The 72089-nt window shown below is 35.4% G+C and overlaps 4 protein-coding genes and 1 long non-coding RNA gene across 26 annotated transcripts in view; 1 reads left to right on the top strand and 4 right to left on the bottom strand.

Moving 5' to 3' along the window:
* Positions 1–1227, bottom strand: part of LOC140014823 (uncharacterized) — a 9111-nt gene extending 7884 nt beyond the window's left edge. For both annotated transcript variants that reach the window (XR_011821522.1, XR_011821521.1), the window contains exon 1: positions 839–1227. This is a non-coding gene — a long non-coding RNA (uncharacterized lncRNA). The remainder of the gene's footprint in view (positions 1–838) is intronic.
* Positions 1228–21380: 20153 nt separating this feature from the next.
* LOC113710117 (uncharacterized) lies at positions 21381–29396 on the top strand. 15 transcript variants are annotated; one of them, XM_072065488.1, is made up of 8 exons: positions 21381–22057; positions 23815–24044; positions 25580–25685; positions 25906–26210; positions 27602–27636; positions 27721–27812; positions 28044–28385; positions 28486–29396. In XM_072065488.1, exons 7-8 carry the CDS (start codon positions 28161–28163, stop codon positions 29152–29154), a joined length of 894 nt encoding a protein of 297 aa, XP_071921589.1. In that variant the 5' UTR covers positions 21381–22057; positions 23815–24044; positions 25580–25685; positions 25906–26210; positions 27602–27636; positions 27721–27812; positions 28044–28160; the 3' UTR covers positions 29155–29396. The 15 variants fall into 15 exon arrangements, with proteins under 15 accessions (XP_071921589.1, XP_071921591.1, XP_071921585.1 ...); XM_072065490.1 differs by having other exon boundaries at positions 24616–25685; positions 28068–28385; XM_072065484.1 differs by having other exon boundaries at positions 24616–25685.
* Positions 29397–32519: 3123 nt separating this feature from the next.
* LOC140014517 (uncharacterized) lies at positions 32520–33405 on the bottom strand. Its single transcript, XM_072065451.1, has 2 exons — positions 33105–33405; positions 32520–32845 (listed from the first exon to the last, which is right to left on the bottom strand). The coding sequence occupies exons 1-2, from the start codon at positions 33302–33304 to the stop codon at positions 32623–32625; spliced, it is 423 nt and encodes a 140-aa protein (XP_071921552.1). The 5' UTR covers positions 33305–33405; the 3' UTR covers positions 32520–32622.
* Positions 33406–34336: 931 nt separating this feature from the next.
* On the bottom strand, positions 34337–36166 carry LOC113709679 (B3 domain-containing transcription factor VRN1-like). Of its 7 annotated transcripts, none has more exons than XM_072066539.1 (3): positions 35894–36166; positions 35727–35787; positions 34337–35481 (listed from the first exon to the last, which is right to left on the bottom strand). In XM_072066539.1, the coding sequence occupies exon 3, from the start codon at positions 35459–35461 to the stop codon at positions 34541–34543; it is 921 nt and encodes a 306-aa protein (XP_071922640.1). In that variant the 5' UTR covers positions 35462–35481; positions 35727–35787; positions 35894–36166; the 3' UTR covers positions 34337–34540. The 7 variants fall into 7 exon arrangements, with proteins under 7 accessions (XP_071922640.1, XP_071922639.1, XP_027088313.1 ...); XM_072066538.1 differs by having other exon boundaries at positions 34337–35556; positions 35894–36165; XM_027232512.2 differs by having other exon boundaries at positions 35727–36166.
* Positions 36167–68364: 32198 nt separating this feature from the next.
* Positions 68365–69588, bottom strand: LOC140014866 (uncharacterized). The gene is made up of 4 exons (XM_072066492.1): positions 69413–69588; positions 68830–68878; positions 68663–68715; positions 68365–68575 (listed from the first exon to the last, which is right to left on the bottom strand). Exons 1-4 carry the CDS (start codon positions 69472–69474, stop codon positions 68365–68367), a joined length of 375 nt encoding a protein of 124 aa, XP_071922593.1. The 5' UTR covers positions 69475–69588.
* Positions 69589–72089: the final 2501 nt, after the last annotated feature.

The raw sequence follows: 72089 nt of genomic DNA, 5'->3' as shown, positions 1-72089 counted from the left end.
CATTTCTAAAACCCAAACAAAATAGCCCAGATTTTTATATAAAACCCACCTAACAAACCTCAACCAAAACCTCCAACTATTTTACCAAACCCAATCAAAATAATAAATCTATCAAAATTATTAAATCTTAAATTTCATCCTAAAATTCATAAATAATTTGTAAAAAAAATCATATTAAAAAATGCCAAAGAAAATTTAAATTTAAAGGGGCAGAATTGATTATTTGCAGAAGTTTTTGATCCACAGTGAAATTAGGTAAAAATTGGGGGATCAAAAATGAAATTTTCAGAAAATTCATGCATCCTGCCCAAAGCTTTCTTCTGCAGTTTCTGGGTTTGCTTGTCCGGCCAACTGAAGCTCCGACAGCCACGGCGGCGCCGACGCCTGTCACCGGAAATTTCTCTGGTTGCCAAAAATTACCAAAATACACATCCCCATTCGATTTTTGAAGTAGATTCCATTTTTTAAGTTAATTTTTACAAAAAAATGACCCGAAAGTGGCCAAAAGAGCAAAAGCCAGTCCAGTTTTTTTTTAACATTCAAATCTTCATCAAAAATCACAAAACTTTATACTACCACACTCCTTGCAACTTCTACAATACCACTATATTTTTAAAATAAAGCAAAACAGCCCCTAAATTTTATTTTTTTTTCATTTTGGCATTTTTTCAAACAGTTAGCATACATATATAAAAATTATTTCCTTTTCCCTAATCTAATTCAAATCATTTTCCAAATTTTTAACAATACAACAATAACAATAAAAGACCACAAAAGCCAGAAAATTAAACGATAAAATATGGCTTTAACATGGTTAACAAAAAAATGAAAAAAATACCTCAATCTAAGCAAGAGTTTCACGGTCAAAATTTTGAAGGGACTCCCAGGCTTCATTCCTTCGTTGCTTGCTTTGTTGTATTTAAATTGTGTGTAGATGTGTTGTGTGAATTGAGAAAATGGAGGGATAGAGCCGAAAGGATCAGAGAAATTTTTTTCTCCTTCTTCCTCTCTGTTTTTTTATTTCGGCAGCCTAAGCTGAGAGAAGAAGAGAGTGAGGGTCTCTCTGCAAAATTTTCTTCTACTCCATTGAGCCAGCCGAGAGAGGGAGAGAGTAAGAGAGTTTTTTTGTTGCTTTCTTCTAATTTTTTTTCTTCTCTTGGATCTGTTGCTTCTTCTTTTCTTTCTCTGGTCAAAAGGATTGATGGCCATCATGAGTCATCATGAAGGCTCATGATGACTTTCTTTGTCTAGAGTTTCAAAGCAACTCAAGACAAAGACGTAGACACTAAATTACTTACCTATCTCTTCTAACTGCACCTGAGTTAAAATAAACAAGCCAACACTTGGCTGAAATTATTGGGCAAAATGATGCAATAACGTTGCAAAACATGTGACCGAACACTTGTAGAGTTGCATACGTATCCTGCCATGAGAATCAGGTCAAACGTAGTTCAAATACAAGTGAACCACAATAAAACAAGTGCATTGACCATCTATGATCTTTGCAAAATCGAAAAAGTTTGAGCTCTCAGAACTTCTAAACATGAAACACAAAATGAATGATAAAGAACAATTATTCATCAAAATAGTCAAGAAAAGTGGGTTGTTATGATTTAGAAAACGATGCGCGGCGGGACTTGGTTCTCTGGTCAATAGGAAATTAAATTTGTCAAGAAGGGAGGTAGAAAGGTGCACGGCAGACGTTGAGATTCATCAACAGGAAATTAAATTTGATTTGTCAGGAAATAACAGATTGGTGGGATAAGACCCGAGCCCAATGCAAATAAAAATGATCGGTGGGATAAAATTCAAGGCCGCCGTAGTTGGTGGAATCAAATCCAAGTCCAACAAGGTAAAAAGGGTCAGTGGAATAAAACCCAAACCTGTCGAAGTTGGTGGACACGTTAGTGGGATGAATCCGATGCTAACAGTGATAAAAAAAAACATGTTAGTGAGATAAACTCGATCCTAACGGTGATAGAAAAAACACACGTTGGTGAGATAAAGTCGATGCTAACAATGATAGAAAAAACACACGTTAGTGAGATAAGCTCGATGCTAACGGTAAAAGAAGAAACACACGTTAGTGAGATAAATTTCATCCTAACTGCGATAAAAAAAACACGTTAGTGAGATAAACTCGATGCTAACTGTAATAGAAGAAATACGTTAGTGAGATAAATTCGATACTAACGGTAATAGAAAAACACAACACACGACCGGGACGTGCCATCCGGAAACCGGGACGAGGGTAAGAAAGTTTTTAATGCCACCCCGCCCAATTGCGTCCAGTCACATGACCGACAACTCCCCCTCTCTTGGCACTCTCTGGCTTGCTCTAGTATAGACTGGTGTCCCGATTCGTCTCAAGATAGATTTCGCTGATATTATAAAGAGAGGCAAAATGTACAGTAAAGACCCAAAGATACATATCCCCAACCAAAAAATAATAATAATAAAAGAAGTACAGAGATAGAGTTGCTGGTAGCGGAAGAGAGAGGGGAATGGGGAAAAAGCCAAGGCCAAAGCCAAGCCCAAAGATGACGTCTATGCGAATGGGACTTCTAATCCTCATTTGGAGAGCGTGGAGGACAAGCAGACAAGTCCTAGCAGGTTACCATCAAAGAAGAAGGCATCAATGAGCAGCTTACCCTCAAAGAAGAAATTGTCAAAGAAAGCATCACCAAGCAGCTTACCTTTAAAGAAGAATTCATCTAAGAAGGCATTATTAAATATGGCTAGAACTGTTAGGAGGTCAGGACGGCTTAGGAATTTACGATCAGCTAAGCCAAACCAAGAGATGTTTGTGGAAAAGATTGATCTTGCTGGTAGCGAGAGTGAAGAGGAGTCACTTGATCAACAATCAAACTTAGAGCCTTTTCTTCATCAAGAAAACTCAGAGCCTATTGTTCAACAATTGAATGCAGAGCGTATTGTTCAAGAAGTGAACACAGAGGCTGTTGTTCAAGAAGCATACTCAGAGCCACTTGCTCAACCTTTTAACTCAGAACTAATCTCTAATCAACACAACTTGGAAGAAAAAATTGACTTTCTTGTTCAGCTGTTGAAGAATTCAAGTCTCAGGTTGTTCAGGGTCAAAAAAGGCCATTTCCAAGTGAAACTCAGCGTATGGAACTTAATTATAAAAGTCTGTATGTTGAGTCACAAAAAAAGGTTGAGGCCTTAACTGAGGAAAATCATCAACTCTCCAAAAAGTTGGAATTCCCCAGTGGAGTCGTCAAGTTGGAGCAAACTTTCCTTTAACCTCCTCTTGAATCGGAAGAATTCGCTTCGAAACCTTATCCCATACATCAAATAAGCGACATTTGTCTTTCTTGTCATAACCAATAAACCATCATTTGTTGATAGCATTGTTCATGAAAAATAACATTCAACCTCTTTTCCATCCATTGGAGACAGCAATTCATTGTGCTTCATGATCCATTTGATTTCTTCTACCTGAGCGTTCGTCAAAATGCGCAAGAACGGAATCTCAATTTTGGCAGGTATTACCACTTCCATTCGAAGCATAAGGTGTTGCCCCAACTTAGAAATGTAATCTCCAAGTGAAATGCTCCCCAAAGTTCAATAGCAAAAATTTGCAAAATTGAAGGGAAAATTCTCTCTCTTTTTTTCACTCCCCTTTTTCTTTTTCTTTTTTTTTTTTTCAAGTTGGTTGCTGAAGTATGTACTCCTTCTGAATAAATAGCCGATCATTTACTTTGCAATGTAGTATTATTGCCCCTTTTTTATTCGTGATTACCCTCCAAATTTGCAAGATTTTGACTTGCGTCTTTTTCTCGATCTTAACCATAAACTCCTGCACAAGGGGGATTTTTCAAAACACTTGAATTTTTCAAAATTCTTTTTTTTTGTTTTGTTTTGTTTTTCCTTTTTCTTTTTTTTTGAGTAATGATATAACAATTAAGGTTCATGCGAAGTGTTGACTTACCAAAATTTGAAAAATATATACTTGACCTTAGACATATCCTATAAATGTATTATAAAATTGTCTCAATTTGAACTTATTTGGTGAAATCTCACAAATTTATTACAAAAAATTTGCCTTAATTTGGGCTTATTTTAGTTGCAAAATAATCACTTGCAATGTGAATAGAAACTATATTTTTCAAATGCAGAATTTAAATGTCATATCCAAACTCATATAGAAGATTCCATGATAACTCTCTCAAAATAAGACAAAATTGCAAAAGATCTCTTTCTCATTTTGGGATTGTGTTTAGAGAAAGTGGTCACTTTTCTTATTAGCTCATCCTTTAGGATTGAACAAACAAGTATTATTTCTAATTTTGAGGTGGCTCTGCGAGATGGTATGTCAGGATTTGTCTTCTTTTTTTTTTTGTGCCCAAATTTTGTCTAACCCATTCAATATCACATCTTGATGAAAGTAAATAGTTTATCACTCTTATTTCTTTAGAAAACTCAGTCAACATATAAGATCTATAGGCTTGTAATATATGGGTAGAAACGATAGTTAAACATATGAAAACAGGTTATGGTCTTATGATTATGAGTGATTGGTAGATTTCTTAGAAACATGATCCTTACTTGAAATTGTCATGAAAGATAAGTCAGCAATGGACTTTATGAGCTTGTAATGTGATTTGACAATCATAGCTAAAAGAAATAAAATTTTCAAGAACAATGCACTTAAGATCATATTTCTTCCCAAAAATTGCCCCAGTTTTGGACTTAACACTCGGGACCCCATTTTGACTCTCTTTTTTTTTTTATCAATCACGAGAGGGAATTCAGCATTAGATGTCTTTGCATTTTTCTTTTCATTTCATCATTTTTTTCATTTTTCTTTGCTTCTCTCTTTTTCTTTCTTTTTTTTTGACCAATACTGAGATTCCAAATGTCAATTATAGAATTGAAAACTCTCTAATTTTGGAGTGTAGACGGCGCCTCTTTCTTTTCGATATTGAAGACCAAATATCAATGATAGAGTCAAATTCCCCCAACTTGTAGTTTTTCTCTTTTCTTCTTTTTTTTTTTAAAAAAAAATCTCCTTCCTCAGTGTGGGGGTGCGATCATAAATGCTTTTGAAACGAATCACCAATTTAGGTTCAAATAAAGATGCAAAGGATAAAAGTGTTTAGATGGTAGAAACGATGACCAAAACATCATTCTTATTTCTCATGACAACCAAAGTAAATAATAGCCCGTTGGAAAAATCCATTTCCTTTTGACATTTGAAAATTTTTTCATGTAGGGTCATGATCATTGAGGCTTTTATTTGAAATGAAATTCTATTTTTTAAAGTCTCAAATGGAAAAACAAATGATAAAATCTGCATAGATAGAGAAACGAAAACTTAAAGTATCATTCAAAATTTTCAAAACAAATAAGAAGTAATGCACATTTTTGCTTTTACTTAGATGTGGATTGAATCTGATTAGACAAAGTGAGCATTTTCATTGTAAAGATTGCCTCACTTTAAAGCTCGTCAACCAATGTGACTGACTTTGTAGGTTCGATAGAAGTGGACAAATATATAAATTGCAAAAATAAGAGAGAGAAAAGTATCGGGGTTGATCTTTTATGACAAACTATCAAATTTTAGTGACCCCTTTTGTTTTTAACTACTCTCATTGAATAGTTTAGATCACAAATTTAGTGTATACAAAGATTTTTGGAAATTGGACAAACACTTGTGAATTTTCAAACAAAAGGTCGAAAAATCTCAATTTAGTCTTATTTCTTAAAATCAATCATGAAATCTCTCAATGAACAAACAAAGAATGAATATATGCAAAACAATAATTGTCTAAATACAAACTTATTATTCAAATATTTGAATTTTTTTACTCAAATATAATACATATGAGAAAATAAAAATCTCTAAAGAATACACTTTCAAATATATACACTTTCTCTTTCTATCTTTTTAGATAAAATGTATTGGAAACAATGAATCAAGAGATTTTCAAATGGATTTTTCATTCATTTTTTTATAGGATCTATCCAAGAATCAAGTAACGCTTGTAATTTTCAAAAATTTATCAGACCAAAAATATTATCAGATATAGTAAAAATATTTTTTACTCCATTGAAACATTTTTTCTAAATGCAGAGGAGGGGAAAAAATAAAAGAAAAATACCCAGAGTTAATAAGCAAAATTGTAAAATCAGGATGCATGTCCTATGGGAGAGTCCTTTTATGCCAAGAGTTGGCCTAGCATGAAAAATGTAATCTTCTGGGGTAAGCACCATACAATACCTGATAGATCCGATCGACTTATTGAGATTCGAATAAAAGGCAATTTTGAAAATTTTGGCTAATTGGAGTGACAAGAGACAATTTGTTCTAACAAAATGAGGAAAAAGTCCGAATGGATTGATTGCTTTGATTGACACATAAAGTGATATTAAAAATCAATTTAGTGTGAAAAACTTATTTTTGAAAGGATTGATATGTCTCGACTAGTTTTTTGGGTGAACTATAGATCGAAACTTTAAAAGAGAATAAACGAGTTAAATGGATCGAATGAATTGATGGTTAGTTCAAAAAATTGACTGGATTATTCAAAAAGTGAATAAAACTGATCAAATAAATTGAATGAAATTGATGATTTATTGAAAAAAATTGATTGGATTATCCTAAAAATGAATGATGAATTGGATGGAATTGACAGTTTATTTGAAAATTAACTTGATTGCCCTAGAAGTGAATAAACTAGTAAAATGAATTGGATGGAATTGACGATTTATTCAAAAATTGACTGGACTGACCTAAAGTGAATAAATCGGTCAAAATGGATTGGATGGAATTAACGGTTTATTCGAAAATCGACTGGATTACTCCCCTATTTGTAGTTTCAAAACTCACAATATTTGGTGCAATGCATTAGTCTATGAGCCTTCTAAAATCAAGATTTGATCTCGATATATTTATCATCTCAACATTGAGAAATTATTTGTGAATTTCTTCAATTCAATGTCCTTTATGCAAGGGATTTTACCACCTTTGACAAAATGACCAAAAAATGATTATTAAAGGCTCATATTCTAATGCGCGAAAACTGTTTCATCACTATTCTCAATGTCGTCATCGTGGAAGGGACCAGATCGTACCTTACCTTGTGCACTACCTCTTTGGATGGTACAAAAATATAAACGTGCAAGTCTCATTGGATTGTGTATCCGAGACAAAGGATAGTTTTTTCCTAACGTGGGATTCCCTATACGGCATTCCCTCTATGGTTAATGCATGATGACAATTTATTAAAGCGTATTAAATATACAATGAAATAATTGAAATATGACCTAAAAGTGCTCCATTTAAATGGCGGGGTAAGCTTAAAATGATGTGCTTATATATACATAGTATTAATGCGATAAACTGAAATTTAAATGTACTATTTACAAAAGGTGGTCTGCCCTAAGTGAGTACCATGCCAGGACTCTTGTTTCTAGGGCTTATGAATGCAATATAAGAAAATAAAACAATTGTTAGTTTAATAAACAACACATAACAGATTGGAGCAACAAAATAATACAGAAATATAAGATAAAAAAGAAAAAGAAAGGGGGTAAAATCCTTCCCCTCGTGTCTAGTGTTCTTAATAGGATAGATGAAGGTTCTATCTTTGGTGATTTCTATTTGGATGCATGAGATTCGGCTCACTAATGCATCTAGACTCGATAAAATTTCAGATTCCCAAGCCTTTAGACAAAAGGGCGAAGGGTCCTCAATTCCAAAGCTCTTAGTCGGTGGCTCGAGTGACCCCTTTGACATTGCTACGTGCATGTCGTGCCACGGTCACATGTCCAAGTGGATCGATCCTAATCCTAACAGGAATGAGTGGTGTGATAACCACTAAATGAAAATAAGATAAAAGGTTAAAAATAATAATGTATGCACGTATGAAGTGCTCATTTGAGGGGAGGGAGTAATACCCTTAAACATGCTTGAAGGTTCTATGGTAATGTCGTTCCCCATCCCCAAATGCTAAGCGCGATACAAATAAGTAAATAAACAAAAGTAAATAGATAAACCATTTATCACATACGCAAAAAACGAGGAACGAATACTAGTGTGAAATGTAAAACATTCTGAAAAAAGAAAAATGCAATCTAAAACATTCAAATATGATAAATGAAAGGGTTAGAAAGATAAAAGACAACTAAACCAAGTGTTTGGACTCTCTAGCGTCCCTAGTAGAGTCGCCAAGTTGTCGCGCCCTATTTTTCGCGATGGGAAAAAAATATTTTTACAAAAGATGTGATTTTATTTAAAATAAGTGAAAAGAATATGTGAAAAGGGACCTGAAATAGGACTTTAAAAAATGTGACAGTTTGGGTCCAAAAATTTAGTCAAAAGGATTTTAAAGAAAATAGGAGTCGTCACTTGGTATTGAGTTAGAGTGTATCAAGTCACCCCAAAAAATATTTTTTGACAAAAATAAAAGAAAATAAAACCCTTTTTGACAATTCCAGATCTTTGAAAAACAAGAAAAAATAGGTTCGGGAGTTACGGTTGAAGAAAGGGAAGGCAAAGGTTCGATTAAGTCAAATCTAAGGCACCCTTTCAATCTAGTCTAAGTTAGTTGAGAGGTTTAGTCAAAATTTTCCTAATCTAGCCCTTAATTTTATTATATTTGGATGTTTCCTATATGGATGCAAATCTAAATTTATAAAATATCGAAATGGACAAAATATCCATTCAAGAGTTTAATTGATACCAATCGCATTGACTGCGAAAATCAAAATAATTTCTTGAAGGGGTCACGAGCATGCATAAATGAAATTCAAAGAAAAGAAAAGAAACTTAAATTATATATCTAGATATAAGTGTACAAAGAATAGAAATGCAACATAATTTTCGTATACAGTGATTTATGGATATTTAAGCTAAAAAGTTATAATCACCCATTTCCTATGTTCAAAGAATAATTCTCCTAACATAAGCAAGCAAATGAACTAGCTTAAATGAGATGCAATTCTAAATGATATGATTAACACATATAGAGGGTAGGGAATAATATAATACGAAATATCATGCAAATGAGAAAAATCCTAAAAATAAAAATATGCATGAAAATATAATAGATATCATGCAAAAGATAAATCTAATGCATGAACGATCTACGGGTCTAGCGTTGGACTAGTCCATTTCTAAAAAAAATCCTTACTAGTGTTGGACTAGCAAATAAACGGATGAAGAAACCACAACTAGCGTTGGACTAGTGTGGTGACGTCATGCATTCTTAACATATAATAAGATAAATAAGGCATAAATTAAAATAAATAAATACATAAGAGCACGTAGCACGAAACACATGATATCTAAATGCAAAAACCCTAAGAAATCGAGTAAACACATAAACATACAAGTATGCAAGCACACAAGGCAAATAAGAGCAGATAGAGACCTAACTATTACATTTGGGGGCTCTAACTACAATCTAAAGAGGTAAAGAATGAAATAAAATAATAATCTAACTATTACAATTTGACATTCAATTGCCTTTTACATAATCATCAAAAAATAAATTTATGAAACTTAAAATAAAACAAGTAAATTAATAAATAAAACACTTAAGCCATGCAATTATACATAAAACACGTAGGAGCACAGAAAAGATTTTAAATTATGAAAGAAAATACCTCCCATTGAAGTAGTAACTAATTGAGTTTGGATTTGCCGTATTTAACTCCAAAATTAACAAAAATCATCAAGGCACCAATTTAATCAACAAATAAATCATTAAAAATGAAAATAAACATGAAATCAATCAACTGAAACATTCAAATGGAATATAATTCATAATTAAAGAGGAAAAACAACTTTTATTTAAGAAATCAAATCTGTTAGTGACCTAATTGCAAAAATTAATAAAGTTTTAGGGATCAAATTATAATTATCACAAATATTTGGGGTCAGAATTAAAGAAAAATAAAGTTTAGGGATCCATTTATAATTAAATTAGGGACCTAATTGAAAAAATCTAAAATATTTAGGGCCACAATACAATTATTCAAAAATGGAGGGACTGAAATACAATTTTGAACCGGATTTCTTAGCCAAATGGGCCATTGGGCCACTTATTTATTATTTGGGCCGAAGGCCACCAGGTCCAGAAAAAAGTCCAAGGAAAAATACACAGGCCAACCTGTTGTTTTATCCAAGAAATCAGCCCAATGAAAAATGCATGGGCTCTAGCCTCCTAACCCAAGCCAAAAACCCCAATAAAATAAACTAAAACTCATTTCTAAAACCCAAACAAAATAGCCCAGATTTTTATACAAAACCCACCTAACAAACCTCAACCAAAACCTCCAACTATTTTACCAAACCCAATCAAAATAATAAATCTATCAAAATTATTAAATCTTAAATTTTATCCTAAAATTCATAAATAATCTGTAAAAAAAAATCATATTAAAAAATGCCAAAGAAAATTTAAATTTAAAGGGGCAGAATTGATTATTTGCAGAAGTTTTTGAGCTACAGTGAAATTAGGTAAAAATTGGGGGATCAAAAATGAAATTTTCATAAAATTCATGCATCCTGCCCGAAAGCTTTCTCCTACAGTTTTTGGATTTGCTTTTCCAGCCAACGGAAACTCCGGCAGCCATGGTAGCGTCGACACCTGTCGCCGGCGATTTCTCCGATCGCCAAAAATTTCCAAAATACACTCCCCCACTCGATTTTTCACTTAGATTCCATTTTTGAAGTTAGTTTTTACAAAAAATGACTCAAGAGTGGCCGAAAGAGCAAAAGTCAGTCCAGTTTTTTATTTTTATTTTTTTTAACACTCAAATCTTCATAAAAACCAAAAAAATTTATACTACCACACTTCTTGCAACTTCTATAATACAACTGTGATTTTAATTTGACAAGAACGCAACATAAAAGGGCTAAAATAAAGCAAAACAGCCCTTAAAATTCATTTTTTTTTCATTTTGACATTTTTTCAAACAGTTAGCATGCATATACAAAAATTATTTCCTTTTCCCTAATCTAATTCAAATCATTTTCCAAATTTTGAACAATACAACAATAACAATAAAAGACCGCAAAAGCTAGAAAATTAAACGATAAAATATTAGGGGTGGGTAAAAAATCCGGACCGATCCGAAACTCGACTAATCCAATCCGAAAAATAGGATATTCGATACGATTTATTTTAGCGGGGTAGATGCGGGTCGGCTACCCACAAAAACGGATACGGATACGGATCAGCAAAAAAACCCTCGGGTACCCGACCCGTAGGGTATATTATATAAATATTAAAAAAATAAGGGTTCATTATATAATTTTATAATTTTTAATCCTAAGCGTAAGTAAAGTGGTTCATAACCTCATATTTAATCTCATATGATCCGCCTCTCCTCATCTTGTCTAAAAATAATAAATATTCTTGGTGAAACCTGAACCAAATGAATAAAACAAAGAAAAATTTGTGAAACTCTATCATAAAAATTGTTCATTCCTTTCATCCTTTTTCATTTTTATTCTACTTCCATCGATCTTTCCTGCAAATTTTTCATCAATTCAATCAAAAATTTGTGTTTGGAGCTCCAATTTTCTGTTAGCTAGATAATTAAAACATTTGTGTCTTTCATTTATTTATTTATTTTATTGCAATTGCGTCTCTTAAATTTGTCTCCTTTATTTTAGTGCAAGAAATTTATTTTTCTTTTTCATCACCTTTAATGCAACAAGGTCTATTCCAAAGATGTAAGAAAGTTGTGGAAATGAACCAAATGCAAATTTGTTAGGCTAAGCGGTGAAAATGAGGTTAGCTAAGACTTGGGCGGTGAATAATACTTATTGGGACAGTTATCAGGGAGAAAACTACCAACTTTGCTATGTAAGCAGAGACCGACCGAGTGCAGCTAAGAGAGACCAATTGTTAAGAATGCCTGGGCGGTGGAGGAGAGCAAAATGAAACTGCAGACCTTCTTCTTATCAACTAACATCGAGAGGAAAACAGAGAGTGCGGAAGTGAGAGCAAGAGCTTAGCTAGTTTATCACCAAACAACCAAAGATAAGGAAAATACAGTAAGGAAGGCAGGAGAAGCTGGAAAGGAAGTAATTTCGGCTGCAATTTCTAAAGCTTAGGACTAGAGGCAAGATCGTGAATAACATTCATATGTCCTGAGTATATGTTTAACCTGTAAGTTGAGCTTCAACTGAGGGAAATTTCTGATCTAAAGCTCGAATAATTCTGGACTGATGTAGGCCGTAAGAACTTTGAACTAAATTCTGATAGGAAGATGCATGGAAGTGTTACCTCTGGTTTCTGATATTAGGTCACGTTTAGCTATACAAACCTGTAAAAGTTGGTTGAATTAGTTAAACTTGAGCTTTATATGATGAGTTTAGCAACGGAATGAGTTCTGGTTCAAAAAAACGTTTTGCATCAGAATTTATAGCTAAAAAGTAGAAATGAGCTAAGGTTCTGTTTAGCTCTTGAATTTAGTCTCACGTTTTGTTTTGTTCTTGAGTCATACCTTACATGCTAGCTGGAACCTGAGATTGAAGGGAATCCTAAGGAACTAACCAATAAAATTTTGTTGCTAGATGCATGCGAAAGCATGCAAATCTGATGCATGCACGGCTGCACCAGATTTGCAGCTAGCTGCCGAAACGAAACCGAACTCAGTTGTTTTCTTTTCCTTTGAATCCTGGTCATGAACGACCTTGTTTAGCTAAGGATAATCTACAACAATTAAGGTTAAATCAAGTAGAAAACTTGCATGAGAACGGACCATGCGTTTGCGAAGTGCGAAACCGGTTAAACTGGAAAACAAGGCAGCCCAGAATCTGAACTTTGGCTACATTTTTCTTTGTGCTACGTACTGATTCAGGGTTTGCCCAAAACATGAAAGTTGTATCTTCTTAAGTGCTTGTTGTGCCTGAAAAATTTCATGGCAAACGGATCTGTGTAGCCTGAGTTATGGCCAAAACCCTCGCTTCTATTCTACACTCTAAATTGTGCTACGTTTCTTGATTTTGCTTCTGCCCGTGCTCAGTTCACATTGATAACGAAGGAACTGGGTGTTGAGGTCTTCATAAGACTTGTATATCTTTGTCTCATCTTCAAAACAGTATAAAGTGCATCCAAATCCAAGTTCCGTAGCTCTAGTTATACCCAAAAAAAGATCGGGTGTCGGAACTGCCTTTGAAGTTGGACAGTTCTGACAGGAACTTTGGACCCATTTTTCCCTATGCTCTGTACTGATTTAGCTTTTGGTCAAAACACAAAAGTTATAGCCTTATAAATGAGATTTCCAACGCCTCTAGAATTTCTTGATTCTGATCTCTGAGTTATGAGTTATAGTCGTTCAAACAGGGCCTGCTCGGTAACCTGAATTGAAACGGCTGGGACTGTCTTGTGCATTTTTGTCCTAGTTCCATTGAGATCTGACTTGAGGTGTCTTCATGAAAGTTGTAGCCCTTCTTCTTAGCTTCGCAACGGTATCTCATGCACTTTGATCTGATAACCATAGCCTAAAATTTGATCAAAACAGTTCTAGGTGCCAAATTTGCCCGTTTCCGTTCGCCGACCGTTTCCGTTTTCGTTTGCCGTTTCCGCCCGTGCATGTGTCCGTTTTGCCGTTTTGTTTGATTTATGCATTTTAGTAGTCGTTTGTGTAGTAATGTGGTGTAATCTTTTATTTCAGACGGTAACAGGCTAGAGGGTGCCAGTAGGGCCTACTAGCTGTTACGTGACGTGATCTTCGCACTTTTGCTATACTTGCTCTCTGTATAAGTATTCAGGCCGTTTTTTTGTATAACTTGCTTATGTGCTTTGGTGTGGATGAGAGGGTACTTAGGCGAGGGTGTACTTGATCACACTCGATCTAAACCCTACTTTTCACCTGTGCTTCTTTATGAGATGTGTATATATATGAATTATTTTGGTGTTGAGCCCTTGAGCTTGTAGTTCGGGGTGACTTTTGTGGGGCCCAATCTCAAAACCTAGACGGACTATTCGAGCCGGCTGGGGTTTGGTTGAAACCAGTCCAACCTAGTCTTAAGGTCACAAAGTTTATGGTTTTGTGAATCAAGTTTGTGAACCGAACTTGTGAGTCAAGTTCAATTTCGTTTCGTTTGCTCGAGCTATTTCGTGAGGTGACTGGCCAGTGAGGGTGATAAGGTGTTAAGTGGGAGTACAAGTGGAGTTTTACGGACCCTTACCGGTGGTCGACGGAGTGTCGACAGGAGGTCACACATGGCACATGACGTGGCTTTGGAGCCAACCTGTATCCTTAACTTGTGTTGTTACTTTTATATTTTCGATTGGTCATCTTTGTGACGTAATTGTTCGTCTTAATGTAAAATTTACGTTTTTACCCCTGTTTATTTACTAAGCATATAGCTTCAAGATTATTTTGGTTATACTTTCTTTAAAAATTATTAGCTCTGTTCAATTCTTTTCCGGACTTGATTCCACAATCGACTCATTTTGGATGCAATCTTGTACCATAATATCCTTAAGAAAGTTAAAAAAGTTGCCATATACTTATTATCTTTATGTTTGTTATGTTGTAAAAGGACGAAATGCGTGAGAATGGTGATGTATTCAAAATTATCATAAAACTTCATTTTATCCTTGTGTTTGTTATACTTGGAATAGTTGGAAAAGTTGCCATATACTTATTATCCTTGTGTTTGTTATGTTGTAGAAGGATAAAATGCGTGAGAATGGTGATGTACTCAAAATTATCATAAAATTTCGTTTTATCTATTAGATATTATAATTCTAATATGTACTAAATTTATAAAATCAGTTTGATTATTGAATGAAATATGTGAGAATGGTGATGTATGGATTTTGATTATAATATCTCTACTAGTGTTAATTGGAAAGCATACTTTTTTTTATTGGAAAACATGTTGATATTAAGTGAAAAATATTTTTGTATTGGAAAATTTTTTTTTTAGGGGGGGGTACCCTATGACCCGCCCCTTTTTTCGGGTACCCGAAAATATTAGAAACGAGTTAGGGTCACAAAATGGCTGATCTGATATTTTAGGGTCAGGTCAGCCAAATCTTGTTAGGGGCGGGTACTCGACCCGTGCCGACCCCTATAAAATATGAATTTAACATGGTTAACAAAAAAATGAAAAAAAATACCTCAATCTAAGCAAGAGTTTCTCGGTCAAATTTTGAAGGGACACCCAGGCTTCAATCCTTTGTTGCTTGCTTTGTTGTGTTTAAATTGTATGTGGGTGTGTTGTGTGAATTGAGAAAATGGAGGGATAGAGCCGAGAGGATCAGAGAAATTTTTTTCTCCTTCTTCCTCTCTGTTTTTTTTTTCGGCAGCCTAAGCTGAGAGAAGGAGAGAGTGAGGGCCTCTCTGCAAAATTAATTTTGAAGGGACACCCAGGCTTCAATCCTTTTTTTTTAATACAAAAACTAATTTTTTTTGTTTTTTCTGCTTTTATTTTTCTTTTCCTAAAACAAACCTGCAAATATAAGAAAAATGCACATTAAAATGCAAAAAAATAAATAACTCATTAAATAAAAAATAATCAAGAAAACATTAAAATTTGACAAAAATATGGTGTCTACACGTAGACAATCATGGCTTTCTCTCGGGTGATTTTGCAAAGTGGATGACCTTAGTATTTGTCAAATTGAAGGTGACGGCTTAACAAAAAGATGACTTTTGTTGCTACCCTTTAGATTTCAAGAGTTGAATTGTTAGAGACTAATCAAGACTCAATGATGAATTGTTAAAAGACTAATCAAGATTGAATGATGAGTTCAATTACAATTTGTTGAGTTATTGCACTGGTTCTAACAAGTTATTGATTTAGATTTTTTTTTATCCAGCCTTGTAGCATCTGTTTGACTTTTTAAATCAAGATAGTAGGGATGGTTAGATCATGAATTGGAAAAAACTTTTGATTGGGTGAACATTATTACGTCAAGATGGAAATTTTTAAGCAATCATTCTTTTCTGTCCAGATTGGAATTGTTTTGTGGACAGCATTATTTAAGGACTTCCGTTAAATTAAATGTTTGATTCCAAGTCTTTATTAGTAATCAATTCAGATGGTTGAGTCATAAATTAAGTAGCAAATTTAATGTGATCATAAAAATATCTCAAGAAACCGAAATAAATTGAAGAAGATCAGTAACTGCTCTGCTAGGGAAACATATATGGTCTTCCTTGGCGGATTTGGGTGGTTTTCAGATTCCCATGAAAATGCCCATAGGTTGTTTGGATTGGTAGGGAGCATGTAGGATGGCCATGGGTAATGTTGTTTTCCTTGAGGGGGATTTGGGTGTATTTTGGTTTTAAATTTCCCAAGAAAATCTCCATTGGCTGTTTGGATTGGTACTAGGACGATATTTGGATCCACAATTAGTGGAAAGAATTTAAAAGTTGAATTTGATGGATTTCATATCCGATAAAGTTAGAGGCAATTTTGAGATCTTTCTATAACATATTTGTCCATATGAAAAGGAATAGGGCAAATTACATTTGACCCTCCTGTGGTTTAGCATTTTTTTACATAACCCTCATATGGTTTCAAAAGCTATACATAATCCTCTCGTGGTTTGGATTAAAATGTCAAAATAACGGAAATAGTCATTCGTAACGGAACTTCTAAAAATGTCGAAATTACCCTTATAAATACATGACACACTAACCCCGTATGATTTTGATATTTTACCATATAACCCCCTTATGATTTAATACTTTACCATATAACCCCTTATGATTTTCAAAATATACACATTACCCCCTTGGTTAATAAATAATTTTCAACTTTATCTAAGGGTATTTTTGAGATTTTAGATGATTTCGTTACGAATGATCATATCCGTCACTTTGACATTTTAATCCAAACTATGAGGGGATTATATATAGTTTTTGAAATCATAGGGGAGTTATGTAAAAAATACTAAACTATCGAGGATAAAGTGAAATTTGCCCGAAGTAATATTAATGATTCCGTATCCACCAGTGTTATGCACGTTTTCAATTGATTTTGAAAACCTAATTTTAGCTGTTGATTTTTGAAAAGCTATTTTGTTGCATTCTAAACTGATTTGGAGAACGTGATTTTAGATTTTTTTGGAATCCCAAAAAAAACTATAAACAAGAAGCATGCTTTGGACCAGTTTTAGATTCTGATTTTGATCTACTTTTTTATGCAGACAAAACAAAGGTCCCCTTTCAAACTTTAACATAAGTACTAAACTACTTAAAAGTTAGATAAACTCTTTTACCGCACGTCTCTCTATTTCTTCATATTTGCAATTTCACTTATAGATGCGTTTACTTAATTACATGAAAAAACTATTTATTTAGCACAAAAGTCGCTTATGTAGCACATATTTTTTTGAGAATACTTATGCATTTATTAAAATAGCAGTTTTAACTACAAACGAGAATACATAACTAACTCTAAAAAAATCTGATTTTTAAGAATCATTTTTATAAAATTAATTTTTACGAATTAGAATCGGTTGAGAACAAACTCAAAATCTGCTGTCTCATGCAACTCAATCTATTGTGACATATTTTCAGTTTAGATTCCCTTTGCACATAACAGACAGCTCATGAATATCCAATCTGCTACCCAGATTTATTAGGCTTTGGGCCTGAGTCTCCATTTTAAAGGCTGAAACGTATATAGTGGATTACGTGGATTCTGGCTTGTTCGTAGGCATTCATAGGCCAAGAGATCCAATTTTGTGATCCACCCTTGCAAGTCTAGGATGTCCATTCTCTAGATTAGGAAATTATGAAAGCGGACTATATTTACGTTTTTCTTATAAATATGGAAATATGGACAATTGCGAATGCATTACTTTTTGGTCGATTTCAATTTATCCAAATCAATTTAATGCGCAAGAATATTAGGTGGCTTTTGGAATGAAAAATTGGAATAAACCCCATAATTGCGGTTTGCATTACTTTTATCGGAATAAGATTTTGGAATCATATCTAAAAACTTGGAGTTTCCCAATTCCCTAGTAACATGGAGGGTTTTGGACAAAACCCAAGTCTGATTCCCATTTAGAAATAGGGCTCGTCTTGCCATCTGTTAAAAAAATTGATATATAATTATATACATATAAAATATATTATAATTATAATTATAATTATATTATAATATTAGTATAATTATTAATATATTTATAATAATAAATATAAATATAAATATATTTATAATTATTATATACACATATATAATATATTATATAAATATATATTGGAGTTATTTAATTAAATATAATTATATTTATATAATATATATTATAAATATATTAATATTATATAATAATATATTAATATTATTTATAAATATATATTTATAAATGCATATTATATGTGCATATAATTATAATGTATATGTGAATATAATAATATAATAATATATTATATATTATATATTTATTATTATAAATATAATAATATATAATAAATATTAGTATATTTAATATATAATATACATTATAATTATATAATATACTATCATAATTAATATTTATATATATTATATAATTATATTATAATATTTTGTATAATTATATTTAAAATATTTAATTTAATTAGTTACAAACTTATAATAATGATATTATTTGTAATATAATTGATATTAGTATATGTAATATAATTGATATTATCAATTATACTATTAATTATACATGTTTACTAATAGAAATTATTAATTAGTTATACTAAATTTACTAATACATTTATGTTGATACATTTAATTAGTGAAAATTTCTTATATCCTATTTCGAAAGAACCAACGAACCAAATATCAACTATAGTAATTATATACATTCCTGGTACTGAACCAAACAGATGTATTGGAATGACTGATTCCATTCCAAACCCAGAATGAATGATCCCAAATCCGAGTCCGATTCCAAGTTGTTAACCAAATGTCATCATCACAAGTGCTTCCAACTCTTTCTTGAGTAGTACTGTTGTTTTCCTTTTGTAACCACCGACTTCTTAATCATTACTGCCTCCAGAAAATAAAAAAAAGGTGTGTTTATGTATTATATTGCTTTGTAATGTTTTAAAATTTGGACCGGGGAGTAAATCGGAAGAGTTTCTAGTTCACAATTTGACTTGTTCAACCTGGATTCAATGATTTAATCTTTTTCTATTTATTTCAGTATTAAAAATTCTGAATAAACTAAATATTTTTGTTAAAGGTAAAACACAAAAGTGAATCTGGTTGCTCTCGGTTTCTACTGGTATAATCAGTTCTTGACCTACTAGTTTTATGGGTTAAATTGAATTTCTGGATTAACTATTGAACCAAACTGATAACATTGCCGATTCGTGATTCGACTGGTCAAACAAATTCGGTCCAGCTTTCAAAACCCTGTTTGTTTGTGTTCACAATATTTGGCTCAAGAAAATAAAACATTGCTAGAAAAGTGTTTCACAAAACCAATGGGAGTCCCCCTTCTATATTCTGTGATGGCACAAAATCGAACAAATGTCCCATGCAGAATTTACCTTATCCTTTCTTTAACAAAACATCAGGTTCATCATTATATGTTCTAGTGGGAATGGGCAAATAGACATCTTATAAATTCTAAAACCCCTCAATCTACAAACTTTATTCTAATTAATTTCCCCTCACTTTCTATTGCTCACTACCCTAGAGACCTAATGAGATTTAGGTTCCTCATGTTTTTATAGGAAGTCTCTACAAGTGTGTAATCTGTCTCAAACCGATTGAGACATGCTTTAATATCAACAAATGATGAGAGATATACATGACAAATCCTTATAGGATACAGACTTATATAAGCATGATTCGCACGAGTATCCACTACAAGAAAATTGGTTAGCATTGACAATATTTGTCAGTGCCGAAACGAATGTTGTCACAGAAGGAGGTGCTTTACTCATGATTTTATATTCGTCACATGCATCTCATAGGAGCCAATTATATAGGTGACGACTTGATTATGTCGTCTCAAGTGTAACCCTGCCAACAGATCTCGAATGCGCGGAGTGTTTGAAGTATACAATAATGACGACTCAGTGAATGCTATCATTATTGTTGGTTCTTGTTTACTGAAGACTTTCACTTGTTGTCACTGATCCTTGTTTAGTGACAATATATGGTTGTCATTATAACTGTGAATAGCCTTAGTGATAATCGGTTGTTATCACTTAATTGTCTTCAATTTTTTTACAACTACTTGCAATATATTATTATTAGTACTAGATTGTTTTTAATGAAACTATTTGACAACCATATAATTTGAGAACATTATTTTCAGTTATAAGATGTACTTTGGTTTTGCAATTATGAGGAATTGGTATAAAATTTTAGCACCTGTAAGAACTATTAGAAATTTAATAAAAGTACATTTTCACTTATATGAATTTAACAAATTTTGCCACATATGATGGAAATTTTTGTTTTTGTGTTAAAAAAATAAGGAAGAATACTGCAACAGTAAAATCTATGCTTCAAACAAAATTAAAAACAAAAAATATTGCAAATTTTTTGTCTCAAATGGGGGGAAATTAGTGAGGTCAAAATTTTGATCAAATCAAAGGTAAAATGGAAGTGGTGCAATTGAAAGTTCAAAACAAAACACCGAAAGAAAGCTGTCTGCTCACCGTTTGAATTAGTTGTTTTTGGGAATGTTTTTGAAATATTTTACTATAATAATGTAGGTAAAAAACTTTTACTGTAGGTGTTTTTAATGGTGTTTTTGGGATGTCTTTGGAAATATATTTTTGGGTGGGGTTATTTTTAAAATTTAAAATTTTAATAAAATATTTTTAAAATTTTATAAAATCTTACAACCACTCACCACTACCCCACCTCTCCCATCCCCTCCTCCCTCCTCCCCACTCACTTCTACCACCCCCTTCCCCCTCTTTGGTTGCATGTTGCGGCTAGAGAGGGGGAGAAGGGGAGGGGGGTAGGTGGAGAGACGTGGGGAGGGAGGAGGAGAGGAAGAGGGAGGAGGAAGAAGGAGGGGGAAGAAAGAGAGGAGAAAGAGGAGGAGAAGAGGGAGGAGGGGGAGGATCAGGGAGAAGAGGAGGAAGGGGCGGCGAGTGGTGGTGTGTTTTTAGTGGTTGGTGGTGGTGTATGTGTTTTTTTTTGTATATTTGAAATTGTTTTTGATATTTTGTATGGATGTGGTATTTTGGAGTTGTTTTTATTTGTGTATTACAATATTGTACATAAAAAACTTGTTTTCAAAAATCTCGACTCTGTTTGGATTGCTCAATTTTTGAAAAACAAGTTTTTCATACATAAATGTTACAGTAATACACAAACAAAAATAATTCAAAAAACATCACATCCAGACAATATATCAAAAACAATTTCAAATATACAAAAAAAAAATACACCATCACTTTCCACCATCACCACCACCGCTACTACCCTCACACCCACGACCCTTTCTCCTCTCTCTCTCCCCCCATCTTTCCCCCCTCTCTTCTCCTCCTCCTCCTCCTTTCTTCCTCTTTCTCCTTCCTAGTTACTACCAAATCTGATCGCGTCCAGAAAGGTCGTAATTTTTCTGGTAACGACCAAGAAGAACACGGTTAGAGTGGTGGTTAGAGTCGAAACCATCACCCGTAAGTGGGAAAAGGTTTTGGAATTGGGGGGAAAGAAGGGGAGGAGGAAGAAGGGAGAGAAAAGAGGGAGGACTAAGGAGAAAGAGGAGGGAAAGGAAAGAGGCGTGAGAAAGAGAGAAAGAGAAAGGAGAGATGAGGGAGGAGGAAGGAGGAGGTGTGGATGAGTGGTGTAAAATTTAAAAAAATATTCAAAAAAGTTATAAATTATAAAAATATTTCAAAATATATTTTGAAAATACCTCTAAAATTAATTCAAAAAATATCTATAATAAATATTTTTAATATAAATCGTTACAATAAAGTCTTTAAAAAACAACTCAAAAACACAACTAATCTAATCAGAGCGGAGGAAATCACTCTCATAAGAAAACCAACACCCTCTCTCCGACTCTTGCCCTCTCACTCTCTCACCTCTACCCATCACTTTCCAGTGGCTGTACGGTGTTGAAGGGCCCGTGTTTTGTCCAAGTGACAAAAGGTTGGTTTTTTCTCTCTCCTATTTTCCCCCTAAAATTTTCCAAATAATTCTGGCCTAATCTTTCTCTTTTTATTTTCTGAAAATTTCTGCCCAAATTCTTTTTGGATCTCGAGTATTAGATGCTATCACCTCTGTGTGGTTATTTACGTGATCAATTTTTCCGATCACAAAGTTTTTGTGCTCTAATTTTAATTTAGCTGGAAACTTTTGGCCAATTGTCTTGGCTCCGCTGTATTTTGTAGGGGATAAATTTAAGTTGTTTTCTGTCAAAGGTAATTTTAATTTAATTACTAGTGTTCTTATCCTTTATTAGAGGTTCGTTGTTTATCACATTCAAGTATCAAAGTTAAAAGTTTAAGTAGCTAGGTATTACGCAGGAGCTTTGTTCATATATGAAGTTGAGTTGTTTCCTGTGTTGTATAAGCTTCCTCCAAAAGATGTCTTCTTTTATATCAAAAGAAATTTTAGACAGCAAGCTTGTGCTTGTACTCTCTGCCTTCAATTTTTGTATTTGTTTTCTCTTCTATATAGTTTCACCATTACTCAGATTGAAGCATAGGATTTGGACATATGATCAAGATGCCAGCCTGGGATAACAACCAAGACAACTTTTTCACTCCCCTCCAAGAGGAAATGGGTTCTTTTGATTTGCTTTAAGGAACAATAGTGAACAAGTATAATCAATTTGATTTTTCAGAGAACAAAGTATAGGTATGAGTAAAGTAATACCACAACAGATTCAATTTCATCAATAAACGGAAGTCAAGCATGAGCTGGAAGTAAATTTGAAATCTTTTGCTAAATTCAGAATCCCATTTATCAACTGTTAAAAACCACCAGAAAACTTACTCTCGGCAAATGCAAATAAAATAGGAAAAGTTTCCTCTTTTAGCTCCCCATTTGCAAAATCAACTGCATGCCACGCACACGTCATTAATAAAGTTTTGGGGTGGCTTCTGTCCCCGTATATGGGGTTAGCCATTAGAAAAAAAAAAATAAAGAGTTGTTTCCTGTCAAGGGTAGTAGCTAGTGCTAATTTAGTACTATAACTACTCTATTTCTCTTCCTTTTTCATTACTAGAGACTGATGAAGAAAAATGATTAGTACTGGTCTAGAACAGCTTTGGGTACACATTTATATGTTTTTATCCTTTCTTAGAGGTTCGTTGTTTATCACATTCAAACATCAAAGTTAAAAGTCCAAGCAGCTAGGTACCATGCAGGAGTTTTGTTCATACATACATACACACACACACACACACATACCTCTTCAAGTGCATGTTTTTTGCTTTCTGGGAAGCAACCTATTAGATTATTCCATCCTTTCTTGCTCCTATTTCCCTTATTTTGTAAATGTTGCTGAATGCAAAGAATCTGTATACAACATGGTCATGCAGTTGTGTTTTGTATACTAATTCAATGAGCTAAGTTGAGAAAATGGACATGATGAGGCCATGAATGCAGTTGTGTTTTATATACTTAGTGAGGCCATGCACTAGTCAAGACTTAAAAGTATTGTGAGGGCAAAAGAGTAGTGATAGTCATCTAGCTAATTAAGCTCCTTTTGCTGATACAAAGCACAGCAGCTATGAGAATACATGTTGTATTCAGTAGATTTTCATGCTAGTTATCAATTGGAGCTTTCTTTTGCATATTTTGCAGTTGCACATAAATTGTCCCTTTTTTGTGTATTCCTGCCTTGTAATGATTTTACTGTGTAATTTCTCCTCAACAGATTCATTTGTTATTATTTGCAGCAATTGCAACTCTTTCACATGAGCTTGGAATTCCTACTAGAACCTTGGCAGTCTTCCAAGTTCAAGTTGTACTTTTTCTTACCGGTAACCTTATATGCAAAGGCACTTGAGAGCCAACGAGCTGAAATGCAGAACCAATAGATTGAAATGCAAGAACTCCTTAAGGCTTGAAGAGCAAAAATGCAGTTTAAGAAGCAAGGCAGTGAAAATACATCTGGCGATAATAACTAGTAAAGAATCGTTCTTATACAGCTAATTGAATTAGAATGCTATAGATACCTATTATTTTTCATGGTTACATTGTTGTGGCTAATTCTGTGGATTAGTTTAGTTCAATTTTATCAGCTGATGGCTTTAATTTGCTTAAGCTTAATAGCAATTCTTATTTCTGGGCTCATTTTGTTCATTAAATTGGTTTAATTTACTTTAGTTTTATTAGCTGTTGCTTGTACTTTGAGCATATATATACCGCCTTTGATATTAATGAGTTCCTAATGCCAATTGAAAGATTTTTAGCATCCTAAAATTGTTTGAGTTTTCTACCACTACTGGCTGTTATTTAAGTTTAATAGCAGTACTTATATCTGGGGCTGATTTTGTGCATTAGTTTGGGCCTGATTTTTATTCTTGGGGCTGATTTTAATTTTCTGGGGCCGCTTCTACTTTGAGAATGTATGTATAGCCTTTAGAATTAGGTTCTCTTTGGATTGCATTTTTTTATCTAAGCAACCTAAGCAAAGTTGCTTCTCCTTTAGTGTTGTGCTCGTCTTCTTATCTACTTGTTTTATTACTTTATGACAGACAAATGTTGGTCATTCAAACTTTTGGAAGATAGAGTCTATAGATATGACTGAAGGACATTGAAGACAAAGTTGCCTTTGATCATGCAATGGTTCACTTAGATGTTCTTTGGTTTCTTGAACTCAGATTCCTTTTGTAAAAGTACCTTATGTAGATGTGATACTTGGACACAATGTTACTTTTGTAGACATTTGTTGGTTAATGTACACTTAGAGGACGAGAATGAGAGAGATCAGTGAGGAAAAGAAAAGGAGATGAATTGGATAATGTGAAGAAAAAGAGTAGCAAAGAGACTAGGAAATGAGAAAAAGGGAGAAAGATTGTGAAGGGAGAAGAAGAATAGAGTCCTGGGAAGTCAAGAAAGGGAGAGAAAGAGACTGGAAAGTGTAGAAGAGAGAGAAAGAGAAAGGAAGATGGAAGACACAAAACTGAAAAGATTTTTTTTTGATAATTTTTTTTTACAAAAGTTAGGGTAAATGAGTTTCAACATCCTCAAATGAGTGGAAAATCATTAAACTTAAGGTAAATTACACACCATCCCTGTACTTTAGCGCTTTTTACATATAACACTCTTATGATTTAAAAGTTCTACATAACTCTCACATAGTCTAAATTAAAATGTCAAAGTGTCGGAACTTGCTTTCTATAATAGAGCCCAAAAATATAAAAAATACCGTAATATCAAGATGAAAATTATTTGATAACCATATGGGTGTTATATTATACATGGATTTTGACATAGGGGGCTAAATTGTAATACATGTTCCATATACATACACACGCACAGACATCTATATATACATGTTCCACACACACACGTATATATATATATTCCACATATATATAGGCCTCATTCACTCACTAGTATTTGAGAAATTCTTACGATTGCTTTTACAGAACTTTCTTTGTATCATCAAAGCATCACCATTAATACAACATCAACATTATTTGATTTCAAATTCAGAGCAATGTGAATGCCTATTGTCCCTTCTTCAAATTCAACTAATTCGCCCGCCATTACTTCATCATGACCATGAACACGAGCAATGCCATTGCCTACTTGAAGCATGGTACCACTCTATGTATATACATACATACATACAAACATATAGGCCCTGTTTGGAACCATGGTTTTTTAGGAAGTTTGTTTGCTACTAGTTTTTTAACAACTTTTGCTACAGGAACCCCAAAAAACTTGTAAATAACTTTGGAGGTTGTCTGAAACTTTAATGAAACTATGTCGTTTTGGCCTCAAAAACTTGTGTTTTTTTCCCGTCTTCATCAACTCAGCTCGTTGCACAGAAGGCAAGCTTCCCCGGTTGCTGAACTGCAGGAGAACACCAAGCTAATTCTTCTCGTTCGTAGGCTGATAAACCCAAAGAGAAGCGGCGCACGAGGTTGGTTGGACACTCCTCTACTGGTGTAGCAGTCTCGCAGCCATCGGAGTTTTGTCCACCGAAGGTTCAGCATTTTCCTCATTTGGTACTTGCTGAAGTCCGGCAAAGCCTACGGTGGCTGATAGTCGTGTCGTCCACCACGGTGAGCTCTGCAACAGCTGCCCTTGTCCGCCCGCTACAAAAGCCCTCTACTTTCAGGTGCCTAACTACCAGAACTGTTAAGAGATTAGCTCGGCTGCTTGCTTATTTATTTATTTATTTTTTTGAAGCAGCAGATTGCTAAAATGACTGAGCAGTCGCTGTATAGTAGATTCCTTTCCATTTGCTTCATTTTTTTGTTAATTGGTGGGATTGTTGCTAATTTTTATGGCCTTTGCGGTACATTTGTTCTCTTTCTGATCTGAATATGGTACAACTTTTCTGAGATTCACCTACTTGTGAAAAATTTCAGAAAGAGCCGAGAGAACTCTGTGTGTTTTTATGTGCAAAAATGTCCTACTAGTGTGATCTTAAACTTAATTGAGGCTGTTTAATGGAAATTATCAGTTATGACTAGGGATTTAGTATGAATTATGAAGACAAAATAGTTCCGGTTTGGCCATGATTAGTTGTTAGTCCTGATTACTTGAGTTTTTTCCGTTTATTGGATGAACCATTATTGAGGCTTGTAATGGAAAAAACGAAAAAGGAAATCTGGTATTTTAGTTAAGAATATCTGTTGGTTTAGAGTGGTTGAATGGCCATTTTTTCCCTGTAAGAGCATTTTCCATTTCAGCCATTCATTTCTAGCTTTGGGAAGGAGTCATATGCTGCTGCATTTATGAAAAAGAGACTGATTTTGGAAGGAATTTGGTTGATCGTTAGATCATATTCCTCTTATTTTTATCTTTAAGTTCTGGACAAATTTGATTTTCTCCTCCGTTCACGTTATGATGATTGGCATTCAAATTCATATAAAAAAAAAACTTTTGGATTTTAAGTTAAAATTTGAACATTACCCTTCCTTTTTGAAAAACTGCAGATGTTGATCATAGCTATTGAATTTAATGCCAAAGTATAAGCTGGGAAAAATACAGAGTTGTTACAAGGGCAATGTAACTTGTCAAGCCTCCTGCAAACTTGTTTTACACCTGTTTGGAGCAGTTTAATGTTCTTATGCTAATCTTATTTGTGGCAACATGTTCTCATTTCATTCCTGATTGCCTTAATGGTTTAAGAAGGTGTTAAAATTCTGAATTCATGTATTCTTTTGACTGCAAATAGCTATCTGGTTATGAGGGAGTCATTCGAACAAATCTTTCTAAGTGTTGTAGGAGCACACAAAAAAATTTTCAATTGAATTTTTTTTACTTATTGAGGCTTTGGTTTAATTAATCCATGAGTAGTAGTAATATTTTTCGTGCCTTCATTTGATTTAGGTGAAATAGGGGGTTAGCGGAATTAGTTCAAATTCTATTGTTTGCTTTTTAATATTTTGAATGTGGAGTTTCATTTCTTTCTTTAGCGTATTTTTCTGTTCTATTATAGAGTTAGGTAATTAAGCTGAATTCCAAAATTTGAGATATAGGCATGTATTCTTTTGTTAACAGGTTTATGCCGCCGCGCACTAGATCCATTTCTAGAGGTTTGTTTTGGGGGTATATATTTTTTTTCCTTGCATGTCGGACTGTTAAGAATTGTAAGGGCTAATTTTCACTTTCGCTCACAGTCGAAAAACTCATACTTCCTGATCCTGTTAGCATTGCTTGGTCCGAGTGTGGAGAGAACGACTTAAAGCTTTTCATCACCAATTACTTCAAGGTATTATTGAATTCGTTTCTTTTTCCAACGCCGTCACTAATATATTGAATTAACTATTTTGTGTGTCCCGTGTTCATGGCTGCCCTAGTTGTTCATTGGTAATATTTACACGTGATTCACCTGTATTACTTCAATATTGCTATATGTGCATTGGGGCTATAGATGCCATTCAATTTCTGTTTAGCATCCTTAATTGCCAACTTGAGCCAATCTTATTTGTCCTACATAAAGTGTAAAAAACCAATGGCTGGTAAGGTTGGTTCATCAAGGCAAGGTCGAGCCCAATTTCCAATGGAGTGAGAGCTTGAATTTGCGGAGTACTTGGTTGAATTTAAACGGGCTAATAGAATGAACAAGGGCAACTTAAAGAGTGAGGTCTTTCCGGCAATTGTTGATAAATTTGCCAAAAAAGGATGCCACTTTGATCCAACTCAAATCAAGGCGAAGTATTATGCATTACGTCATCTGACACAAGAATACAATCGCATGCGATTGAGGGTGACTGGGGCCGGATGGGATCCCCTCCTCCAGACTGTAATCATGGACGAAAGCAAATGGCAAGCTGTGATTAAGGTTGAAAATTAATTTTTTCTTTTGCATTACATAAGCGTATAAAGTGTAAAAAACTATTTTTTAACATCCTTTTATGTTCTTTTTGGTGTTAAATGTGTAGGAGAATCCATCCTTTAAGACTTACCACAACAAAGATTGCCGTGTCTTCTACATATTGTCGGAGGTGTTTGACAAAATGGATGCCCAAGGGCGATATGCAAGGGACTCAAATCAACCACCAGTTGACATCAATGACGAGATAAGAGCGAGGCAAAGTCAAGCGTATGACAATATGGGTGGCCAGGGCACGGAGCACGTGGACCTGACTGATGATATAATTCCTCCTATGCAGTCAATTGGGAAATCGGATGCCAAACATTCGAAAGGCAAAGGCAAAGGGAAAAGGAAGACTCCGGAATCTTCATCCGCCAGAGACGGCGACCCCCCGCCTGGTCTAAGTCGCTCCTCCTATAATAATGTAATATCTTGGATGGATGCGACGTTTGCTTCCGATCGGAGCACGTCCCAGAGCGTAGATGCCCCACCTCCCCCACCTACTGCTGCTCCAGCTCCTCCTCCTCCGATTTACGTGGATGATGACCCTTACTCGGTGGCAAAGGCAGATGAAGCCTTAACCAAAATAGAAGGCTTGTCGGATAAAGTAGCTGTCACAGCAGCTTGGAAGTTGGCTGATTCTGCTGACCATCGGAGGATGTTTTTGATTCAGAAGAGTGAGGCTAGGAAGCGGTTATATGCACTGAAGATTGGGGGGGGCGAACTAGATGATTGAGACCTGCATGTGCCTAGGGGGGTTAAGCACCAGTTGGAAGGCTTTGTTTGCATGTTTTAATGTAAAAGATTTCTATTTGTGATTGATGGCTGCTGGTTTTCCCTGTTGGGAAACGAATTTGCACTTTGGTTGTTTCATTACGTAGTTTGGATCATTTGTAGACCTACCATAATGTTTCTCCATTTCAAATATTTGACTTTTCGAGTTGGCGAATAATAAATTGGAGTTCTACTTTGATATAAGAGTTGCTTCACTAATTCACATATTCCTAGCTTCTGGTTTATTTGGTGCTTATCCTTTACTTTTTTTCAAGGTGCAAGTGTTTTGCTCGAACAGATCATAAATGGTTAGGGCTCTGCCCAATTTTGGAGTGAATTTAGATGACCCAGATGATGCAAGACAAGCCGCAACTGCTGTGTTAATACTATCGTGACACTTTTAAACACATCATATTTCAAGGACAAGACAGCTAGTCCATACAAGTGCTCTATTAGGTCAGGGTTGGGTAGACGAGCTGTTGGAGGGAAAATGCATTAGAATGCTTAACTACATGCGCATGAATGTGCCCACATTTGTTCAACATGCCGGATATTGCGAGAAAGTGGATACATTACTGAGGGCCCCTGTGATAAAGTGACTTTAGAGGAAGGAGTAGCAATTGCTTTATATGGCGTGAGCCATGATTTGACACAAAAAGTGCGAGGAACCTAATATGGATGGCAGAGGTAATATGGATGAAGCTAATATGGATGGCGGAGGTATAGAGAGAGCTCAAATGCCACAATTCCACGTCACTCCAGAAGCACTTCATGATTGGAAGAAATAACGAAATGCAATGGCTGATCACATGTACCTTCACCGAAATGAGTAGTATATGGTTGCCACGTCCAATTTTCACGCTGATTACTTGATTCCCTCATAGCTCGAACTAGTTTTTTGTATAATATGACTCTTTTTTAATATTGGGTATGAATATTTGGTCATGTAGCAATTGAAGCCTTCTGGTCATGTACTTATTTACCGGATTCATTTCCACTTGTATGAATGTAATATTTTCACAACTTCTCTAAATTATTTTGCTATAACAAATTATTTGCATACAGGTTTTGAGATTCCATATTACTGTGAAATATAAGAAAATCTCCATGTTTACCTATTTAGATGCAAGCTAGTTGAAAAAGTCATAATAATTTTGCTACAGTAATATGGAGCACAATTTTTGGCTACAGAAAAAAAAAATTTCGACGAGAATTTTTTTTAAGTTATTAAAAAAAAAAAATTTTTGTAAAAAAAATTGCTACAGTAAAGTTTTTCCAAAATTGCTACAGTAAAATTTTTAAAAAACTTATACAGTCAGTTTTACTACAACTTCTACAGTGATCTACAGTAAGTTTTAAATAAACTTCTAAAAAATTTGGGTTCCAAATGGGGCCATATATAAGCCATTTAGTAATTTTAGTTTCTAAATGAGATTAATGTTGATATTAAAATATGTTGTAATGCAGTTTCTTTTGGTTGGATAAGGAGGTAGGGACTGGTTGTGCCAGCGGATTTGCAGAAGGTAGTAGCATAGCCGCATAGGGCTGCATCAGCTTCTTGGGATTGGGTGCAAGTGGAGGATAGCGGAAGTTTGGACCGGGAATGAGAGGTAGCAAGTGCAGCTGTGCAGGGAATGTTAATTGGGTGTATGGCCTTGTTTGGCAAGTAAGTTTTTGGTCAAGTTTATCTGTTATATATTTTTTTAATAATTTTAATTATAATAATCTCAAAAAAAATTTTAAAATTTTAAAATCATACACTTCAAAATATTCAAAAATTTATATATTTCAAAATTTTTTTCTATAACTTTTACTTTAATCTACATTTAAAATTTGAGACAAATACCTAAAAAACTTACTTGTCAACCTAGACCTATATTTTGTTTTGTTTTTCAATTTTGGGTTAGCCACCTGCCACCTGGATGCCGTGTCATCCCTTATCAGCCAGCCACACCTTTTCGAGGTTTCGAATTTAGGCCCGGATAAATAAATGAATGAAAATTAGTCACTAGAGACTCAAACTTATCCAAAGCCAGTCAGTAATTTTAAAATACAAAGATAGCATAGCAAGAATTCTTTCTTATCTTTCATGATCAGAAACTACAAAAGAAAAGAAAAACTTCAATTATTCACCTCAATTCTCAACGAATTCTATGAAATTGTCAAGAGTCCCACGACTTGTTGAAATTTTAAACCAACCAGTCATAATTCATGAGATTACAATTCGTAGTCATATCTTTCAAAACTCACGAAAAATAGCCATTAAGGAGGTCATAGGGAGAAGAGAATCAAGAAACTGTGGCTCAAGAACCAAAAACTTCATCCAGCAAATACATTCTCAATCACTTGGCCCCTTTTTCATCAAGAATCGAAGCAAGGATTGCTTTGTCAGTCACCATTCACTTTGCAAATGTTAGAAGGCGATGCCAAAATCATGGAAAGTGAAGAATTTCGGACAAGAGAAGCTATACTTGTAGCTTTTGGCACTGTAATCAGGGGACAGTTTGTGCAAATTGCTAGGGAACTGTTGGTTAGTTTTGAATATGCGTGTTATTTACCAATGGTAGACAGTCATGGCTTTCTATTGGTGTAAATTCTGCAAGGCGGACGAACCTTAGTATTTGTGATACTGACGATAACGGCTTTAACAATGATGGCTTTTTTAACCTTCTGGATTGCATGAATTGAATTTTTAGAGACGAATCCAGACACAATGATGAGTTGAACTCTCGAATTGTTGATTTTATTACAATTTATTGAGTTATTGCACTGGTTCCAAAAATATATTGAATTAGATTTTGATCGAGTTTTGATTCCACAGCAGAAATTTTTATTAATTTTTCACATCTATAGTATCTATCTGATAGTTCCATGGTAGAAATTTATATTAATTTTTAATATCTATGGCATCGGCGTTCCTTTGGATTATTGTATTTCCTTGCTAAAATTCTTGTAGTATATTTAATTGAGGTAATCAATTTTGCTAAAGAGTTAATTAGTATATTGCTAAAAAAGTATCAAAAGTTGCTCAAGAAAGTGGTCACTCTTTTCTTCTACCGTTCATAAAGCAAAATGAATCACTGAACACACAAGAATGTTTATAAACAGGAAGACTAACATTTGTTTATAATATGCCAAATCATTACCAAATACAATGCTACAGTACCACTACAGTACGTGCTACAGTGCATCGTTTATTTTTTTGTTGTCGTGTTTGCACAGTAACTTGCCGGACTGCTACACTGCTTCCGGTGTTACAGTAAAAATGATTTATATATATATAAAAGCTAATATCCAACTTGGGATACAATCCTATTATACCTAATGAACTCTTAAAAGAAAATCAACTTTACCACAGTCTATGAAGTTAAGAAGGGGTACAAAAAAATCATGAAGGAATGGAGGGAAAAAAAATCTGATTGTATATGAATCAATTCACAATCGTTGCATATTTTGATCGAGTTCGTGTCTTTACCAACCCAACAAGTTCGGCTTGCAGCCTCAACACCTCTTCTTGAACCCTAGGATGTTCACCATTCAGCATCTTGGCCTTAGTGGACATTAATCTCAAAGCTTCTTGTGTTTTCTTCTGTCTCACAATATGGTTATATGCAACCTCGTCCTCCTCCAGCTCCTGCCTCAATTTGATAAACCTAGCACCATTAGAAAACAAGAAATTAAATGAGATTATCATGTCACTTAATCATTGATATAATTATGTATATATACGTATTCTTTGATGGTAATTTAGTAATACAATACAATTATAAAGTAACTATTAAGTAATTGAATGTGCTAATTATTGCAAGCAACGTAGTGCAATATAATAAAATAGCACGTAACATTTGGTATTATTATTCCAAGGAAGAAAATAGTATAATTATAAAAGAAAAGAAAAGAAAAGAAGAATACCTATCCTTTTCCCTTTGTAGTTTTAGATAAGAAGCAAGGTACAAAGCTGTATCTCGAACTTCTTTTAGCTTATCACAAGCTTCTTTTATTCCTTTGACGTGGGCTTCCACAATTTTTCCCTCCTCAGTTTCTTGCACAAATTTTTCCTCATCAAATCCTTCCAACTCGTTTTGTTCTTCCACATGATCAACTTCTTCCATCTTTTCTCAGTCACTCACTCCGTCTTATGTCTTGTCTTCTCACCTGAGTTCCTTGGTATTTGTTGCATGTATAGACACTTTTATGGGAGTAGAGGGAAACAATTAAAAGTTTCCTAATGGGATTATTAGGAGATATCATATTTGACCGAAAAGGGTAAATTTTGTATTGGGCAAAGTCCAATTCCCATTTGGTTTCGTTTTCCTTTCTCACTCTTGATTTGGTGTTTCTAAATTGAGACGGATGCATGAATATGGTATACGCACTCTGGCTTGGGAGTTTCCTTTCATTCTCATTACTGAATCATCTAATTGAACCAAAAAGGAAAGAAACATTTTCTCATCGATTGTTTCCCCCAGTTTTCTTCCATTCTCATTGCTAATTATGAAAGAAAGATGAACTTTTCTTTTAAGTATTTCGGCCATGAAAGAAGCACAGAGAAGAAGACGGCTAGTATAGGAAAATGCAACAAGAGTTTTTTTTTTTTTTTTTTGACAAAGATATGAGTTTTAATTTTGAGAATCAGTTAATTTTGTGGTATCCTAGATTATACTTTCTAAAAAATAAAGGGCAAATTCAACTTTACCACCCTGTGGTTTAGCATTTTTTTTTACATAACCCCCCTATGGTTTTAAAAACTATATAACCCCCTCATGGTTTGGATTAAAGTGTCAAAGTGATGGGAATGATTATTCTCAACGGAGTCACCTAAAATGTCAAAAATACCTTTATGTAAAGTTGAAAATTATTTATTAACTAAGGGGATTATGTGTATATTTTGAAAACCATAAGGGGGTTATATGGTAAAATATAAAATTCATACGGGGTTAATCATTAATGTATCATGTATTTATATAGGAATCCTAGATTAATTTTGAGAATCAATTAATTTTGTGGTATCCTAGATTATAGGAATTGATAAGAATCATACTTTAGAAAAAATAAAATAAAGTCTTGTAACCTTGGGAAAAGCAACAAATTCTTTAGCAATAAATACAGAAGTTGAACTCTTGACACTGATCAAACTCTTGGTATCCCAAAATTGTAGGAATTGATTAAAATTCACAACTCAGATAAAGGAATAAAAACTTGCAAAGCATCCATATAACAAACCTTAACAAATTCATAGCTAAACAGTCCTTGTAATCTAGGTAACATTGTCTGGGCTTTAGCAAAATCTTGCATGAATCTCACAAATATGGCTATCAGCAGGGTAGCATCACAATTCACACCAACATCTACTTCACTTCTACACTTTCTCTGGCAGGAAAAATAGTCACCTTTATCACCACGGGTCTAGATTTGATCACCTCAAAGACACAGACATCTCCAGAACACAATTTGTGATCCCTACAAAAATAACCCCATCCCTTGCTTAGACTTATAACCCTACCATGTCTGACTATGACACCAACAGTCCACTTGTTTCCATCAGAATCCTGAAGTTCAACAGATTTTTTATCAGTGCGCAGATAAGTGCTAGAAAATTCAGCTGGAACATGCACAATATAACAGCGGCTCAAATTGTACTCTTTCATTGTCATTGAGAAGTATGGATTGTCTGATTTGAACAGCCTTGTAACAACGTCGTGCTCCGAAATTTTCTTTCCTCTTCTTCTTGACCTCCTCCTGATCGAACGAGGGTTACCCGAATCAGTAGTTACATCGCGAATTTCTACTTCCTCGGTCTCTGAAGAAGACGAGATTTCTATGGGATGACGATCATCTGCTTTGGCAGAACAAAAAGCGTCGTGTTCGGGTTCGGGAACTGTAGTCTCTGCTACGGGATTGAACTTTTTACTGTTATTACTGCAGCATTGATAATCAATCTCTGTAGCAGTGAGATCAAATATGGCAACATCAAATTCTGAATTTCCTTTATATTTGAACCACAGAAAGTGTCCAAATGTCAAAGAATGATGCTCGGCAAATCTTTGCCAACCATCACGGAGCCAGAGCATATTCTCATCCTTCTCAATTCCAACACGAAATATGCCACCAGATGGAACATTAAGCCTGACACTGGAGCAGATTTCGTCACCGTATTCTTTAACGAAGTTCTTGGGCAATCCCAATTGGCCTTCATCAACAGCAGGCTGCGTAATTATCCGGTAGAAACTCGAGGCATCCAAACTCTGCCAGTCCCTGTTGTTCTTCATTGTTGACCCTTCTTGATTATCTGAATCTTCCATGTTAGCCAGAGAAGATCGAAGTTGAAGCCCAAAACATATAATCGAGGATAATCACCAGTCAACTTCAATATCAAAGTAAAAGTCGAAAACGAAATCAAATTCAAGATGTTAAAAGGCAAGTAAGAATAAGGTTCATATTTCAAATCAAAGAATAACTTAACTACCCCAAAAATTTTCAGACTCAAAACATTCAAGAATCAGAGAATCAAGAGTAAAAATCAGAGAAACTAACCAATTGTATGCTGAAGGTAACCCAATCAATTTTCTTGTTTAGTTCTTTTTTCCAATCAATTCTTCCCACAAAAAACAGATGTTAAAGGGAAAAAACAAAGAAAATAAAATAAAAGAATCGATTAAATATGAAACCAAAGTACAAGTAGGAAAAAAGATTATTGTTACCTTAGGCTATATAATGTAAACGTAGACCTCCAAAAGGCTGAAGTCCAATAGCTTTCTCCTTCTCACCAAGATTCAACCACGCTGCCCTCTTTTTACTTTTTACCTTTTTTTTTTGGGTTATTTGGTTTTTTTTTTCACTCTCAACATTCTCTTGCGTCTTCCGCTCGTCGTCTCCTTCTCTATTTATTGATTAGGACTTCGGATGTGAAAGTGACCCTTTTCCCAAATTCAGCAACCGCATTTATTCGAATTATTCTTACCCTTTGCTTTCCAAAATTAACCTATATAGGGCTTTCGTTCCAACCAAAAAAAAAGGAAAAAAAAAACTTTATTATAGGTACAGGAATACACAGGATAATCTCATATATATATATATATATATATATATATAATAAAATCGTATTCTCATTCTTATTCTTTCATGTTTTCTCTTTCCTACGTGGTTTAACGAGACGTTAAATAGTTTCCTACGTGACTTGCTCCTTTTTTGTTTGGATTTATATCAATTCTTATTTCCTAGAAGAATTCTTAATATTATATGATTCTTATTTCCTATCCAAAAAAGGAATTGGAAAGTAATGCGATATAAATAAAAGAGACATAAATATCTCTATTAGATATATCTCCAAATTCATGCCAATAATTTGTGTAGTACATAAGGAACCAAAATAAATAAGAATTGTTATCACTACAACAAGTAGAAAAGTAACTAATTTCAATTAATAAATCCTCTTTTCTTAAGAAAAAAAGAAGTTATTTGGACGATTGTGGTTTTATTTCCTATAAGAATTATTAATATTATAGGATTTTTATTTCCTACCCAAAGTTATGTACTTTAAGCAACTTAAATCAAGACAAACCTACTTTTAATGTTCTTATTAATATTTCTTTATATCCTTATCAATTCTTATTTCTTATGCCTACACTACATATAGCCTCTAATATATTGATTTCAAATATCAAATTCATGGTTAGGTATTTTCAGTACAAGCGGTTGGCACATTAAAGTATCGATTTTGGGTTTCCACTCCTCTTGATTGTCAGGTACATCTTCTTTCAATATATATATTTTTTAAAAAGGCATGTTGATCTTCAATTGTAAGAGTTTAGTAACATATCTTGAATTTTATTTTATTTTTGTTTTAGTTTCTGTTTGTTTTGTATGAAGACATAGGATTTAAACAAGTACTTTCATCATTATTTTTGTAAGATTCTTGCTAACATGTTTGTTAATTGATTTTTGTGATCATATGTTTGTTAATTTGCCTTTAGGAAAAACAACCAAAAACAAAAGGCACTGGAAAGTAATGCGATATAAATACAAGAGACATAAATATCTCTATTAGATATATCTGCAAATTCATTAGTTAATTAACAGACTTTGGCCGTTTACTTAATTAATCCACTTGAGAATGGTTTCATAAGGTTTTTAAAAAAATATCCAGCCTTATGTCTTACCAACATAGTTTAAATAGAAGAGAGGCCAGGAACCCGATCACTTAAACAACATGAACTTCCGGCAACTATTGGCTATATACACTTATAGTCTATACTTCATAAATAGCGCCATGAAAGTGCTTTGCAGAATACGTCAATTCCTTGCTCCCATAATCAAGAAGTTTAAAAGCAAATTCTATCTACATTCAGAATATTAGCTACCACTATCAATGCTATCAGTAGTCGACATCCAAGGAGTATTCTCAAATGTTGTCAGTAGTCGACATCCAAGGCCCTGTATTGTAAGAAAAATATGGAGTATCCTAAACTGTGTAATGCTTGCAGTCAAAATGTGGAGTATCCTAAATTGAGATATGTCGTAGGTGTTAACCTTTTTATCATTTTGATTGCTACAATATCTACATAAACATAATTTTTAGAATATGTGTATTTATACAGGTATATGTTAAAAGTCTTGGCAAGTGATGCAACCAATAGTGTTTGGTTTGTTATATTTGATCAAAAGACTGAAAGAATAATAGAACACAAACTTTCTTTTGTTCTTGAAGAATTTAACAAGGTAAACTTATATCTAATGTTTTAAAATATTTTTAATAATAGTAGACAATCTGACACTTATCTCAGCCGTTGAATATTCTAACAAAAAAAATCTATTACGCATTTCGTTTCCAGGAAGGATTTAGCAATGAAATCGTATCATCAATTATAAATAAGATCACGTGGAAACCTTTTGTATTCCAAATCAAATTGAACAATTACAATCTGGAACAAGGTAGTAATAGATTTATAGTGACTAGATGGTTCCACTGTGATTTCGGGAGGGAAACGCATTTCATGCTTTCACAGGTAATGTGCAATAAATTTCTCTTATGTTTCACATACTATATCTCACATAATATTTTTACCTTTATTTTTGATAAATCATTATCAGATTGGCAGAACTGACAACCAATACCAACCTAAAGTATCTTCTTCTCAGATTCCAATTAGTACAACAGATGATTTTAATTAACAGCATTTCAATACACTTCATATGAATCATTCATCAGAGGGTTCAACAAAAACCACAGAGAAAGGGAATCCTCATAAAAAGATTTGCATGAGAAGGTAGATTTAATATACTATTTTATTTTCTTAAATTATAATCTTTACATATTGTTATACATAATCTTGAATGCGATAAATAATTTATTTTTTCATACTTAGTTATCCTGCTTTGCTATCATGCAGTGATAATGAAAAATCAATAAATGCTGAGTTGCATGGACAAATCGAGAAGGATGTTCAAACAGAAGAAAAACAAAAACAAGTTTCTGAAGAATAGAATATTATTTGATACTATTTACTGCACTTTTTATTTATTGTCAAATTTTTGAATGTTATGGTATTGTTGAATGTTATTTTTTCCATTTTTAAATTATTATTCATTGAATTAGATGTTCAAATTTATATTATAAAAATAATTTATATTACAATGCGCACCTAGTAATATACTTAAAACAAGTTATAATAGATTATACATTAAATTTGTATTTTATATCGACATTTTTATAAAATTGACTAAATAGTTGTTTTTTTATTCTACTGCAAAACTAGTTTGATAGATAGGGAAGGCACAAGATAAGCACATAAAAAAAATTAAAAATTAAGAATTCATCTACTCTAAGTTATTTTAAAAACACAATATGTCTAAAAGATAAATATACATGAAACTTTTAAAAATCAGAACGTGAGATATCTTTTAATTTCTATCTTTTAGTTTGTACAAATCATATTAGTTGTATATCACTTAGAGTAGAATTTTGTTTTATCTTTTTTACCCTCTCACCTCTCCCCATACTCTTCTCACCACCGATTAGGGTAGGATTTTTAAAAAATTAATATGTCCATCATAAGATTATAACATTCCTCGTTCTAGCGTTGGCAGTAAAGATAAAAAATATTTGGAAATAAAATAACATGAAAGCGACCTTTTATCGTGTGAGTGCCTGGTGTCGGAGTTGGAAACAATTTCTAATGGGGGGCACAAATTGAAAATAGCAAATATTGTTAATCCTTTTCGACACTGTTTGAGTGAAGGAAAGGAAAAGAAAGCAAATAAGAGAATTCTAGTAGAAAAGAAAACAAAAGAGAATAGAGGAAAGGGATCCCATCTATCATGTTTCGATTAAATACGAGATTAAAAGAAAAATAAATATTGAAAATGTTTTTTGGACTAGGGAAGGAAAATAAAAGAAATTATGCATTAGTAGATTTTTATCAACAATTTAAGAGTCTAATTTATAAACACATGTGCTTTTTAAGGAAAATTTAAAATTTTCATTAATTCATTTCCTCTTCGTTTTAGTCCACTTTAGAGAGAGAGAGAGAGTAAGTTAACAAAAAATAACTAAACCTTATCCTCCTTTTCCTTCCCTATCATTTCCTTTCCCTCCTAAAAAACGAATCTAGACGTCAAAAATTTTTCTTCCTCCATTTCCTTTCTTTTCCCTTCTAACAAATAGCGACTTAAAGAATTACTTCTAACAACTTTATTCATGTGATACGTAATAGCACAATATTCATTTGATAAATATAAACATGCATAACTAACAAGATTCAGCGAAGGAATATAAAAATAAGTGTGATGGCAGTATAACTTTTTAACATAAATGTACAATTCTGCGCCAAATGAAATTGTTTGCAGCTGGACTGTTAAAGAGTTTAATTGGAACTTAATATTATCTGCTTTTGTCAAATTATAATTGTAGTCATGGCTCATACTTGTTACATAAAGTAATTTTTAAAAATTTTAAATGCCATCGTAAGTAATTTATTTTGGCCAGTGGAGACACAGGCCCCAACTGGAATGTATGTTGATCCGCCACTATAAGCCCCTGATAGAAAATTCATCTATTCATTTGTCGTTGGAGTTGAGGATTCTTCAACACACAGAGCGAGTGCATTTTTTTTTTTTTTGGGTTAAACGAAGCCGGCGACGCATGATGTTGAGACAGATTAGAGAACTATATTACCTTAAGTTGTACAATATTGGTTCATTGAATTCAAATCTTTCATGATTTAAAGGAAAAAGAGAAAATTCACACCAAACGTTATTGAATTTAGTAGGACCTTGACTAGCGTCAAAATGGGTGATTTGAGCGGGTTTGGGTTGGTTAAAATGGATAATGGGTATAAATGAGTCAACGCATTTATATCTATTTAATTAGATGAGTATAAATGGGTAAGTCAAAATTGAATTGGGTAACTGAATTACCCATTTATAACCCATTCATTTTAAATTTTTGTAAACTCATTTAAATTCATTTTTGAAAACTAAGTTATCAATTTATACCACCCTTTGCACCCATCACTAGTTTTAAATATTTACTTATAATGCTCAATAAGTCTAATTATCAATTTTTTTTCCATCCGTACTCTATGTCGCAAAATTACATACTATTTAATAATTGTACAATAAGAATATAAAAATTTGAGCTAAGTACTATAAAAGTTAACATGAAAATTTAATCCAAAAATTTTAAATATCTAGCATTTTTTGTGTGTAAATTTAAAATTACATTTTGGAAATGTAAGAAAAGAGATTAAAACTTGTCATAAATTGGTAATGCTGAAAAATGAGCAAGTTAACAAACTAAGAGAAAATAAAATGATAAGATAAAACCAACAATAAAAATAAAGTAATTAACATCATGACAAAATGAAAATTCTAAAAAAAAATGGGTGGGGAAAGAGAGGAGATTTGGGAGAAAACAATTCTAAATGGGTTAATTGGATTTGATGGGTTATCTAATAATGCCCATTTAATCCATTTATACCCATATATAAAAACTAAAGATACCCATACCTATTTATTCATGGACGGGTATGGATAAATTTAGTTAAATGGGTTTACTTGCGGCCTATAACCTTGACCATGAGTTTTGTTGCGAGGTAATCTGGTCGGATCTGGATTGTTCATATCAATTGTGATACTTTTCGTTTTTTGATTTTTATCTTTATTGTCCGTTAGAGAATTTGACTTTTGCCGGTTAATCCAGGACAGATTTCCTTTCAGTTACACCCTAGCGCATATTTGTTTATCATTCACTGTTGTTCTAAAATTTGTATGTTGTCCCATAGATTTTTTACATTTTGCACATAGGTCCTTGTTGATTTAAATTAGTAACATTCATGTTTCTTAGTTCCTTAGGTGTTAATGGAAAATTTGCTTTTTGTGTGTGGCCTTTTCATAATTTGGTAGGTAACGTGTGTTTTCATTACAATGTTAGTTTGATTAGCATTTTCATGATTTCACCACTCCTCGATAATCAATCACTAGGATCAAGTTTTGATCTTTTGGTGTCTCGTGGTACATTAAGGTTGTGCTTCGATCGACGCTCACCTTTGTCTTTATTTTCCTAAATTCCTCCAATGTGTCAATGTGATATACCGTGCCTTTAAAGTTTTGTTATGCAATGTATTGGAACTTCCTCTCTGACCATGTGCATGTTTTTGTCAAATTTTAGACTGAATCTTCTCTACCACAGCAATAGATATGGGCTACTTGTTCATTTGCATATGTGTCAAAACCTAGATTTTAGATCATTCTTGTAATAAGGTCAGAATATCTTTCTCTTTTCGTGCTTTCTTTTATAATTTTATTTATTTTTCTATTTTGAATATATTGTTAGAAAATTGGCTATATTCATTGTAGAGTGAATGAGAAAATTGTTCTCATAATGGCACTCTTGAAAGAATCAAAGGATAATTATCTATTCATGTACATAGGATTCATGTATATTATTCATGATAGGATACATGTACTTGATACATGATTTTATCGTTATCTTATTGAGATACGTGTATGTACATGAATATGGTACTTTGATAAACGTAAAGATAATTATCTGGAATTTAACTCTTGTTGCCAATTTCGAACAGTCACCCTAGGCTAGCATCTATAAATATCTCCTTTTGTTTCAAAAGCAAGCGCGCTCTCTCTCTCTCTTTTTCCTTCTTGCATCTTCATATTTTATAGTGTTCCATATTGCTCTAGTTCGAGTTCGCTGTGGTGAATAAAGTTTGGTGCTGACATATTCACCTTTAATCCGTTGTATCCTGGGAGACAGACGCCTACTCAACCTCGAGCACTCTACCTGGAGGGGGCGAATCTGTTTTAAGGAAATTGTGCTCACAAGCCTCGGATTGTTACTATTGTTATTTTTCTATCTTTACTTTCTTTCTAGGTTGTATTTATTCTTCTCTTTTGTATCAGCCTACTTTATTATTTCACTAACAATCTTAAAACAGATCCGTTCTCAATGGCTGACAATACAGGAAGAGAAACCAACACATCTACTGTTGATGCCTCTGCCTCTGGCACAATTGTGAAACAACCTGAAGGGAAGATTACTCCTATGGTTTCTACCAACCATAGTGAGAAACCTGAGAAGTTCCATGGCCTAAACTTCAAGACATGGCAACAAAAGATGTTGTTCTATTTGACAACATTGAATCTCTCGAGATTCTTAAGTGAGGATGCTCCAAAGCTGCCTGAAGGCTTAACTGATGCACAAGCTGTCAATGCTATTGATGCTTGGAAGCACTCCGACTTCCTTTGTCGAAATTATGTCATGAACTGCTTGCATGACTCGCTGTATAACGTGTATCAAATACACAAGACGGCGAAGGCTCTGTGGGAATCCTTAGATCGGAAATATAAAACCGAAGATGCCGGAGCAAAGAAATTTGTCGTTGGAAAATTTCTAGACTATAAAATGGTGGATTCCAAAACTGTTATCAGTCAAGTGCAAGAAATTCAGATTATCTTGCATGAGATTCTTGCTGAAGGCATGCTTTTGAGTGAAACCTTTCAAGTGGCTGCTGTTATTGAGAAGCTACCTCCTGGGTGGAAGGATTTCAAGAACTATCTCAAGCACAAGCGCAAAGAGATGAGTATGGAGGACCTTATCGTTAGACTTCGAATTGAAGAAGACAACAGGGGTTCTGATTGCAAGGCAACAACTTATGTTGATGCTAAAGCAAATTTTGTGGAGTATAAGCAAGGGCAAAAATCCAAAGGTAAAAAGCCAACTCGAAATCTTGGGGCAAAAGGGAAAATCTCTAAGCAGAAATTCCAAGGGAAGTGCTTCAACTGTGACAAAAAAGGTCACAAGTCCACTGAATGTAAGCTTCCAAAGAAGAAGAAGCATGAAGCAAATTTGCTTGATAGAATCGAGGGAGACATGGAAAACATGAACCTGACTGCTATGGTTTCTGAAGTAAATTTGATAGGGTCAAATCCGAAAGAATGGTGGATTGACACTGGAGCTACAAGACATGTTTGCACAAACAAAGACATGTTCACTACCTTCGAAAAGGTTGAAGGTGAAAAAATGTTCATGGGGAACTCTGCCTCATCTGCTATTGAAGGTCAAGGGAAGGTGTTACTAAAGATGACTTCTGGCAAAACATTGACTTTGAACGATGTTCTGTATGTGCCAAAAATCCGCAAGAACCTTGTTTCTGGATCGTTGCTGAACAAGCATGGCTTTCGCATGGTTTTTGAATCGGATAAAGTTATATTATCCAAATCTGGGATGTATGTAGGGAAAGGATATACAACCGATGGGTTGTTCAAATTGAATGTAATGACTATTGTGAATAATAAGAATAAGTCTTCTGCTTATTTGCTTGAGTCTTCCAATTTATGGCATGGTAGACTAGGTCATGTTAATTATGATACTTTGCGTAGACTAATTAACTTGGATCATATTCCTTCCTTTCACATCAATTCAAACCATAAATGCGAGATTTGCGTAGAAGCAAAATTAACAAGGTCATCTTTTCAATCAATTGAAAGAAACACCGAACCCCTTGAATTGATTCACACAGATGTCTGTGATTTGAAATTTGTTCAAACAAGAGGTGGTAATAAATATTTTATCACTTTCATTGATGATTGCACAAAATACTGTTATGTGTATTTGCTCAAAAGTAAAGATGAAGCCTTGGAAAAATTCATTCTCTACAAGAATGAAGTTGAAAATCAACTTAACCGGAGAATTAAAAGGTTAAGAAGTGATAGAGGTGGTGAATATGAAACACCTATTGGTGGTTACTGTGCAAAATATGGAATTGTTCATGAAGTAACTGCACCTTACTCACCACAATCGAATGGTGTTGCTGAACGGAAAAATCGCACACTAAAGGAAATGATGAATGCGATGTTACTAAGTTCAGGATTGCCTCAAAATATGTGGGGCGAAGCTATTTTGTCAAGCAATTACCTTTTAAATAGGGTACCCCGGAAAAAACAAGATAAAACTCCTTATGAGTTATGGAAAGGTAGGAGACCATCCTACAAATACTTGAAAGTGTGGGGGTGTCTTGCAAAAGTGGCTATTCCAGCACCAAAAAGAACAAAGATAGGTCCTAGAACTGTGGACTGTATCTTTATAGGCTATGCACATAATAGTGTTGCTTATCGGTTTCTTGTGTATAATTCAGAAATTTCGGATATACACAAAAATACGATAATGGAATCAAGGAATGCTTCATTCTTTGAAGATGTGTTTCCTTGTAAATCGAATGGTGCATCAAGTTCTTCAAAACGAACACATGAAGTTGTGAATCAAGAAAAACATGATCATGACTTGATTCAACAAGATGAACCGAGACGTAGCAAAAGGGCTAGAGTGGAAAAATCATTTGGAGATGATTTTACAACTTTTCTATTAGAAAAGGAACCACAAACCTATACAGAAGCTGTAAGTTCTTCTGAAGGATTTTTGTGGAAAGAAGCAATAAAAAGTGAGGTTAATTCTATTTTACAGAATCATACATGGGAGTTAGTGGATCTTCCTCCTGGTTGTAGACCTTTAGGGTCCAAATGGATCTTTAAAAGGAAAATGAAACCTGATGGCTCTATCGATAAGTACAAAGCCAGACTTGTAATCAAAGGATACAAGCAACAAGAAGGTTTGGATTATTTTGATACTTATTCTCCTGTTACGAGAATAAATTCTATCAGAATGATTCTTGCTATCGCTGCATTGAGAAATCTGGAGATACATCAAATGGATGTAAAGACAGCTTTCTTAAATGGTGATTTAGATGAAGAAATCTACATGGAGCAACCTGAGGGCTTCATAACTCCGGGAAAAGGAAATAAAGTTTGTAAATTAATGAAATCATTGTATGGACTAAAACAAGCGCCAAAGAAATGGCATGAAAAGTTCGACAATGCAATGATAACTAATGGATACAGAATAAATGAGTGTGACAAATGTGTCTACACTAAAGAAACAGACAATGGCTATGTCATCTTATGTCTTTATGTAGATGACATACTTATTGTTGGTAGTAATGACAAAATGGTCAAATCTACCAAGGACATGTTGAATTCAAAATTTGACATGAAAGATATGGGGCTTGCTGATGTAATTTTAGGAGTTAAAATTACAAGAATATCAGACAGGTTGGTCTTGAGCCAAACTCATTATGTGGATAAGATTCTGGAAAAATTCAATAAGAATGATTCTGGAATTGCAAGAACTCCATTAGACAATAGTTTCCATCTATCTAAGAATAGAGGAGAGAGTATTTCTCAAGTAGAATACTCAAGAATCATTGGAAGTCTAATGTATTTAATGAGTTGTACTAGACCTGACATTGCATATGCTGTGAGCAAATTGAGCAGGTTTACAAGCAACCCGAGTGCTGATCATTGGAAAGCAATTTTAAGGGTGCTTAAATACCTACGGTACACTCGGAACTATGGACTGCATTACACTAGATACCCTGCTGTTTTAGAAGGGTATGCTGATGCAAATTGGATATCTGATATAAAAGATTCAAAATCCACAAGTGGATATGTGTTCACACTTGCCAGTGGGGCAGTATCTTGGAAGTCTTCTAAACAAACTATTGTAGCTAGATCTACAATGGAATCTGAGTTCATTGCTTTGGACAAATGTGGAGAAGAAGCTGAATGGCTCCACCATTTCCTTGAAGACATTCCAAAATGGGAGAAACCTGCGCCACCAATTTGTATTCACTGTGATAGTCAATCAGCAATTGGAAGAGCACAGAATAACATATATAATGGTAAGTCTAGACATATACGTCGTAGGCATAATACCATTAGACAACTACTCTCAACAGGAGTTATCTCTATTGATTATGTGAAATCAAAGGATAACATAGCGGATCCGCTAACCAAAGGATTGAATCGAGAGTTGGTTGCAAAAATGGCAAAGGGAATGAGACTAAAGCCCATGGAAGACTAAGTGTTATAAAGGAAACCCAACCTAGTTGACTGGAGATCCCAAGATCTAGGTTCAAAGGGACAACCTAATTATAAGGACTTAGCATAGTCATTGTGGGGGGATACCCCTAGACCCATTCCATAATGAAACAATGACGCAAAGGAGAATTAAGGATAGCACAATGGTGTGCTTTAATGATTCTTAAGTGAAGTAATTAATTACTGAAGACTTAAGTAAATCACCTATGTGAGAGTAAAGTGGGGCCGCTTCGAAAGAGAATTGTTTAGGGCTCAATTCTTAAAAAACTCTTGCTGAACCAGGTTGATGTTCATGGCCAAAACGAACATAACTATGAGAACTGAACAAATGGAGCATGATTCCTGTGTGAAATATATGGTTTATTTACACTAAAAAGCGGGACAGTTCAAAGACATCATGTCTACTGGATTGCTAGTAAAGTAAGTGTATTTCACAAGAGAAGGTTCAATGGGTAACACCAACCTATCTTATGCAGGTTTCAGTCGTGGAACACTACTGTCGAGTCAAATCAAAACAATTTTTCATTCATGTGGGGGATTGTTAGAAAATTGGCTATATTCATTGTAGAGTGAATGAGAAAATTGTTCTCATAATGGCACTCTTGAAAGAATCAAAGGATAATTATCTATTCATGTACATAGGATTCATATATATTATTCATGATAGGATACATGTACTTGATACATGATTTTATCGTTATCTTATTGAGATACGTGTATGTACATGAATATGGTACTTTGATAAACGTAAAGATAATTATCTGGAATTTAACTCTTGTTGCCAATTTCGAACAGTCACCTTAGGCTAGCATCTATAAATATCTCCTTTTGTTTCAAAAGCAAGCGCGCTCTCTCTCTCTCTTTTTCCTTCTTGCATCTTCATATTTTATAGTGTTCCATATTGCTCTAGTTCGAGTTCGCTGTGGTGAATAAAGTTTGGTGCTGACATATTCACCTTTAATCCGTTGTATCCTGGGAGACAGACGCCTACTCAACCTCGAGCACTCTACCTGGAGGGGGCGAATCTGTTTTAAGGAAATTGTGCTCACAAGCCTCGGATTGTTACTATTGTTATTTTTCTATCTTTACTTTCTTTCTAGGTTGTATTTATTCTTCTCTTTTGTATCAGCCTACTTTATTATTTCACTAACATATATTAATGTGCAGACAACAATTGTATTTCCTTACAAATTAAAGACATTCGGTCTGTTAACATTGAAGTTAAAGAGGATATTCTTAGACATGATATTTGATATAGTGCACAAGTTGAAATTGTCCATCTCTTGATTATGTGTATGTGGAACAAAATGTAGAAGCTTAACTTGGATTGAGAACATATAAATTTGGAACCTAAATTTCTTCCCTGGATACTAACTAATATCCTACATTCGTTAATGAGGAGAATAAACGAAGAGGAAATGGCAAAAGTGAATATAAGAGGAGATAAAGAAGGGACAGAAAGAGAACTGCAAACGGGCCCTTCTACGTTTTCAAGTCAAATTGTATGACCGAGATATCGTCTAAAATAGCTACTTTACCCACAAGGATTTTAGGAATTGTGATTATGCCTTAGAAAACCTTGATTTCAACTTTGACTTGAGTTTAGAAGAATCGAACACCTTTTTAAAAATTTTCTTTTAGCAGGAGAGAAGTGATATTTAAGAAATGGGAAGAATAATATATGAATCCAAAACCTCTATATTCTAATAGGGATGACAGCAGGGCAGTTTTGGGGTAGGCAACTCACCCTGTTCTACAAAAATTTCCCCAGCCCTCGCCCAATCCCCTGCTCCCCTAACCCCCACCCCTGCCCTGCCCCACTACCCTCGCGGGTGCACCTATCCCACCCCATTATCATTATTATTTTTTATTTGATTTAATTTTTTTATTTGTATTAGATCTAATAATAATTTTATTAATCCTTCTTTTGAAATTTTATCAAAGTATTACATCACTTTATTACGACAATATAACATATTACTTAATTCATACAAATTGTATTTATATAATAACAATAACATAACATTTATTTCATATTATACATATAAAAACATACATAGGTGTTATAACATGTTAAAAAAAAATTACACCATTCCTTCCTGATGGGACGGACACCCACCCCTGTTACCATCCCTATATCTTGTGCAGTTGTGCTTCTCTGTATGAGCTCTTGTTTAAATAGGTCATACTTGATGGATTATCTCAAAATATTTCAAAGGTAAAAGTTGTCAGTTCCAAGTTGAAGAATGTTTTTGAAAACTGCATGTGCATGCAAATGACTATTAAAGTTCGAGCATTAATGATATTATGTAATTTGAGAATTTGCTTTTTTTCTTTTGCAAGCAAATTCAGGAATTTATTTGAATTTTGTACGAAAACTGAAAAACGAAAGTATATGAAGAGAAAGTACAAAAAGAAGTGGAGAAATTTTGAAACACATTCAAGGTTGGGTATTGCACGTAAAAGGGTTGCATGTTGAACTTCATGGATTAAAAGTGAGAAACGTGTGAGATTCGTTGGAAGTGTGGGCTAATTTGTTTGACTGAAACTAGAATATATATAGTTTAGCTTTCTTGTTGCTACAATTGATGGCTGGAAATCAGCATGCATGTAGGACTTTTCTCCTATGTTTTATACCAAATAAATAGCTAAATAATTGTCATATTTGTAACTTGTCTCAAGAGTTAATAATGAGCAAGAGGGTAACCCCAAAGTCGAAGTGTGATTTTTCACTTAGGGTGAGTGTTCCTTACATGCATTCATGATTAAATGTTTCTGTTAGATTAGTACTTGTTGTTTACTTGTTTGCTTGGTGATTGTTGGAAAGTAGTGATGGAAATTGTTAGATGTATTTTATTGATTTGTTGAGACTTGAACTTAAGTTACCTAATGCATTACTGTTGATAGGCGAATAAGTATTTTATTGCATTCGACCTAATTGAACTTGAGATTTCTATAGTCTTTACTACTGGAACAATGTGCATGACTGTAAGCAGTATGTATACTTAATCACATCAGCTGAATTGGACCCCAAAACCCATCGTCAATCAGCCTATTCGAGCCAACGACAGACTCGGTCAGATAGATTGGCAACCCTAGGTAAATGTGTGGTATACTCGAGTATTACCTTATAGTATAGTGATTATTGAAATGAATACTAATTGAAGGGGATTGTTATTGTTTTGGAGAATATAAGAGGTGATTGGTGGAGTGTGCACTGATGTCGAATTGGCTCCCAAAGTGAGCTTGTATCCTTTCATATTGAATGAGTCATTATATTGTGAATTGTAAAGTTATTTGTCTTGATTTTAAAGTGTTTGTTAAGTATGTTATTCTGCCGAAACTGTGGATTTGTGTCGTTTATTGACTGTTTTTTATCTGGGAACCTCACTGGGCGTAAGTTCAACCCTTTAGTTTGTTTTCCTTACAAGATATGAGGGCCAAAAAAGTTGAGATTAGTGATAACTTGAACCTGAAGTCTCTATTTTGTACTTATTGTAAACAAACTTGTACTATGAGAATTAATGAATAAATTCTTACTTTAATCCTGTTTGTTGGTATATAAGTGTGAATGTCATGGTTGATTTGATGGAGTAAATGTTATTTTGAGAGTTTATTGTAGTGAGTTCTGACGAGAGTCAGGCAGGCGATCCGCTAAATCCGAGGATGCGCCTTAGGGTGAGGTGGGGTCATCACATAAGGGACCAGAATGACTATTTTGAGTATTTTCCTGCAAAAATTAATACCTTTTTTTTGATAGAAAAGATAATTTCATTCGATCAATTTGCACTAATGGTGAATAATACATCAAACAAATATGACACAGATACATATAGATATAAAATTAATAGATATAACATATCTAAGAAGTCAATACAAATAAAAATAACATTGATGCTCTTACATATCTTCCATTCGAATGAATCATTATAACCCAATACATCTGTACATGTCTTCTGACAGTCAAATCTGATTAAAACTAATTCAAGTTTAAAGAGAAATTTAAATATGATAATAATGGAAAATTACATATCTGAGAAGTTAGATCCCAAATTTACAAAATCTTAAATTTCATTAAAAAAAAGACAAACTAAAAAAAATTTTCACAAGAAAAGACTCGAGAGAAAATAAATTAGGAGAGCAGAAACTCTCATTAGAAGAATCTAGAAGAGAACATTAAGAAACTCTATGAGAGAATTTATTCATACCAGAGAAACTAAAAACTGAAGAGATGGCTCTCTCCTATGAACTAAAATACTACAAATAGTTTAATAGGTCTTAGCACTTTTAAACTAACTATGGCTCCTTCTTACCAGAACTAACTTAGAATTGGATTTATAAAATATTCACTAGTTTCAAAAAGTATGGACTTGTGCTAGGTAATCTTTTTGCTGAAATGCTGATTTTTATTCAGCCAACGATACCACTTCAAGTATCAGTTGTTCTGCAAAAGGTTATCACTTCAAATAAAATTCAGCCAAAGGTACAAGTTTGACAAAAATGCGCATACGGACTTGTGCGTGAATAAAAAAAAAACTTAAATATTACGAAACGAAAAGTACAGGCTATTTCATTAGAACTATCACTTAATTATCCTATAACATTGGTTATAAGCTATCAAGTATCATGGCACAGACATTATAGTCATTTCAAGTACATTTTTAATTTGATAAGATGGAGAAAAATACAAGGGATCAATTGCACCTTTTCTGCTGCTAATTAAGTATTTGAATGGTGAATATATCATGGGTCAACCATTTAATCTGAACGAGCAAATTTTTTTTACGAAGCAAATCGAGTAAAGAATAAATAACTAATTCAAGAAAATAGAACGCAAACCATAGACCCATATTTGCATACACAAGTAGTAGTAGAAAACCTTCATTCATTTATGTTAGAGAAAATTTTGGCATAATAATAGTAAACTTTGGTGGTCAAGTAGTAAGTTTTGTGATTTCAAATGTAACTTTCACAAATTGCTGAAATCTACTTGTTTTTATATAGTTATCGGCTCAAGAAATTCCGCATTTAACAGTTTTACAAGGTTATGTATGTAGGGAAGGTCTAAATTGGACAATAAGGTGAAAGATATTATAAATAAGAGATTTTGAATTTCAGACATTTCACTTATAAAAATTTTTGTTTTTACTTACTCCCTTCCTTTTTTTATAACTGACGTTTAAGGTTTTGCACACCAATTAAGAAAAGTTTTTCATTGCTTAAATCTGTACACTACTTTCCTTTTGTACCCTCATTAATCGTCCAATTCACCCATGTTTTCTCTCACTAGAGTATTAAATGGTGCTGTTTTACTAGGCCAAAAGCAATGCAAACTAACTCCCACCAAACTAAATGTTTCTAAAATGAAAGGGTAAAATTGTGAAAAAATAATTAATACTGTATGGGGATAATAAAACGACAGATAAAAGTACACTAGAACAAATTTCTTAAACGTCAGTTATAAAAAAAGGGAGGGAGTATAAACAAGGCTGTGTGCGCATATCCCGAGTCTACAATCATAAAGTCCAATTAATATCCAGAATCGAGCAAAATGAGGCTGGTTCAGTTAGGGCCATCCATTTTGATTTCTATAGTCATGGAATAGGCACCCAAATTGGGCAAACCTCATTAGGCCCAATCCTCATTTGCACTTACAGTTGCTCACCAATCCCGTGTTTGGTATCCAAAAATGACGTTACACTTAAAAAAGAAGTTATTATTTATATTATTCTTATTATATAATTAAATGTCCTGCGATTATTCGGATAAAATGTTTATCGTTATGATTAATTTATTTGGTACAAACAATTAGTTTGTTTTTTGTGTAATTTATATTTTTCTTATTATTATTAAAGGGGGTGTTATTGTTTCCATAAAATGTTTATCCTTCAAATTAAATTACTTCGTACAAATAATTAGTTTGTTTTTATGTAAAAAATTAATATTTTCCTTTCAAGATTAAATAATTTATCTTTTATATCATCATTTTCATTGAATGTGCTTTCATTTTCATTGGAAATAGTATGATGGTTATTATAATAATTTTTAAATAATAATGCTTTTGTCTTTTAAATTATTTAGTTTGAACAAATTATTACTACCTTTGAATTATCTTTTGACCTTTTTTAAGTGGAGAAAATATTAAAGAAGGGTGTAAATGTCATTTTTGTTTGGAGCAAATCTTTCTTTTGTAGACCATTATATCTTATTGTGCCTGCCTTTTCTTTTAGGAGCTGCCACTTCATGCTGACTGCTTTCTAAATACAATGGTCATCATCATCACACGCACATTCCAACTCCTATTCTTAATAAACTATAATTTTTCACATTAATTAAACACAATTCTGTTAAATACGAATGCATTTTTCGACAATTCTTCTTTTTTCACCTTTTTTTTAGTCAAAATGTTTCTATCCATGCATTCTCTAGCGTGTGATTTCACCATTTTAATTATTCTTTACCAAATATTATATTAGAAATCTATTCCTATGTAATTTAAATACTTGTTAATTTGAACACACCATTTTCACTATACATATCTAACATAAATCAAAATTATTTCGCCAATAAAAAATACTCTTTTTAAACCTTCAAAATATTTTCCTACTATTTAATCTAAAAAAAACAAATATACACATGTATATCCAAATCCATTCTTAACATGAATACACATAATCTTGAGTACTATAAAACATGCAAGTAGCACGGTTTCACAACCTCTTAGTGAATTGTAAAGCCCCTTCTGCCTTGCAAAGCTCAGTTCAATTTTTTTTTTTTGTTGAAAATTCACTCATTAAATGCTTAGAAATCTTTTATTGGCTTTATTTAGGAATAACTAATAGGGGTAAAGTTTTATCTATTACAAAAATGTTAGGTTATTTATGAGTTTAATTAATAGCCAGCCATAAAATCTTTTTGAAACAAACAACTCTAGTTATATTTAAAAATATTTTTTTCATCTTTGCTAATGTTTAAGATATTACTAGTTGAAACGTTTGGCAAAATGCAAAACATTTTTCGCACTTGATAGATATGATGAAAACATAATAAAGAGAGAACACGACTTCATGTGTTTTAATTTTTTTAAGTTATTACGTTGCTAATACATATAAAATTCTAAAATAAAAATCTATATTGTAGAATTAATCAAATATTAAAATTGATATATTTAAATAGTACATAAGTTATTCTTAAAGCAAAAAAAAAAAAGTCAAAATTCCTTATAAGTAAATAAATAGCGGACAACAAACAAACAAATCCTAAGTAAAAACATGTTATGTTCTATAATATAGTTTAGCATAATTAAGTCAAATTTGTGCCTCTATTAAAGGAAAAATTGAGTCACGAACATTAGTTCCCCGTACCCGTTATGATGCATCCTTTTAGGTCATGTATATTTGTATATTATTATTTTCCTTTTCTTTTCTTAGAGTCTTATATTTTTGCATTATTCGTGACCTCTTCAAAGAGTCTCTATTGGTCATCACAATTAATGTGATTTGCACCAATTAAACTTTGAAGAGATATTCCGATCCCCCGATAAAAAAAAAGTCAAATTTGTGCATATTTTATTCCATTCTAACGTCTAAAATTTAATTATACCAAATATTGAAAATGGAATGGACACTCCATTACAGAAATGACAAATTTTTTCTTCTTTACCATTCTGTGTATGAACAGAAAAGTATTTTGGATGAAAAGTCCATTGTATTCTAATAATTCTAGGGTGCCAAACGTGGGGTAAGACTATATATGTAGACAGAAAAATCAAGTGAACTCAATAGAAATCATTCCCACAGTCAATCCCATTTAGCGTACAGCCAATTCTAACTTTCGATGGCTATGGTAATTTTTTTTTTTTTGACAATTCTAACTTACGATTGCTATGGCAATTGCAAAGATTACTATCCCAACTTGAATCAATACCAAACAGCACTTTCCCTATTTCGACTTTAGGAAACCAAAGCCGGATTTAATTTGGCAGCTTAGCATATCGACCTGCCCCGTTAAAATTTAGGAAACTCCGAATCAATCTACTTGCCTAAATCGGTCTTTCTTTTCGGACAAATATGGTAACTTTTCTATTGCGATTCAGGAAACCAGCACTTTCCTTATCATTGTCCCCTCCTCTCGTGACTATTATATATATATATGAATTGTCCCCTCCTCTTGTGACTATTATATATTAGCCTTGGAAAGAAAGCAGCTGAAAGACAAGATGGATGAAGTTCTTGAACAAGTTCGAGAAGTTGGAGACGAGCTAACACAAATTCGAGATACCGCTACCCTCCTGGCTGCTCATTTGAGATTGAAAAAGGCTAAGGCTCGGTATGTTTCTTCTCTTCTCGGTTTCGATCTTGTTCAAGATTCAATTGTTGTAGTGTTCTTGAATTATCACCAAAGAATTAAGTACACAAAGCTACAACATAATGTTGATGCTGATTAGGTGATTGGCATTAATTTATGTTGCGAATCATGTCATGATAACTTGATCGTGTGATCATAATCTCATTAAATTTGTGCCCTCATCGTTTCTAGGTTCATCAAGTCAAGGCAAGAGCTGGAGGCTGAGATGGTTGCTAGTCAGCATATTGTGAAACAGGACGAGAAACAGGAAGCTTTAAGCTCGATGTCTATAAAGGCCATAAAGCTGAATACTCAACATCTTAAGATTCGAGAAGAGGAGTTGAAACTGCAAGCTCAACTTAGTACTCCGCTGTAATAGAGGCAAATGATTCGAGTCTGAAACCAATGTAAATCCTATTTCGTTATTTTTCCTTCTTCATGAGTTTTGTTCCCTTTGATTTTGGTTCGACTGTAATAGAGGCAATTGATTCGAGTCCGAAACCAATGTAAATCCTATTTCGTTATTTTCCCTTCTTCATGAGTTTTGTCCCCTTTGATTTTGGTGATTAGTTGTCTATGCTCAGAATGTTCTCTAAGCAAGATGTTGCATAATTTGGTACTAAGTTAATTTAGTCATTGGAATGATTTGTGATATTGGGATGAAATGGGGATCTCTGTATTATACTTAAGATTCTTTACTAGTCTTTTTTTTTCCACGATTATTAATAATCAAATACAACGTAGAGCAACTGCTTTTCAACATCAGCTTGTACTGCATCAGTCAGCCAAGCTGGGAAGTCAGTCTTCCAAACAGTCTCAAATTTCAAGTTGACAGCAAATTGCTGCTCTTAGTGCTAATGCTTCCTCCACTTTTGCTTCTCTGCACATTTTTGAGCGGCATGCCTATGAACCAACCAGTTTGCCATCCTTATCCCGTGCGATTATCCCCCAACCTGCTCTATTTTGTTTCTGTTTTAATGCAGCATCTGTGCTGATTTTTATGCACTCCCCTTTTGGAGCTGTCCACCTAGCCATCTGTTCTGCTCTCTGTTGGTCTTCATCTTCCTGTCTTTGTTCTTCCTCCAGTGCTTTTTGGTACTCCAGCTATTCTGACATTGCTTTCTGGATGACTTGAACCAGGTTTAGAATTTTGTTTTTGAAATTTATCTCATTTCTGGCCTTCCAGATATGCCAGAGCATATATACCGTGGCTTCAATGTGTATTATCCCTTTATCCCTCTTAGTAGCCTCCAGTAAGCTTTCCCACCATAGCCAGAAATTACCCCTATATGTGTCAAGTCCACCCCACTGAATTGGGCTTGCTTTGCAAATCTGCTGTGCATTTTTGCACAAGAACAACATACGCTCCAATGTTTCTTGGCTTTCTCCACAGCATCTACATAAATGATCTCCTTTGCCACTCCATGACCTAATGACTTCATTTAGGGGCAGGATTCCTTGTAGACATTTCCAAATGAAATGCTTTAGCTTATGCTTTACATTCAAGTTCCAAATGAACTTCCAGCCTTTTGTGGTCCCCTGGTTTCTGCTGCTTGATCTTTCATCTTTTTCTTTTGGTTTCCTTCCTCTCTTAGCTTCTTTTGCTAAAGCATATCCAGATTTGAATGTATATTCTCCTGAGCTTGTTCCTGATCAGTATAGTCCATCCTTTGACTCAAATAGACTGATTGGAATCTTTTTAATGCTCTTCCTATCCTCCTCATCAAAGATTCTGCCAAGAGTATCTTCATCCCATTCCCCATTCCTGATTAACTCACTCACACATTGAAACTCTGTGTTATGGGTGTGTCCACTACTCATTTTTCCATCAGTTGAATCTGCTAGCCACTTGTCCTTCCAAATATCAATAGTTTTGCCATCACCTACTCTCTTCCTTATTCCTTTCTGCAATAGATCTTTTGCACTTAAAATGCTCCTCCAGCACCATGAATCCCCATTCTTTAGATTCGTTTCCCATATTGTTTTCCCCTTGAAGTATTTCCCTCTTAATATCTTACTCAGCAATAAATTGGGTCTTGTCAGTATTCTCCTTAGCTGCTTTGCTAGGAGTGCCTCATTGGATTCTTCTAAATCCCTGAAACCCTGACCACCGCTAGTGTTCACTTCTGTCAGCCTTCTCCATTCTATCCAGTGTATTTTTCCTTCATCTCCACTCTGGCCCCACCAAAAATTTCCCACTTCCCTACATATATCTTTACAAAGCATTGTAGGCAGCTTACAGGAAGACATTACATAAGTGGGAAGAGCAAGCACTACTGATCTGAGAAGAACTTCCTTGCCAGCTTGACTCAACAGTTTTTCTTTCCAATTGGTGATTCTACTAATGACTTTTTCCCTGACATAATCGAATACTTGCCTTTTCGATCTTCCAATCACCACGGGGAGTCCCAAGCATTTACTCTGCTTGACTTCCTTCATGTGCTGCATCAGTGAGAGTACTTCCTGCCTCTTCTCATTTGTCACGTTCTTGCTAAAGAAAATTGAAGATTTTTTGTGGATTGATCAGTTGCCCTGTGGATTTTGCATATGTCTTCAGTGTTCTCATGATTTGCTCAGCTTCCCTCCCATTTGCCTTTACAGAAAATTAGCGAGTCATCTATAAAAAATAAATGAGATAGACTGGGACTTTTGTTAGCAACTTTTACTTCTGATATTAGACCCTGCCTGGCAGCAGTACTTCCTGCCTCGTAGGTCTGATAAAACCCTTTTTTCTCACCATTAATATTAACAGCATAAGACAGAAGAAATGCAGTTCATGATCCATTTTATCCACCGAGGGCAGAAACCCATCTTTTGCATCATTTTAGCCAAGTAGACCCATTCTACCCTATCATATGCTTTAGACATATCCAGCTTTACTGCCATATACCCATACCTACCAGATCTTTTGTGATTTCAAAAGTGAATGTATTCATGGGCAATAAGGACATTATCTAAGATCTGTTTACCAGGTACAAAGGCAGATTGGTTTGGGCTAATGCAGCAGCCTAGAACATGTTTAAACCTATTCACCAGAATTTTGGCTATGATTTTATACAGTACATTACATAGGCTAATGGGTCTAGAATGAGCTACTAGAGTGGGGGTATCAATTTTTGGAATCAGGCATATAAGTGTCTCATTAACCGCCTTTACCAAGTTGCTAGAATGAAAAAAAACTTCTAATAGCAGCGACCAAACTCATAGTTTATGATAATCCAAAATTTCTGAAAGAACGAAGGGGACATACCATCTGGTCCAGGAAACTTATTCGGATCCATAGAAAAGAATGTTGTCCTGATTTCCAATTTCTGTGACAGACCTGATGAGCTGGGAGTTCATCTCGTTAGATATTGTCTGTGGAATTCCCTGGAGGATGCTACTGAAGTCATTGGGCTGATCAGAATTGAATAACTGCTTGCTGCACTATTCTCCCTTACTGTTCCTTGGCGATTCTGTTCCTCTTTCTTTTGCTGGCTACACAAGCCTGGAAATAACTGGTGTTTTTATACCCCTCTCTCAGCCATTTGACTCTAGATTTTTTACTCCAATACAGCTCCTCGACTTTATAAGCTTCTGCTAGCCTTTTGTGCAAACCAGCAAATTTGATGTTCTTTCCCTCCATATTTCCTTCTTTTACAGTTTTTATTTGTTCTTTAATCTGTTTGATAACTTTTCCAGCATTGCTATTAAGGCTTCTATTCCATCTAATCTAAGAAGGGCAATTCTGCAGTTTTTTTTTTATCTTACAATGGAACTCTAAAGAATCTAGACCCTTGCTGATTGTTAGTCCAAGCCTTTTTAACAACATCCTCCACCTCTCTATACAACAGCCACTTTTTTTATCAAACATGAATCGTTTAATTCGTGAACGATCTTTTTAAATATTAAGCAATGTATTTTGCTTTATGAGCTTTAAAAGAAAAAAAAGTAGAGTTATCAGGTAAAAAGAGAGAGCCATTATAAATCTTTCTTGGATCAGAAAATCTTGCTTGCCAACTCAATTACATGTAAAAAATAAATATACAAGGCATGCAATTGTGTGCTTCACGTTCCAATCAGGATGAAAGATTAATCGAGTTCTTGTCCATCCAATTCAGACCCTCAATCATAAGAACAAGGCGTGTCAATGATAATTTGGAGAACACAGATGAAGAGCACATGCAAACAATTTCATTTGAAATATATTTTTTTGTGTTTGCAATATGATTTAGGGATAATTTCAGAAACCTCCCCTGAGGTTTCTGACAATTTCATTGAGCTCTCCTGAGATTTGGAAAATTACACCCACCTCCCTTGATTTGATAGTTTTAGTAACAAAGCCTTAAAATAATATTGACATGGTCAAATTCTTAAATGAATACCCAAAAATGCCCTTATGTAGTGAGTTTTTGTGAGAACCTGTAACTTTTTCATTTTCTAGGTTTTATTATCTTTCTAGGTTTTCTTATCTTCAATGGCTTGTTTTCTGCACTTTTTGTATCTGGAAAATTTTCTAGATAATTTTTTTATGAGTAAATATAGCTTTTAAATGATTTTTCTAGTATCGGTTAGTTTTTGAGAAATTAAGAGCGTATATTGGACGTAGGACCCGCTAGTGCGGAAAGTTCGGTAAAATTCGGCCAACTAGGTTAAGTTTTGGACACTGGAATTAATTTACCAGGTGTTATGAGATATCTAGAGGTTGCCAAGTGGATTGTTGTAAGAGAGACACAAAAGTTAGGCATACATTTAATGAAGGTGACATGTGTCACCATATGATTAAATCTTGTTTTGACTTACTATTCAACCTTTTACCATTTACCATAATAACTTCAAAAATTGACCAAAATATCTTCATTTCTAAGCTTCATATGGCCGGCCACCTTCAAGCAATAAGGGAAGAAAAGCTCTCCAATTTCTTTGCTCCAAGCTTGCTTAATCTTCACTTTTAACCGTTTAATTTTAGTTTTACTCCATAAAACCTCTTCACTTAGTGTTTGTGAGTTGTTTGGTGGAGTTGTTTGGGAAGCTAAGGTGACAAGTTGCTCTCCCTCTTGTTTTACTAAGGTGAGTAGTGGATGAACCCCTCTCCTCCCTTAATTGATGCTTAAATCATGATTAGTGGTGGTATGAGATGCAATATTATGGATTATTTCTTGATTTGTGGTTGAAGTGATGAAGTTTTATTATTTTTGGGGATTTTCTGTTTTAATATAAGCATGATTGTGTGGTCATGTATGATGATTGGAAATGTTATGTAATGAAGCTAGAAGGTGGAAAAAGTGATGAATTGCAACCAATTTCTGGTTTGGAAGAAATTTCAGAAAATTAGGGTTCTTAAGGGAGCATTCTGCCCGAATTTTTAGCTCCTAGTTAGAGGCCGAATTGGTCTTGGCTTAAAACATGAAAGTTGTAGGGAATAACATTTTAGAGGTGCCTACAAAATTTCAGGTCAATCGGAGTAGTGTAGAGTGAGAAAAGTCAAAATTATTATTGCTGTTCTGGTTTTATCCGAATGTAAGAATTGCGCCTGTAATTGGTTGTTTTGGTTGGGATTGCTTCCGAATTGGTTGTTGAGGCCTTCTGATGAAATTTAGCCCTGTTTCTTAGCTTTCAGTTGGTTTTGGAATTGCTGGATTTGAACTTGGAAAGCCTGAGTTATGATGTTTCCGCTAGAATGCGTTTTGGTGAATCTGTTTTACGTTTTGATGTAGTATCTTGCATTTTTGACCTGTTTGTACTCAAAACTGGGTTGAGTGACCTGCTGTGATGTTGTAGCTCTGTCTTTTAGCTTCGAAATGGTGGGTCTTGCACCCTCATCCAATAATCGTAGTGAAATTGGTGCCATTACCGCAAAATGAGGTCAAAAACTATTTTTTCAGGGCTAAAGCTAATTCCATTTCCGGATTTTTCTGGTTTCCTCTAATGCTTATATATGCTTATGGAACCCTATTGTGATCGTGTTGGCATCGGTTTATGACTTGTAATCGAGTCTTCTTGTGCTTATTGAAATATTCTAGGGCTTGACTTTTATTTCCGGTCATTTTCCTAGCTAACTTTGTACTTGGATAACCTTGAGCCTATTGAACGGCTGTGATGATGAATGTATATTGAGTATGACTTTGGGAGTTGATTGAGGAATATAATGAAGCCGTGATGGCTGAAAAAGTAAGAAATTTAGGGGAAGTGCTGTCCAATTTTTCTAGGCCGATTGGTTCCTTTAATTTTGAATTGGCTTGTGATAGAAATGAAGGGCTTTTAGGTTGTTGAATCTAGGTCTTCATGTTACCTTTTTGTTCCCAAAAATCATGTTTTGTACCTTTGCAATAGTAATTATTTGGCGAGGCATACGACTAGTAGTCGAGCCTCACATATGCATTTTGTTTACTCGATTCTAGATGTGAAACCTTCAATTGGTTTACTTTGATTATTTTAGGGTTTCTTGGCGATTAAAGCCAATCCGAAGTGAAAACTTTTGAGGTATCTGTACTTGAACCGGTGAGTGTACCACTCCCCTCCATTGCTGTTTAACTTGATTTCTGCTCTGCAATCTGTTTAATTTGTTTGAGACGAGGGTGTACTTTATCACACTCGTTCTTTTGTCTGTTCATATGCCAATTTTGGTGTCAATCTGAATCTGAATCTGTATCTGTATCTGTATCTGTATCTATTCGGACGTCATTTGGACACTTGTAACCAACGACCTTTCTGTGACCTATGAGCTCAAATCTTGTGGCTAAATTATTCGAGTCGGGCCGGCAAGGGTCTGGACGATTAGATAACGAACCACGGTAGTCTGTTTTGGGATCTTTGGGTATTGAGACCCTTGATTCCGGTATACTCGAGTATTACCATTTCTGTTTCTGTTGAGGTGAGCGGGCCCGGTAAAGGGGTGTTTGGTGGACGGAATTTGATGTAAAGTGGGGTCTACGGACGTGTTGGTTCTATATACGTTGACGGAGAGTCAACCGGCTTGGATCAAGTACTGCGCTGGAAAGCTGGCTCCTGAGAGCCACCTGTATCCTTCCTATTTGAGTTCTTGTGTTTACATGTCTTACTTTAACGTGAAATACCTGATTTTTCTGCTACATGTTTGGTACCTCATTGGGCGTAAGCTCACCCCCTCCTCGTTATCTTTGTTTCCTTACAAGAACCTTTTTTGGAAATCATGATTTTGAGAAGCGAGTTGAGCTAGTTAGGAAATCTTTTGTTCTTTTGTATAGCTCCTCGAGAATGAGCAAACCCTAAATGTATTTCGTTTCACTGGTTCCATTTGAATTGTAAACCTAGCGACATGTATATATGAAAGCGTTTTCTCCATGTTTAAGCTTGGCGGTCTTCAATCGTTCATTTCTTTTGGGTCCTATCTCGCGTAATATCGGATTTGTGTGATTCGACTCCGTAGTCCTGGCGAGAGTTGGGCAGGCGGTCCGCTGAACCCTTTGGTTCGCCTTAAGGTGAGGTGGGGCTGTCACAGTTTTAATTTATTTTTCTTATACAATTATAAGATTATCTAGTGTAATTATAAGAAAAAGATGCCAAATTTTTCATGCTCATACCTACTATTTGATAAATAATTATAAAATAATTTTATCACTATAATAGAATACTTTTGATAGTATTTTATTATGGATTTATATTTATAAGATAGAAAAGAAAATGTCGAAATAATTGATTTAGAGTTTATGAATTTTTTGAGTGGTGGGATTATCATAATTTAGTAGTGGTTTTGGGTAATTTCTTTTTTATTTATTGTTAATTTTAATACCAAAAAATAGAAAACAAAGATTAGCAAAACACATTGGATTACGTATAAAGTTAACTCATCCAAAAAATCACTAATTTGACATTTGGTTACAATAGAAACTAGAGGTAATAGTAGTAGTTTTATAATTTTATTAGCAAAAAATTAAAATAAAAAGGAATAAGAAGGAAAAAGAATGAAAAAGAATGAAAAAATAATTTTAAAAGTCATTCTAAGTATAAGCAGACCAAAAAAGGAAATTTCATTAAAATATTTAAGGGTAGTATTGTCATTTTAAATGATAAGGGAGGTATGTGTAATTTTAAAAATCTCGAGGGAGCTAAATGATATTGTTAAAAATCTCAAGGGAGGTTTTTGAAATTATCCCTATAATCCTGCAACCTGAATTCCTTTAGACTTTGAATTTGGATGTCGAAAATAAAATGGGAATCAGGGAATGTTGAAGAAGCACGGAACTTCCCCGGACCGAGCTGACCTGATGAGCTCGGATCGATGATGGATAGAGCGCGTCCTAAGCCTGAAAGATAAACAGGAGGGTGGACTGACAGGGGCCCCGAGGTCGTTCCCGAGGGCACTCCGACAGTCAAGTTAGTTTTCCGGTGAGTAGGGAATGTACTAACAGTAAGGCAGTCGGGAGTGAGTTGCCAATAGTGAGCGTACCTTGCGCAGTCATTGTGCGTTACTGTTTATACCTGCCGAGGAGTCCGACCTCCGTACGTTTCGGGACTTGCCCTGGATAGCTGCCAGTCCCGCGATGAGGGGGATTCTCCCCGCCCTCTGCGGGATAGCTCTCTGGAGCCCCGCGGAGCCCTAGCCGCCGCGTGTCCTGGGCTGGTTCCCCATGGGTCCGGGTTCCAAGCCCAGCTCGGGTCACCCTGAGCTGCCACGTGTCCAGGCCCAGGTAGGGTCTTTGACCAACCCCCCAGATTAGGTGGGGTCTCCGAGCAGACCTAATCTGTAACCCTGCCACGTGGGAGGCCAGCACTGCGCCCTGCTCTGCCACGGTCACCTCCAGTACAGTGCCGCTACTGGAAAGCTGCGCCCGCGTCCTTTCAGTTGTCGCGTCCCCTCGGTCTCTGTACCGCTTCCTAAATGCGTTCACATGGGGCGGTTCGAATTCAAGCAAACCGTTTCCCCCCCATTTCGTCCCCTATAAGTAGGGGGTGCCAAATTTCGTTTAACTCTATTTGTCATTTTCTCCTTTCCTCGTGCATTTCCAATTCCCAGCGACAGGGCTTCCGGCTTCCAACACCCAGATTCCGGTGACTTCTCCAACCCTTCTTTCACTCCGATCATCAGTAAGTTCTTTCCTCCCTTCTTTCGCATTTCCTTTCCTCCTTTTGCCACCTCCTGCATTTTATGTCGGGTCACTCCGACGTCACTTCCACCGCATCCCAGATTCCGGCCAGTCGTAGAGCCTCCAAAATCTTCATCTCTTCTTCGTCCTCATCCTCATCGTCTTCATCTTCATTTTCTCCTCCTCCTCCTTCTTCTTGTTCTTCCAATCCCAATTTTCCCATTCCTGACTTGTTAGAGCCCATTGACATCATGAGCTCTCCATCCGCCCATTCTCCTTCTGCTCGACTCCTGGAAGAGGTGGCCGAGCTCGATGCCCTCATCGAGCAGCAAGCCACTTCCATCCCCTCCCCCAAGTCTCCACACAACTCCCCTGGCGGAGCCCAGGGGGGAGCTGGGGAGGACAGGGACTCCTCCGAGGGGACCCCTGCTTCCGAGCAGGGGGACGACTCCGAGTTCAATTACGGTCACCCCGATCGGAAGGAGGTCACCCTCTCACCCGGGGCGGTGGCCGAGTTGGCCGCATCATTCTCCATTCCCCCGGCCTACGAGCCGCGAGTTGCCGAGCCCACCGATCGAGCATACCGACCTCCCCCAGGTTTTGTAGCCTTTTACAAAGAGCAACTGGTCGCGGGGCTCCGACTCCCCATTCCTCCGACCCTGGCCGAGATCCTGAGCTTCTGAGAGCTCAGGATCACCTAGGTCCACCCTAACTCGATCAGGATCATCATCGGATTCTTGATCTACTGCCAGATCTGCTCCATCCCCTATTCTCTCTCTCTCTTCTGTGCTACCTACGCCCTCAAGGCCTCTCTCCCTGGGTGGTACTACTTCTGCCGCCGTCCCCCAGCAATCGCGGCGGGAAGGGCACCCAGGACCTTCTACACGGGGTCCCCTCTTCCGTAAAAAACTGGAAGGGGGACTTCTTTTTCGTTAAAATCACGCAATTTCCTCCCAATGCGTGAAAGGTTGGGGGGGTCGGGGACGACCCCTGTTCGGAGGACCTGGACCCTGAGGCTTTTGGCCAGCTGCTGGGCTCTGCGGTGAAGCTGTACGCAGCCAAGTTCCCCACCGAGCAGATTTCCGCGGCCGGGCTGTTGGGGAAGCTTTCCGGGTCCCCCGGAGGGGTGGCGTTCTCCCCTGCCGACCGAGATACCTGTAATACTGTACATGTTCCCTTGTTATCTGTTGCCTTTTCCCCTTTATTTTTCTGACCGGTAGCACTAATCCGGTGGTGTTCTCTGCAGTGAAGAGGCTCTCCAGGCTATTGGGCGGCCCGACCGAGGAGGTCGCCTCCATTACACAGCCTGAGGCGGCGAAGAAAGCACCTGAGGCCTCTGCGACTCCTGGGGGCAGCTCGGTCCCCCAGAAGGAGGGCTCTTAGGCTCAGTCCCCCTCCAAGCAGGCCCCCGGCAAGAAGAAAGCAACGGGGCAGAAGAGGGGGCGAGAGGACGAGCCTTCCCAACCCGGGAGGAAACCTGCGCAGGGCTCGGCACAGCGCTCTCTCCAGCTGACGTCGGGGGGGCCCGTCCACCTGGGGGTAGGCTCCGCGGAGGAGCACGCCTAGGAGAGCGCCCCCCGAGCTTGTGGCACTTCCGCCACGTGGCCCCCTCGAAGCCGGGGCAGGCCCTCACGATGCACGATCCCCGGCACTTCTGCCCGTCCTGGGAGCTCTCCATCAATGACCGAGCCCAATTCCCCGAGGTGGCTCGTGAGCTGGTCACGGGCTCAGTCCTTCCATGCGACAAAAAGTGGATGGAGCTGGCCAGCCCGTCCGAACTCCAAGATATGTACTACACCGCCCAGGCCCAAGTAAGCCCTCTCCCTTTTAGGCCCCTGGGGTCCCTGTTCCTTCTCTGAATGGGGTTAGTAGTATGCTAACTCTTACTCTCATTTCTTCAGGCCAACGCCGCCGGTGCTGCCCTGGTGACCCGCTTCTCCGAACTGTCTCCCGACTTGGAGAAGATGCAAAAGAAGAATCGGGAAGGCGAGCAGAAGCTCGCCAAGGCACTTAAGGAGGTAGACTCCCTTAAGGCCAAGTTGGGCAAGGCTGAGAAGGGCTGGAGGAGTCCCAGGTCCAGCTTGCCTCCACCCGGTCCGAGCTGGACCAAGAGAAGAAGGGGGTGGCGAAGGAACAATTCTGGAAATTGATTACAAGGAGGATGAGACTGACCGGCGATCAATGGTCATCTTAGATGAGAGGTACGACTTGGAGAACAAGATACAATTTGGGGAGAAGCAACGATAATGCATAAGACTGCCTTTCCCGCCTCTACCTTCTCGTGTTTTATACATTTGGCTTACCCGTAACTAACTAGGCATCGTAGCCATTTATTCTAACTGAAATCTAACAAACTAACTAACTCTGCACATGCGCGTGTCTTTCCTAAAGACGTCTCTGCCATAGGATCCGTGCTAGCATCCGAGCTGGCAGTTATAGTTGCTCTTCATATCAGACAAGGAGAAGGATAAGAAGAATGGATCATGGCTGCTTATGAAGTGTAGTTCCCATACGAGTATTGAAGAAGTAATCCCCGATGATGTGGTATCAGAAGTGCTCACAAGGATTCCAATCAAGAATGTATTCCAATGCAAGTTTGTTTCCAAGAGTTGGCGTTCAATTATTCGTGATTCTAGCTTCATTAGAGATTACAACGCTCGCAACCCTAGCCTTGGTGGCCTACTTGTTTATAAATACAGAAGGGCAGACGATGGGCACCGAGTCTGCTTCCATTACGCCAGCCTGAAATGTCTGGACGGGGAATGGAAAGTTCTAGTAGAACAGTTTGTCAAGTTTCTTGATATGCCCATGAAACATTACGATGCATTTACGCAGGTTGTGAACGGGCTGACCTATTTTTATTCCTGCAATCGCGTAAGCTTGTGCATTCCCTATTTGTCTAGGCCATGTTCTAGCAAAGGAATTACACTATGAATGAATGCTCTGCCAAATCCAAGAAGAGCCTGAGTTTACTTTGGCCTGCAAGATAGAGGAGTTTGGGAAATATTTTCCTCTCATAACCTTACTGACCAGCAATTCAGGTTTTGTTAGTAGTCTCCACACTTGTTTGGCAAGTAGGGCTTTATTAAAGCACTTTATATCTCAAAATCCTAAGCCCTCTTTGCCTTTGGTATTAGTCAAGTCCCACCATTTTTTTCAGTACATTTTCTTCTCACCCCTTTGAAGTTGAAAGAGAAAAGGTGACTGATTCTATGATAAGTCTTAAATAGTTTGTTATCTGTAAAGACTCTCAGTATTGGCTAAATCCCAAAATTTGCAACTACACTTAATTTCTTTTATAATGAGGAGGTAACTGTTAATTTGTTCAACTTTGACTAATCTAAAATTCTGAATTCTCTCAAAATACATGAAATTTCAAATATCATCTATATTACTACTACCCTACATTAAAAAAGCATTATATTGTTTCTATGATTTATTTTACTTTTTTGTACGTATTTGAAATTTTCATTTATTATTTTCATAAATTTCATAATTTTTTATTTCTACATATTCTTAAATATTAAAAAAATAAAAATTTGTGAGGCTTACGCCCATATCTCAGGGATTTCGCCCCACCTAGGCGAAACCAAAATGCCTTGCCAATTCATCTTTGTAAAACTAGTTTGTAAGAAACTAAACTTTCTACAAGATGATCAGAGAACATAATGAAAAATTTAGAAGAAGATAAAAGAACAGAAAAGGGGTTGTAAATTGTTTGTACTCCACTAGGATTGGTAACTTTTTGATGAGAAATTAAAGATGGCGCAAAGTGAGAACAATGAGAAAGAAAGTCGATAATGAAGGGAGAAACACTATAGAAAAAAAAATAGAGGTGACTGTAGTTCGAAAGAAGATGAAATTGAGAAAGAGACAGTGGCTTGTTTTAGGATACACTACAACAAAAATGCCCTTTAACGGCATTTAAAGGTGTCAGTATAGATAATTTAACCTGACACTTTACTTTTCCTCACACCTAGGACGAGTGTCGTCCCTTCCAATGTAGGGATAGGTATGTAATATTCAAATGTGTCAGGAAAACTGTGTTGTTATAACATCTCATCTGCCAACGAAAATTCCTTTTCTTGATAATCGAAAGTGTCAGGATAGCTATAGTACAACATTACAATATCGAATTCTATGCTGACACTTTTAATTGTCAGGATTTTTTTTTCTTTTTTTTGATATAGAAGCAACGTGCAGGTAGTGCTCCCTGCTATACATTCCGTCAATCAGAAACCCAAAGGACTTGTAAAATTATCCCAAAGAACAGAATGCATATAGTAATCTAAAAGCAAAAATCAATGCTCAAATATAATTTATTGAACTAAAAATCAGTAACAAGTACTAACATAGCAAATTCCTAACAAGTACAAACTTGAAAGATTCTCTTGTGGACAAACTAAAAGATCCTCATGTGCACAAACTAAAAGATTCTCTTCCCTAACAAGTAGAAAGAACTTGCAGTAGCTGCCAAACTTTCCAATGAAATTAGACCCTTCAATCATAGCCACGAACACCCCATCAATCTTCAGCTGGTTCCACCTGTGCACAAAGTTTGTTGGGATCATTAGATCATCATAGCTAGCAATAAAATTCATTAATGTGTGAAAAGCATAAGGAACCACTTACAAAAGCTGATCTTCAGTGTAGTTTGTGTGCCTCTCGCATGTCTTAGTCCACTTCTTGAACCCATTGACAGAGCATTGCACAGTAAATTTGAAGGGACCAAACATGGTAACTCAAACAAAAAATTTGAAATAAAAAAAACAAAAGAAGCAAAATCATCTTAGGATTACCATCCAGTTTATCCTTGTTTCTCGATTCGCAGATGGTAAGCACTTTAACCTGTTCAAAAAGAAAAGATTCAGCCAAGTTGTTAAGACATTATTCTGTTTCTGTATGGTAATCAAATAAACACGTCCAATCAACAATATATGCCAAGGAGTTACATGTCTGACATTTCTTCATTTTCAACATCTAGACCACTACACTCAGTTATTAACTTCCATAACACACATTATTCAAGCAAATTCTTGCTCGGGAGCCAAAACCAAAATGAACACGCTTGCTACCTACTAACTGCTTCGCATAATACACTTGTCCTGTACCATCTCTAGGTCCAATTCTAAATCCTAATTGTGGGACCATTAAAGCACCAGACATTCTCTGCTCACAATCAGTTAATCCAATTTACATAATAAAACAAAAAAAATAAATAAATACAAAAATTAAAGATGAAAACATCTCTGATCAGAGTAGTATAAATGCCTATCGAAATTTGCATCACAACCAGGTATGACCCCAAGCGAAGCATTTGACAGGAACATTAAACAAAGAGAAGTAATCAGAGTTTTGAATAGGAAAGGGCAAGACAACAACCTGTGGATGAAACTAACAGGTCCATATCTTGAAAGCAATGCACCGACAAAAAACTGCACCATGTATTTCAGAATGGAAGGGTTGACTATTTATTTCCTCATTCAAGCAGAATACAAGGTACTTGCAATCTACCCTATTCAGTAGCCATGTAATCATTGCCAATAGTGCAAGTGGTCCAAGCCTCTGTCCATAGTCATGTAATCATTGCCAACAACAAGTGATCAGTAATCGTCTCACATTTCCCTTTTCCGTTATGTTAAGGGCACAAAAGCTTAGCTTCTGCTGTTATAATTCTAGAGAATAGAATTGGAATTCTCGTGCACATAAGCTCCCTCTCTCCATACACACCAAATTAAAAGAGAAAAAGGAAGTAAGCAGGAGCTAGGGATGATCAAAATTACCCTAATAGCAGTCATTTGATCCATCAGGGCCTGAGAATGTGAAGCCAAGCCTTCTCTAAACTCTTGCAGACCATATCATCAGTAGCAAAAAGAGAATAAGATGTTTAACACTCACAGTATGGAAACTCAAAAGGGTCTCACCTGAAATCTAACGTACAACCGCAAGTTGAAGTTTCTTGCACACCAAAAAGACTGATGGTTTGGTAGTAATTCTGAGGATACAACTGAAGACTAGAAGCACTGTTCTATTGCTGAAGACCTATAAGATTGCAGACAGTAGGTGAGCTCTGGACCCTGTGCATATGCATTCGGGTGCTGTGATAGCTGTTCTGGAGCATGGGTTCATGGGCATTTCCATCGGTGTTGCAGGCTTGCAGCTCTCAGGTGATCTTGGGGAAGAGCAGGCAGAAGATATGCCAAAGGAAGCCCCAGGGGCAAAATGTACAGTCAGAGTTGGGTGATTCTTTTTACCTCCCAGTTGACTTGTTTTGCCACCCCTTCCTAGTTTTGGCTTCGATCACAAGTTGCAACAATAGTTTCAGCAGTCCATATAAGACCAATATAAAGCACTAAAAAAATTGCAATTCTGAGCGAGTAAAGCATTCATAGATAAAATTATGCTAATTCAAAATGTACAACCTCTAAAGTACACGGCCAGCACTTCCATCATTGACAGTGAACAACCCAACAGCAATATGTTCCGGCGCAATATAATTATACCCCATAGTCCTCGAATACTCCACGGCAGCCTCAAAAACCCGCTTAGTGCTCAGCGAAAATGGCACATCCATGGTCGAGACCTCTGCCCCCTCAGGACCAAGACCACTCCCATTACCCTTACCATTCTCCTCCTTATCATCAGAATTGGTATACCAAATGCTCTTAACGGCTTGGTGAGCCATCTCGATTGTGATTCCAGAGCCTAAAAATCCACCGGAAGCACTATCTTCTGCGATAAGTCCTAGCAAAAGATGCTGGGTATACACCATTTCTACCTCCAAAGCATTTGCCTCCCTCTAGGAAAACATAGCCACTTTAATTGCTCTCTCAGTAAATTTCTCAAACACCTCAGCTACAATATACAACGATCGGTTTGACTTAGCTTTTCCAGACGCAACAGAAATCATAGTTTTGTCAGAAATCGAAATCCCAAAATAGGAGGAAGAAGAAGAAGATGAAGAACAGCTAGTGCTGGTGCTGGTACTGGTACAGCTGCTGGTGATTGTAGAAGGAGGGTAGCTAGGGAAAAGAGAAATAACATTCCGGCAGCGGTGGTGGTGGCGGTTGAGGGGAGAAAGACGGCGGTGAGCTTGAGGAATGGAATGAACTGAAAGCGGAGACGATGAATCCCATGGCTGATTCTTCCTTACTTTAATTGGTCATGGGAGCCAGAAAGAGCGAAAGGAAAGAAAGTGGAAGAAAGTTTCATTTAGTACTTCGGTGGTCTATTATTTTCCAGGTTTCCTTTACCCATCTGCAATCGTCTTGCGCCATCTACAAAAAACTCCGGTCTTAACGCCCCAACTTGGCTGAGAGATAATTTGCCGAGAGTTAGTTTGCGGAGAGAGTGTTTTTTGTGAGAGAGATCAGAAGAAGCAAAATTTGACTAAGTGTTTTGGCCGGCAAATTGAAAGTTTTGAATATTTCACAGCAAATGAATCTTCCGCCAATTCACTATGATGTTGTTTTGTGCCTTTCCTTTTTTTTAGTATATCTCACATTTTCTCAAGTGTCATGATAGGTAATCTAAAGGCACATTATTATTTTTATATCAGATAAAATAAAAAAAATTAGAGTGTATATTATTGAGTTGATAACAAGTGTCATAATAGATGTGTTATAATGACACAAACCAGCAAGTGTCCTTATAGACATGTCACGAAAAGTCATTTTTGTTGTAGTGATAGGTGTTAAATAGTTTTTTATTTGTAATTAAAACCCTTATTATTGGCTACCCAAATTTTGCCACCACACTTAATTTCTTCTCGAACAAATGGCAAAAAAAGTCACTCAATTATTTAATATCGCACTATTTGATCACCAAATCTTTTTTCTTTTTTAGCTAAAAGGGCATTAAACTCGTAAAAGTGTACTTTTTTGGTCATTTGATTGAATTCTGGTGCCATGCTAGTCACAAGCAGTGCGCTTAGTTTTTCAATGGCAAAACTATCTCATAACCTTTAGCATGTATTGAAAAAAGACAAAGGAAATTTTCAATTTCCAAACTTTATACATGCTGTCCAAATAATGGCCAAAATTCCTAACATTGTTAAAGA

Source organism: Coffea arabica, chromosome 9e, assembly GCF_036785885.1.
Source record: "Coffea arabica cultivar ET-39 chromosome 9e, Coffea Arabica ET-39 HiFi, whole genome shotgun sequence".
NCBI lineage: Eukaryota > Viridiplantae > Streptophyta > Magnoliopsida > Gentianales > Rubiaceae > Coffea > Coffea arabica.
Note: the sequence above shows the minus strand (reverse complement) of the source record. Positions and strands in the feature narration are given on the sequence as shown.

Excerpts from the sequence above, each read along its gene's own strand:
- LOC113709679 (XM_027232509.2), bottom strand. The coding sequence starts at position 35,494 with ATGGAAGATTCAGATAATCAAGAAGGGTCAACAATGAAGAACAACAGG.
- LOC140014866 (XM_072066492.1), bottom strand. The coding sequence starts at position 69,474 with ATGGTGCAGTTTTTTGTCGGTGCATTGCTTTCAAGATATGGACCTGTT. Across the intron at positions 68,879-69,412 it reads CCTGTTAGTTTCATCCACAG|GTTAAAGTGCTTACCATCTG; the intron begins GTTGTTGTCTTG and ends CTTTTTGAACAG. Across the intron at positions 68,716-68,829 it reads AAACAAGGATAAACTGGATG|AAGTGGACTAAGACATGCGA; the intron begins GTAATCCTAAGA and ends AATGGGTTCAAG.
- LOC113710117 (XM_072065496.1), top strand. The coding sequence starts at position 28,161 with ATGAACAAGGGCAACTTAAAGAGTGAGGTCTTTCCGGCAATTGTTGAT. Across the intron at positions 28,386-28,485 it reads AATGGCAAGCTGTGATTAAG|GAGAATCCATCCTTTAAGAC; the intron begins GTTGAAAATTAA and ends TTAAATGTGTAG.
- LOC140014517 (XM_072065451.1), bottom strand. The coding sequence starts at position 33,304 with ATGGAAGAAGTTGATCATGTGGAAGAACAAAACGAGTTGGAAGGATTT. Across the intron at positions 32,846-33,104 it reads CTACAAAGGGAAAAGGATAG|GTTTATCAAATTGAGGCAGG; the intron begins GTATTCTTCTTT and ends TAATGGTGCTAG.